General features: G+C 38.0%; 3 protein-coding genes across 3 annotated transcripts; 1 reads left to right on the forward strand and 2 right to left on the reverse strand.

Annotated features, from left to right (window-relative positions):
- Window positions 1-5,390: 5,390 nt before the first annotated feature.
- On the forward strand, window positions 5,391-20,726 carry LOC108677470 (serine, glycine, tyrosine and glutamine-rich protein-like). Its single transcript, XM_018165691.1, has 7 exons — window positions 5,391-5,496; window positions 15,127-15,318; window positions 15,581-15,833; window positions 16,368-16,561; window positions 17,887-18,054; window positions 18,596-18,684; window positions 18,940-20,726. The coding sequence occupies exons 2-7, from the start codon at window positions 15,139-15,141 to the stop codon at window positions 19,079-19,081; spliced, it is 1,026 nt and encodes a 341-aa protein (XP_018021180.1). The 5' UTR covers window positions 5,391-5,496; window positions 15,127-15,138; the 3' UTR covers window positions 19,082-20,726.
- Window positions 20,727-25,330: 4,604 nt separating this feature from the next.
- Window positions 25,331-33,826, reverse strand: LOC108677472. Its single transcript, XM_018165693.2, has 6 exons — window positions 33,791-33,826; window positions 32,114-32,239; window positions 30,485-30,736; window positions 29,580-29,813; window positions 28,178-28,278; window positions 25,331-27,818 (listed from the first exon to the last, which is right to left on the reverse strand). Exons 2-6 carry the CDS (start codon window positions 32,237-32,239, stop codon window positions 27,695-27,697), a joined length of 837 nt encoding a protein of 278 aa, XP_018021182.1. The 5' UTR covers window positions 33,791-33,826; the 3' UTR covers window positions 25,331-27,694.
- Window positions 33,827-62,101: 28,275 nt separating this feature from the next.
- Window positions 62,102-68,916, reverse strand: LOC108677463. The gene is made up of 6 exons (XM_018165680.2): window positions 68,839-68,916; window positions 66,945-67,073; window positions 65,564-65,809; window positions 64,567-64,794; window positions 63,877-63,977; window positions 62,102-63,597 (listed from the first exon to the last, which is right to left on the reverse strand). The coding sequence occupies exons 2-6, from the start codon at window positions 67,071-67,073 to the stop codon at window positions 63,474-63,476; spliced, it is 828 nt and encodes a 275-aa protein (XP_018021169.1). The 5' UTR covers window positions 68,839-68,916; the 3' UTR covers window positions 62,102-63,473.
- Window positions 68,917-72,089: the final 3,173 nt, after the last annotated feature.

Consider the following 72,089-nt stretch of genomic DNA (forward strand, 5'->3'; position numbering starts at 1 on the left):
TAAGACAGCCAAACCGGGAATAAAACGGTTGAATCCTGGCAGAATTTTAATTTTTCTTTTAAACGCTTATACCAATTTAACACTTATAAATGAAAATAAAAGTGAAAAACATTGCAATCACTCAATTTGATGGCTAACGACGATCAAACTAATCTTTATTCTTGGCTTGATCAATTTCAATTCACGCCTGTTTTAATCTTCATTAATGCCTAGAATAATCCACATTCACTTCTATAATAATCCTCATTCACGGTTAGATTATTTTGCAGTCACAGAAAGATAAATATTCATTTGAGCTAGATTAAATATCATTCAAAGCTAGATTTTTCTTCATTCATGGAAAAATAAATCCTTATTCACAGCTGTATTAATCTTAATTCACATCCAGATTTATCTACAATCTCAGCTGAATTAATCATCCTTCACTGCTATATTTATCTTCATTCACGGCAATATTCACGGCTATATCTAACATTATTCACGGCCATATTTATCTGCATTTACTACTATTAGAAATTATATTGGTATTATCTGTAGATTTATAATACGTGCTAGAGACCTTAACTCTGGTCGCAGCTCCTGTATTCTTAAAGCACACTATCCCTAAACCGTATTTCAGTGCTCAGCGATTTCAGTTCTTGTGATATTTAATAATATTAATTTGAGACATTTAATAGGTTATTGCGACATTTCATAAAATAAATTGTGACATTCAATAAATATAAGTTTTTTAACAATCTTCTCGTATGCGGCAATTCAACTAAACCATTGATTAAAAGGTGAAACCATAATACACTTGAAAATCGTGAATATAGTGTGGAACTGTAGAGTAAATAATCGAGGTATCACTTATAATATAACATGAATTGTATATATAAATTATAATAAACAATCAAATAAACAAGGCGTTGGTAAATGTAAAGATTTTCAAGAGGCCTCGAAGATCAGTTATAATGTAATAACAATTAAATTAATAACAATATAATTAACATTTTCCTGAAAGGAATGGCCTTAAAGGAATGGCCACGACGCTGGCCGGTGAGCGCAGCTTTCCCTGAGCCAGGCTGTCCCGCGACGCGGATGCGGCGGCGCTCAGCGGGTGAAAGTCGCGCTGCATTCCACCCGCCCCATCCGGGTGCCGGGTGAGCTGCTTCAGCGTCCGGGACCGTACAGGCCGCTCACGCACCAACACAAGCTTATTTGTGTCCTTACGCAATGTTACTTAGGTATGTGAATGAAAAGGTGATTGATGAAGCAATGTTACTTAGGAATGTGAATGGAGAGATGATTGGTGAAGCAATGTTACTTGGGAATGTGAATGAAAAGGTGATTGATGAAGCAATGTTACTTAGGTATCTGAATGAAAAGGTGATTGACGACGCGAGTATTACTCAGGTATCTTGGCGATACTGATTGACTACGCAATATTACTCAGGTATTTGAATGAAAAGGATGATTGATGAAGCAATGTTACTTAGGTATCTGAATTAAATGGCAATTGCTAACGCATTATTACCCATGTAAGCCAATCAACAGGTTGTTATTATTATCATTTTAATTTTTATACTACCCGGCCCGCCCCTTCTCCTCATTGAAGCGCAGCTGGCAAATGTGTATCCAAGACAAATAATTTGGATTCCTCTTAATTATGGATATTAATACTAAATCCATTAACAGCCCCGGAATTTATGGTATATGGTATATGATATATGATATATGATATATGATATATGATATATGATATATGATATATGATATATGATATATGATATATGATGTATGATATATGATATATGATATATGATGTATGATATATGCATGGTATATGTATATATAATTGGTATTTAAATGTGTTTGTGATTCTTGCTTCCATTGATACGTATTTGTTATCTTATCCTTCCTGTGACTTAACTTTGGCGTTGTACAAATCATAGCGTGAGTTTATATCTCACCTGTTTGGACGCTATAGGCAAACGACGTCGAAAAGACGTTCAATTAACGTTATTTCAACGTCAGACACCTGGTTAGGTTACACCAACCACAACCTGTGCTGTTCAGGGGCCACGTGGACCAGCTTCTTCAGTCCACGTGCGTCGCCGGCAACGGCTGATCGAGCCTAAACAAGTCACTCAACATAAAAATGTTTGATATTTGCCAAAGTCGCGCCTACTGTGCACCAGCTCAGCGTCCACGTGGTCGCCGGAACGCACGGAACTTCACCCAACTTTCCTGCGGCATCAGTAATACTAAACCACACGCAAACTGACATAACTTCTTATAAAACAAGCTTGGCAGAATAAAATATTATGTCACTTGGATTAAATTTATAGATTACATTCATCAAAGCTAGTAGTTGTAGCGATTTGATCAGCTATGAATTATTTGCTTATCAAATCGTCATGAAAGATTTACTCATGTAGAGAAGACTTGTTTGTAATTTTTGATACTTTATTGGGAATCCTAAATTAAATCAGGTTCCAACAGACATACGTATTCTATGAAGTTATATTGCAGATAATCATGATCGTATTACGGTGTTCTTCAATTTCATGTCTCCTTATGAATAAATTAAAATCTAACATAAATTAACAAGCGAAAATGGTATCTTTCTACGTAAATTGATTTTAATCTCGCTTGATTTACACATCCCTCTCAGAATTAGCTGCCAAACTGTATAATATAAACGAAATGAGTAAAATGCATCATGAAAAGTGTGTATATGAACTTCAGGAAAAATAAATCAAATCTATGTTTTAATTCTAATACCTAGAAAAATAGCCCCGGCATTGACTTTCTCTCCTCAAGCAGCTATTTGGTCACGTAAGTAGGTGAGTCGCTGAGGACATCGTGGTCATTGCAGGCTTAAGTCTATTTGTAAGGCTCGTCATGTACAGGTAGATATATCAGCGGAGAAACTTGACATAATATTCGTACGATATTATACGGACGTCGGAGAAACTTGACATGTTTATACGATAAGCCTGCGGGGTCAGGATCTGTGAAGTATCTCTTTGGGAAGATTCGACACCTGTGGAGCCTTGGTTCCGTGCAAGGATGTGTGTAGTATTGGCACGTTCTTAATGGTATATTATAGTAGTTTCGGCGCTGAAGAAATAAGCCCATGGCCTGTTGCCGATTCTTGTAGCTTTCGTGCATTGTTTACAGGAGATTTATACAGCGGCCTTTAGACAGGATCTTTTCAAAACTGGAGTTTCTTCTATATCATCAGGCGGATGAGTTATATGCTCGCCTGGAATTATTTCTGTCCCGTCGATATTCAGGTGATATTAATTGAAGACATGATATTAATTCCTGCCAATCTTTCATCATCAGAACAGTTATGCGCTCGAGCGCAAAAACCAGATTTGGCGCTAACAACCTGATCTTACAAAAAATTGCATACTGAAAATTCGTATTCTACACATACTTGATGCCGTAACATTATGATTGATCGTGGCATCGTATATAGCGGCTAATGTTTATACCACTGCTCGGCTCACATAAAAATCATCAGCATATTTAATAAACATCTTCATGTATTAACAGTAACAAAAAATAAAATCCAAATAATATCAATTACGAATGGGTCCAACAGGCCACGATGGGTGAGCATCCTGCCAAGCCTCCGCATTCTCGACTCCATTTAAATTCCAGGAAATGAAGTCCGTAGCGCAGCTGAAATTTTCTATTCACTGTCACTCGTATACAGTATATCATGCACTATTCTTCCTATGAGACTCATGGCTGCTTTCATGGCGCTCGCTTTTACTCACGGTGCCAGTGTCCTTGATCTTTTATTTTGTACGAACTAAGGGTACGTCAAAATTTTTGTTTGAAATTTATTAAATCATACTATGCTCCCTCTCCTTCCATGTATTATTTATTGAATTACTAAAGGCGAAAACTTTGATCACTGCTTCTGCAGTTACAAGTGTTGAATGTCCTCTTTTTACATTTTCTTAGACAATAAAGTATAAGGATTTTTAGTCCGAAAAACTACAATTTTAAGTGAATTTTCTCAAATCACCAGACTTGGTTTGCTGGGAATTTAGCTGAAATATTAAAAGAACGACAAAATTTAAGAAGGGGGGTGTAAGTATATTAAATTGACCCAAATGAGAAACGTTTGCTAGAATTTAAAATAATAATTTGATACTCTACGAACTAAGGTATTGCATGAAAGTATATATATATGCATACGTCTTCAGTTGGGCCCTCAACTCAAAAATGCTGGATGATCCAGAAATCCTTTTCACTGAAAGTGATAGTGACGAAGTGGAAATCAAACGACCTATTTGTACCTATTGAATAAATTAATATTGAGGGGTTAGCTTAAGATTAATGGTGTACATATTATATAGGCTACGAAATTATGACTGAAATAAAGTCTTCGAATTATGACTTATTTTTAATCACAAAACAATAATTTTAGCACTAAAATTTCCTTGAATAATTAAAATGTTTATATTTCACCCAACTAATTCGAAAGCTGGTATTTTCACTGAAAATGTTCTCAATTATTATTCCTTTTTGAATTGATTTCAAAATATTATTTTGAATATTTCTTCTCTTCTGTTAGTTAATTATTTGGCTTTGATTTTTACGACCCTTCAACCTAGTCCGCCAGAGTTCCGGTTAAGATCTTAACCTAGCATAAATTTAAACGCATAATATTTCCAAACATGCTATGGATTATACAAAATTTTCATTTGCGTGTATTGCAGTAAATTTATTTAAAATTATAATTTTGCTTCATAAGTGCGTAGAGGTCTATAAAACCTATGCATTTCTAGTGAGAAGTGAAAACTATCATAGCAACTATAGTGTTTCGAACGGAATCATCCATTTTCACTCGCTAATTACAAAGTTACAATTTTCGTTTTATTTTGGTTGCCGTCAAGAAGAATCATTCATACAAGTTCTTTCTCACTCGCGCATTCTCAACTGATTAACCACCACTACGTTGCAGTAATTGCTCAATTAATTAAATTAATTCAATTACGCATTCGTGCCAAAGATGCCAGCGTTTCAGCATAGAAACCAAACCGTTCAGCCAAGAGCGAAAGTGCACGAAACATGTGTGGAAAGCATGACATGTGTGAACACGAATTCGATTATTTTGCCTCTCAATAAACGTATGATTCATATAATAAAATATATTTGAGAATAGATTCTCAGAATTACTGTCAAATGTTTTCTTTACGAAATTTTAGAATGCAGTGGTCGCAAAGGTTGACCTCATGTGGCTGCAGCAGAGACAGCATGCAAGACCGGAGGCGACCAAGGAAGGGGGCGGCCCGCACGGCGGTGCAGGCGGATTATGGAAGGGGGTGGCGACCTACGCGGCGTAGAGGGCCGGTAGTGTCAGGCAGGGACAACAGTCTGAACTGAGACAGTGAGTGAAGAGGTTCACTACACACTCCTCCTGTCTACGATACACAGCCTTCCTTTCTGTCTGCAACGATATTCAAGCGACTGACTGCGTTGCAACTGCAGGTCAGTGCTCTCCTTATCCATGATAGTCATTATCTATAACAATGAATTTGTGTGAATGGACAGATGATATTTTAGTGAAGCGTGCTGACGGTTCTAGAGCAGCAATTGGTTGTTCACGACATAATTTCTCCATGCAACGACGAGCCTCCAAAACAAAGCATGGTGCGTGGTTTTGTTTATTGTCATAACGCATGACCACCCATCCATTCGTAGTCTGTACCAATATTTCCAGTGCACTGAAGATTTATTTTTGTTCAATGATCTTCACTGGATTCAGATTTGAATGCACACCATAATTCAGGGCATGGGAACATATGTAGGGCAAGAAGGGGACATGTTTCACTCTAAGTTTTGTTATCGAATCATTTATTTATCCTTCATCGATTTGAAAAAATTTTATTCTGCAAGAGAAATTCAAGGAATATGATAGCATATTAGAGTGTATATATGCTATTTCATAAGCATATTAGAGTGTATACATTAGAGTGTATATATATAGTTTCTGCATATTGTGTTCATGAAATGCAATCATTCATGTTACTAAACCCAATTCTCTTAATTTATGATAATAAAAGCATATTATGTTCATCATCTTAATTCATCATAATGTTCTTAATTGATCATATACCTTGATGTTTATGAACTAATCATACGTCTGGGTAAAATTATTTCATTCCATCACATACATAATGTATTTATTTTGAGATTTTAACTCTATTACCTAGCAATAAATACAGGGCCAACAATTCATGGCAGTGTATATGTGGCAATGAATTTTGAATTCATACCTGAGATGAAAGTACCGTTGGCAGCACTCCTAGCTATTCTGTCACAACTCGAATATAGGCCGTATTTGAACAGGCATCTCGAACGCTGTCAGCGGGAGTTAATTTTCTGGTAGGGCAACTTTTTTGGGGGCATACTTTTTGACAGATCAACTTATGATGGTTTGAAACTTTTCGACGTCTAAACCGTTGACGATACCTAAATATTTTTTCGTCTCGAGTGCGTTCGTCGAACAATAAAAAATAGAAGTGTGAGGGATTTAAGTAGACTTTGTCCAGTGCCTATGAAATCGTGCGGAAATTTTAATTACCGCACTTGGATTGAACACAATGAGAATTAATGACCTTCAATAAAAGCTGATTATTTGAATACGTAACAAATAATTAGTACGACAGATGAATAACTTCTGAAATGATATATTATAGACTGCAGTAATAAATTCCTTACCTCCTCATCGACAGCGCTTAAGATTGTATTGAATTTCGGTACAATTGGAAATTAAAGAACAAAGAGAGCGTTGAAACTTTTATTGTTGTGGTTCCGAAAAGAGAATAGGTTCGCAGTACGAAGCCAGGAGGTAATGAAAAGCACGAAGTGCGATGAGGAACTCGTGCACTGTAGAAGAATAAGTTCTCAAATAAGTACAAGTTCGAACGATAGGAGTTCAGAACACAATATTTAATTTCAGTTGAAATAGTCACTTTTTCAGGGTGAATATGTCTCTCTCTCCAATTCTCACCATATATTGCCGGTGGCAACAGAACGTATTAATGAAGCAAGTAGTTCAGCTCAAATAAAACAGAAACGGCAGAGTCGAAGACCAAGTAGAGGCGGTTAGGTGGATTCTTATCTGAATAAGACAGAAAACCAACAAAATTTAGTATGATGCAATTTTAAAAGATAAAGGTTAAACACAAATGTGTATTTCACAAATAAAACACCTTTTAGTGAACCAATATGTTTTTCAGCTGTTGTAACTGTTTCAGTACTAGAAACCTAGGACGTCTCGGACAAATTTACGGCCCGGACTCGTGGCCGGTCTCACGACCAATCTCCAAATTAAATTATCAAGTAATATCTCCCAAACTAATGAACGCAGCTCAATAAAACTTGGAACATGTATTCATCAGAACTTAACCCTCCTCCTGGCTTCGTTCTGCGAACCAATTCTCTTTTCGGAACCACAACAATAAAAGTTTCAACGCTCTTTGTTCTTTAATTTCCAATTGTACCGAAATTCAATATAATTCTTATCTATTTGTTTCCGTTGAGGAATCCTAGATAAGAGTTCTCATGTAGAGAACTATAAGAAAGAAAATAGTGAAAACAGTATTAGGAGTGTTCGCTCGTACTTAAAGGAGTTAAGCGCATGCAAGCATGCAAGTTAATTCACAGCACTAAGGCATGTGACATAAACGGTTAACACCGAAGCTCCAAGGAGCCAATAACCCTACGGGTTCCAAGCACTGGCGTAAAGCCGGTTAAGCAAGATCTTAATTAAACGAGCGAAACACAGAAGTTCTAACATGCATTTAAATGGAACAAAATAAAATGAAAACACACTCGCACAAACTCAAATTAAGTAACAGATAAGCAAGAGTTAACAAAAGTAATAATACTGTTTGAGCAGGAGGTCTTCACTCCGGTAAGGTTAAAGCAATAGTCTTTAAGATAGAGCTAACGAGAGTCGACTTTGCCTCTTAACACGAGACAAACGATAAGCGTATAAACGTTAACAAATTAATTAGACAATAAATTTTAACAATTGCTTCTGAAATTACAGTTAAAACGAGCAACCAATGCGCCATGTATCATTCAGCAGGTCTGAGAACGAGCCGACCTCTATGGCATGGAAAGCTTCAACGCGGCTCACTTTTGACCCAGTGCTAAAACAAGTCGTCCAAGTGAGCTGGACCGGAATGAACCGGCATTAAAAATGAATGAGTCTTATTGCCTAAAAAGTAAAACACTTCCTTACGCACAGCAAGAGCAGGCAGATGTAGCACTGATACGTCCTTTAACCGAGCCAAACCGGGTTATGATGATCCACATTGCATACAAAGGCTAGATGTGCATTGATATTTGGACAGTCTCATTAATTTCATTGAGGTCGTCGACTTTCGTCAATCATCACAGCTGCCTTTAAAGTTGAACACTCTTTCGTAATCGTAACTTAATATTATATCCGCTGGTCATGGAGTCATAACATTTTTTAATGCAAACATTCCATTCAAAAACGAAAATTTTTACATTGATTTGCAGCATTGAACTTATTAACGTGAAATGCTGGCAGTTTATTGAGTGGCTAATTATATCCAAGGGCTGTCCGACGAAAGCTATCATCTCACACAAAAAATTCCGTTTCGATCATTTCATTTCCTGTAGGAGCACTTTTCAGGATCTTACAATCTTACATATTATACAATCCTTTATATTATGGTATAGGAAAGGATAAATGAGTTCAGTCTATGAACGCAGCGTGGGCTATTTGGCATTCCAGTCTGGCTTATCGCTCGCGACGGCCACTTTCTCCAGCAGCTTGAGCAACATCCTCCATCCGGTTTTGTCCACGTCTCCTGCAGGGCACAGCACATCGTCCGCAAAAACTTGCACAGCTTCGTAGAGCCTCTTCTTCTCCTCGTGAAGATGAGCTAAGCAAAAATGTCGTTTTACCGGAATAGTCTTCTTGTGGAATTCTAAGCTGCAAGGAAGGGAAATCAACTCGAAAAAAAAAAGAAACTAGAAGACGAAATTTTTTCTTTGGTCGGACTTGATCGTACACGATCAAGTCCGATCAAGTCATTGACCTTGTGCGGACAATGAGTATGATTGAACATTGTGAGAAACGTACTTACGAATGTTTTTGACAGCAAAACTGCACAGCAGCATGCATATTTTCTCATAGTATTCACCCTGATATTCACTAATAGTTTGCTGGTAATCTAAACAATTGCTACTGCTAATCTATTCAGTGTAATCAATAGTCATCAATCAAATCCGACTATTCTCAGTTTGTCTAAACTGGCCTACAAACACCCCAGGTTAGCAGTATATTAGGCGAAAAGAAAGCTGCAGTGCTCCCGATGCAGAGATCCGTGTGGGCTGCGCAAACAAGGAAGGCTCGTTGTGTGCCCATCCTCCTGCAGCGACCGCTTTCCTCTCCACCTGAAAAGTTCGAGGAAGCTTTCACCGGCTGTGCTTTTTAGCACAGGCAAATGGGCATGCGAGAAGAGGAAGACTGCATACGAACTGCGGCAACTTTTACTTCGTTAGAAAGTTAATGTAAAGAACATGTGTTGCTGAGTGCTCGGTTGCCTCTTTGGCTGTGGGACAGTTGGTTCATATACACATGCAGCATACATAATAACTTGCGCGTTAAGTTTGATTTGAGGAAAATTGTCCTCCAGACGTTATAAAAATGTTCGATAGCTGTAAATTCGTTGAAACAAAGCGGCTGGTAAATAAAATTATTTTTTTTCTGGTTCGAATGAATGGATTATAATTATAAACATGCTCTACTTCTCATCTTTTAGAAATTTCAATTTTTTAGGACAACTGATAGTTTAAATTAAGGAAAGAATATCGAGTTGAAACATTAAATGCAAGCCAGGCTCATAAACGTTTCGATAAACCCATGATGCATGTTATATAATGCAACGCATTGGCATATTTTTCATTCATTATAGGAGCAGAAGATATCTCTCTATAGCGAGCAAATACCGCATTTTGATTCATTGCTGTTGCGGGTGTGTTTACGTGTGACTTTACCGAGTTTTAATTTACCAAATTTTGTGCATCCCGTGCGACTTAACCGAATTTTGTGCATCCCGTGTGACTTTACCGAATTTTGTGCATCCCGTGTGACTTTACCAAATTTGAGCATCCCGACAACAAGTTCTTCATGCCCTAGGCTGCAATGCATCCTTATAGGACAATGATTAGCTGTGCTCCTACCGCTCGCGATATTCCTCTTGTTCAGGTAGAAGGCCACTCATGACGGGAACATTGAACATTTGCAGCTATATATAGTTATGAAAAAGAATAGTTCGTTTGGTTATCGTATTCGTATTCACGCAGTGCGGTTAGCTGCACTGTTTTTGTTGTTTGAGTTGAAGGATCTTTTTCAGGTCGGAGTAGGAACGAATTCGAAGAGTTCAGCTTATCAGTAGATAACTCAAATCATGGAAAATCCACAAAATTTATTATTTGGCAAGACGTACGAAATGTAAGTATAAGTGGTCCTACCTAAAATGCTTGAATAATTTATATAATTCTAATTATGTAAATATAAAGTAGCATGTTATACAGTTAATATTTGAGCAAAGTCATCAATGGTTCGTGGGTCAAGTTTAAAAATTAAAAATGAAGATGTTGACAAAAATCAATTATCCTCGACAGCTGCTGTCGCAAATTACTTACCAAATAACGAGAAAGTGGAGACTTCAACGCATGTCACGCATGCATCCACGTCATTAATGCACACACGACGCCAATGTCGTGAAAACTTCGAAACGACACGAGCTTCGTCGTAATTAAGTTTGACGTAACAGGAAGACGTTATTTTCTCCGGTCGTCGGCCCTCGCCTCTCGCTTTTCTTTCCGGGAAGAAAATGTTTCCCTCGCGTCGTCTGCTCTTCACTTTCTCCACGTACCCCAAAGAATTATTCCCACGAAACCTGCTCAAAGATGAGGGCTTTCTATCGGATTGAAACATTCCATTGATTTCCGACGCTCTTGGTTCTCACGTTTTGTTTCTGAAGAAAGACAGGCAAACGATCTAGAAACTTTAACATTGTTCCTTGTCAAATTACTTGAGGAAGTGTTGCAGTCAGTGCCGGAAAAGTGCTCTGGAATCCTCATTATCCTGAAGAACTATTACTGTATAAGATACCATTGTTCACGTCAATCCTAGGTCTTGCAGTGTACTATGCAATACTAACCACAGAGGCCACGTTCTGTAGTATTCCATTCGAGAAGATAAATATAAATATTAAGCCTTCTCTGGTATTTAATAAGGCTTGCATTTAAGACAAATTTGTGCTGAACTTTAACAATAAATTACGTGTTCGCACTTTTGAATATTTTGCGTCTATAGTCCAGCGCTAATATTTAACTTTCGATTAGCTACATTCTATGCAGTGATAAGTGCAGAGCAAATATCATGAATATAATGAGTACCCAGGCTACAACGACGAGAAAAAATGTAGTTTTAAAATTCGAATTTTGGCTTCGCAAACATTTTTATCCTGCTTGACCTCGTTCAACGCTCGATGTAAGATAAACTTTTATAAAGCAATTTGAGGAATCAGTAAAATTTAGTAATCATAATTATCTTGGAAATAATTTTCGCTTAAAAGCCGTGTTCAAGAAGAAACCATCCGCTGGAAATTTAATTTTCATCAATTTAAATGCATCTTTTTTGGGTAGGCGGTACTTTAAATACTAAGTATATTCGCGCAATTTCCTTATATAAAGTGAGTACTTGATAAGATAAAAACTCTCAAGAGAATCTGGCCATTAGAATTAAGTGTTACCTGTTCACAAGCCCTGAACTCAGATGACGTGTGTTCATTAAACTTTAATAACGCGTAGCAATTCCTTACGCAAGTGCGCCTACAAGAGGCGTTTGTATCTTGTTTAGAAAGTTCCTTATTGCTGAATCCTGCTGGTCGCTTCGGCTCGGCCTTTCCCGACCACCGCTTTCTACTCCGGCAGCAGCAGCGACCTCCGCCTGCCGCAGCGGCTTACACTCACTGAACTGAGGGGAACATTGTACGAAAAGCGGTGCACTTTTTAGCGCATTTTCTCATTTATGGAAAAATGCAATATTGTGCTCGTCATGTCCGTCTGGCTGTCCGTCTGTCTGTCCGTCCGTCTGTCCGTGACTTGACGTTTTCGTCGACGAGAAAATGCGCTCTCTGTCACTCACTGCAGTGACTACTGAGTTACATTTTTAGCGCATTTTCTCATTTATGGAAAAAATGCACTATTGTGCTCGCCATGTCCGTCTGTCTGTCTGTCTGTCCGTCTGTCAATCCGTGACCTCAAGTTTTCGTCGACGAGAAAATGCGCTCTCTGTCACTCACTGCAGTAGTACTGAGTTACATTTTTTGTTCTTCTTTGGGTCATCCTGAACCAGTATGGGTAGGCAGAGAGGCATTAGGTTTTGCAATGCTGCATGTAGAAAGTGTGTCACTTTTTGGATAAAAATTATCCATTAATTCATCTTTGTGGACATTAATGTTGATCAAACTCGACCCCTCTACACATCAGAGCCGGAAAACATATACTTAAAAATTCCTTATTAAAGTTTTTTAATAATATTTTGGAATCTTTTCGTATTTATTTTGAATGCATCGTTCCTATTCTAAGATCGACTTGGCTGTTTCCTGTATGGATTGTATGTCGTGCATTGACAGTAAAGTAGAGATAGCAGGTCATATACATCGCATGGATATGATGGATAATATCCATGGATCGCAAATCCATCGCATGGAAATTATATCCATCGCAAGGCAGTTTCATGATAATATGGATATGATTTCATGAGCTGCACGAGCTCGCACTGTCTCGTCGTTCAAAAAAAGAGCGCGTGACATCTTTCAAAATAACATAAAATTTTGCCATTGATCATTGATTGAGACCTCCGACATCGCCAGAGTCGGAGGTTTCAATCATAATATAAATTATAAAATGCAATACAATACATTAAAATATAATATAATAAAGTGTATAGTGTAGTGACTCCAATTAACGGAGGCAGCGCTCACGTAAAGTAATCGAGAGGCGTGGGTTGTTATTATGTTGGATATGAAGTAATAATTAAAGTTCTCAAATTTACAGAAGCAAAATAATGGCAATATCATCGAGAAATTAATCAGTAGAAGGCTGCGTAAAGTTGTCCGGAATTATTTCATAATGTTTATTGACTTTAATGACAGTAAATTAATTAGCTCGACTACATATCTACGCGAAAGCTCTGGAATAACGAAACCGCTTCGGCACTCCCAACACATTGTCAGGCGACGTTATGGGGCAAGTGTCTGTACATAAAAATTGTTTGTTAATACTCATGTTTTAAGGAAGAGGAAAATCTTTTTAAATCTTCCAAAAATAGAATAATCTTCTGATGATAATCATGTTATTCCACTGTGAAAGTATAACTCATGGAGTGCGGACGCTTAGGTACTTACGTTGCTAAGTTCCAACTTGTACTACCATGTATACCAAGCCTTACGCTCATATTTAAAAACAATACACTACCTTATACGAACGTGTGAAACACGAACTTACGTTCGTTACACGTAAACAATTCAGACGAATTGTTATTAGAATGGTCAAGTAATGATGCTCTGTTGTCACAACGAAACTACTAAATTTAACATTAAACACGAAATAATGACGTTTGTCATTGATGAAGAGTATCGGAATTTTATCGTCGCAGAATACAAACAAAAGCGTCCCGCTTTCTTGGTCTACAGGAGGAAAGGAGTTCAGTGCTAGCCCCAATGTCCCACTGACACTTGACGTATCCTGCCGACCCAGTTTTGTCCCGGCCCAGCGTGATCCGGCCCCTGTGTGTCCCGGTCACCGTGTGTCTAGGCCCCGATGTGTCACTGTCCCGATGTGTTCCAGGCCTGATGTGTCCCAGTTCTGATATGTCCCGGCTCCAATGTGTCCCTGCTTGTGCCCCGGCCCCTGTGTGTGATGGCTCTGATGTGTCTTGGTCCCAGTTTTTCTCGGCCCTGTTGTGTCCCGGCTCCTATGTGCACTCGGTCCCAATGTATCCCGCCCCCGATTCGTCCCGGCCCCTGTGTGTCCCAGTTACCCGTGCTCACCACAAGAACAACTTGTGCATAAACTTCCGCGGTTTGCGTGCAGCGCCGAACAATTACATGTACCTTGTACAGTCCGCAAATTTGCCAGGTTACCGGACGCAGAAGTGAAAGCCTGAACTTCTTTTCGAGGCAGCTCAAGACAAAGACTCGTAAATTGTAATGAAATTGGAGAGTTTTTCCTGGAAATTGTGATGGAATCGGAAAGACTTAAAAATGGAATTGGAATGGCTTTACTGGAATTCGTGTCGGTGTTATAATGAATTTCTTTGAAATGTGATGTGTTTTCTGGAAATTTGAATGACTTTGAATGTTTTTTTCGGGAAATTGCAATGGAATTAGGATATTTTCCTGAAAATCGTATTTGAATTTGAATTTTTTTTTTAGAAATTGATATAGAATATTATGCGCTTGTAGTTTTTGTTTCCACATTCAACAAGATTGTTAATTAAACTACCGGTATTGTCTACAACTGCATTAAGACAGCCGCCTCCAATTGCTGTTGTTGCTGTTGCTATTGCAACTGTAATTTATATTGATGTTGTTGCTTCTGCTATTTCAGTTGCTGTCGCTATTGCTGTTCCTGCTGTTTACGCTGCTGCAATTGTTACTGCATATGTAACTCCTCATGCTATTGCGCTTCACATGGCTAACTGCTAGTGTTAATGTTAACCATTTATGCACTATTTGTACGTCAAAGCCTACAGAGCGTACATTATTACAGCCTACCGAGCGTATGTACTGCATCTGTACGTCAAAGCAGAAAATTAAGTAGGGGAATGTATGGTCTTATTAATAGGGGTTTAATAATATGGTTTAATGTGGGGGAGTCATCTAATCTAATGAGTCATCTTGTCGGTGTCACGCAAGCGAACATGCGTGCCTCAAACATCGTTCAAGATTGCTCTATTTTCAGCCTGTTTTTTGTTGACGGAGGTTCGCACAATAATTCAGACCAGAATCTTGGTTTAGCGAAGAACGCAGTAAAGAATATCTCGTTGTCCATCAGATCCACCAACACATGATGAGGACCTCGTACGTTCTGCTGACGGTGGTGTCATTGGCGGCGCTCGCTGCCTCCACGCCCGTGGAGAAACAGGAGGTGCCCGCTGAGGCGAGGGCAGTGCCCGATGCCCCCCACATCAACCCATCGCCCCCCGACCCGTTACAGAAGAGGGACGGCGCCCATCATGGAGGAGGCGTGAGTTTTTAACTTAAATTTGTTATTAAAAAAAAATTTTCAAGATTATGTAGCCTGCAGAGTTAATGTGAATCAATTTATTAAAGTTTGCTGCATATTTTTAATTCGTAAAAATGAGACATGAACAAAAAATTTAGGGCTTCCCAGTTAATTTGCTGTGAAACAAAAAGACGGGTATTTTCATTCATCTAGACAACTTGAATAGTTTTACTTCGACATTTTTCTGAGTTGCATTTGTAACTTTCTTCCCACTTGTCCTCAGAGCCACGCGAGCTCGTTCTCGTCCGTCGGAACATCCTCGTATGCTACGGCACCTAACAGCTTCGTCGGTGGTCATGGTGGTCATGGTGGTGGACATGGTGGACATGGTGGACACGGTGGAGGCTTTGGAGCTTCTGGTAGCCACGGCGGCGGACATAGCAAAGGATTCGGAGCCTCAGGAGGTCATGGCGGCGGAGGCTTTGGAGGACAAAGCAAAGGATTCCCGTCTTCAGGTCACGGAGCTGGTGGTGGAGGTTGGTTCACGATTTTTCAAATCTGGCCCTTAAAAGAACATTAGCTTCGAAGTTTGAGAATTGAAAAGTCTGTTCATCAGCTACCAGGAACATCAGATGAGTGTATCTGTTAGGCTACAAGCAATAAACTAAATATATGAGAACAATACAATTGTGTTGGCAAATAGCTAAAGTTTAGTACAATGCTGATGAACCTTAACTATAGATAACTGCGTTGATGGTGGAGAGTCAAAAGACAAAGCTTACTCGCATAAAAGCCGTCTCTTTATTATTTTAATTCAATATACGGACTTCATTATATGTAATTCAAAATTTTGTCAGCTGCTCTTGCTGTAAATCACGGACTGTTTACTGAAAATTAACTTCAAATATCACACAAATCACAAATTGTTTCAGACAACGGTAAAATGAACGCTTCAAACTTTTGCAGCTAATCATTTTTCGGGAAAAACCGGAGAAGCCAAAATTGTCGATTTTGGACCCAGACGCTCCCCTTAATGACACGTTCCCTCATTTGGTTATGCTGTCCACCAGGTTACGGTGGTGGCCTCGGCGGCGGTCATGGCGGTGGTCACGCCATCAGCAACCACATCGGCGGCAGCAGCTACGGCGCGCCGCCCGTGCAGCAAGGCTACGGCGCCCCTGAGAAGCAGACGGGATATTACTACTACTACTACCCCGTACAGGCCGAGGACGACAAGAAGAAGGAGAAGGGATTCATGGATAAGGTGGGGTGGATGGATGGGGTGGTGGCGATGGATATGGTGGGAGAGATGGATAATGTGGAAGAAATAAATACGGTGGGAGAGATAAATACGGTGGGAGAACTAGATATGGCGGGAGAGATGGATACGGTGGGAGAGATGGATACGGTGGGAGAAATAAATACGGTGGGAGAGATGGATACGGTGGGAGAAATAAATACGGTGGGAGAGGTAAATACGGTGGGGAGATGGATGCGGTGAGGGGGATGGATACGGAGGTGGGAGAGATGGATACGGTGGGAGAAATAAATACGGTGGGGGAGATGGATACGGTGTGAGAAATAAATAAGGTGGGAGAGGTAAATACGGTGGGGAGATGGATGCGGTGAGGGGGATGGATACGTTGGGAGAAATAAATACGGTGGGGGAGATGGATACGCTGGGAAGGATGGATATGGTAGAGGAGATGAATAAGGTAAGAAAATATGGATATGATGGGGCAGGTGAATGAGGTGGGGGAGATGGGGAGACGAATATGTACGTGTAACATTAAAATATTATTCGTGAGCTTTTTCTCAAAATGATATGATAACAGCGATTTTTTCTCAAGTGAAGCCCCCTGAATTTCAAGAAAACAGTGTTTGAAGCCTGGATCCTTTCAGTGCACAATAAATTTAAGGCACATGGCGCATACCGAACAGATGCAGAAACCACTGCTGTTGAATTGCATTGCCCAAAACCATTGAATTCGATTTGTATTGCAAGAAAACCATTGCATTTGTTTTGCATTGGCAAATTTTATTGCCTTTTAATTGTATTTCTCACTTTCATCGCCTCTCAACTGAATGCAAAAAATTCAATTTTACTGCATTGGCCGAAACAATTAAGTTTCAACACCATTTCCTAAATTCCAAGAGAAGAATAATGCATCTCTGAAACAGATTAATAAGCTATTCTAGGTTTCAAGTGAATAATATCATCGGATTTAAATTGGATTGTACAAAACCATTGACTTTCAGTTGCACTGCCAAAACAATAATTGCATTTAAACACCATTACCCAAAATCCATCGGTAGAACAACGCAATGTTAAATCCATCATTAAAATAACGCTTTGTTAAATTCATCATTAAAACAACGCATTGTGAAATCAATCATTAAAACAACGCATTGTTAAATCAATCATTAAAACAACGCATTGTTAAATCAATCATTAAAACAACGCATTGTTAAATCAATCATTAAAATAACGCATTGTTAAATCAATCATTAAAATAACGCATTGTTAAATCAATCATTAAAACTACGCATTGTTAAATATATCATTAAAATAGCGCATTGTTGTGACAGATGAAGAAGCTGTTCGAGCCCATGATGTACCCCTGGAACGCCATGATGGATTACTTCGGCTACGGAGAGGACTACGAATACAACGACTATGACGACAGCTACGGCCTCTACGCCCGGTCCCTCGTCTCCAGAGCGTCCCAGTATGTTCCCTGGGACGCTGTCAACGAGGTGAGCTCTGTCCCGATAATGTATTTAGTTCCTTTTACTCATGATGACGTACGTCTCTTGTGTTAATAAGAGTGAACAAAACGAATAACGTATATTCTGATGAATGAAGATGTTGAGGCTATTAGTGACGCACACGTCTCTTGTGTTAATAACAGTGAATAAAACGAATAACGTTTATTCTGACGAATTAAGATATTGAGGCTGTTCGTGACGCACGTATCTTGTGTTTCTACTGACGAATAATAAACTATGGGGCAATTGAGATATGCGTCTCTCGTGTTCATGCGCAGTGTCAACAAAAATTACCTTCTTAATATTCGTTATAAATTGTTAATTTAATGGCTACAAAAAAGTACGATTGTCATTGTCACTAATTAAGTCTGAGCGGCGAGCTCCGAATTTGCATAAATTCTTGAACATGCTAAATAAAAGGCCTGCTAACTTCTCTTTATATGCCGATGCGTCAGTGAACGGTTGTTATCACAGAGTAGAATACAATATGTCCATTGTAATAATTGTATTAATAGAGTACTTGTGCCAGGTCTCTAACGTGGTCACGCAGGACGAGTGCATCGAGTACTTCGCTTGTCAACTCGGCTCGTACGGGCGCGAGTATGACAATATGCACTTGTAAGTAACCAAGCATAAGGTCTCAATGTTGCCAAACGTACGGTTGCGAATTACAATATATTTTTTTAAAATATTTAAACAAATTGAACTTTATGATTAAATGTCAGCAATTTTTAGACGAAGATTTTTCATTTTTGAATTATGTATCAACGTGATTTCATAATGCCTGATTCTAAACAATCGGGTTGTTTAGATTACTCATAAGTTTATTCATATTATGAATGCTGTGTTTATTTACTTGGTGCCATATTGCAGCCTCTTGGAATACATTCTGCCGGAGGAGAACATTGCGGACAACAGCTACTACCGCACCTTCAAACACTCGGTGCTGCAGAAGACGGACTGCGGTCTCTACAACTGCCCCCTCTTCCGCAGACGGCAGGGCTCGACTAACTGAGACTTCAGCTGCAACGCTTCTGTAGCTTTAACAACCCAAGCTTCGCGAACAATCAAACACATACTTGTCTCCATTGATCACCGGGAAAGATTATAAAATTTAAAAACTGTCCACTCTTTGAGCGAAAAAAATTATAGGGAAATATTTGAAAAAAGATGCACTGGTCATCGTGAGTTCGGCATATGAAAGGCAAAATTCCTGTACTGGACAATTTCCAACGAAGCAGAGTTTGGTATCCACAAAGCGATAATTTCACTTTCATTGAATTTTGAAGCATTGAAGTTCAACATACGTTAATGCTGCAAGGCTAAATTATGTTATTGACTAGAGAATATGATTCCCATTCATTTCATTTTTCATCATCTCGAAGTCTATTAAGGAGAAAAAAATTCCCACTCGTTTGAAAATCGACTCCTCTTCATTGCCTCTCAGAGCTCGGTGAAGATAAGGAGTTTGAATCTAAATACCGAATTTTTGTAAGTTAGGGAAGTCTTGGATTGAAATACTTTATGCCTAAGTCCTGATCATTACGATTGTTACCTTAGTTATGAGAAGAAATTGTTACCTATTTTTAAATTTTATTGTTGTCGTTGATATATGTGTAGATGGAATGCTCATCGCTTTAGATTTGGCATGGACACGACATTTTTATAACGTACATGGTGATTTTATGAAGTTATGTCTGATCGTTGTATTTCAATATTAAGCGACCCGATAGATAATTCGTCGCATGTCCGTGACTAAACGTTTTTATTACATTATTACGATTTTGAAGAGATTCCAAATGTTTAGCGTATAGTTACATAATTCTTCATCATGTTCCCAATGGAAATGCTCTTAAAACTCCCCAGCGTAAATCTTACGAGACATTGCTGAGCAACTGTGACGTTCCATCATCCATTGTATATATATAAGATAGAATAAAATATCTCTTTTTGCAATAGGCATTATAGACATGGCCCCCCTTGCCAACAAGGAGGCAGGACTTGAAAGGACAGTACTTGGTTGTTATCATTGAGCTTGATGTTTGTCATGTAAAGGCACGCTCACATTTAGGAGTCATAGTTAGGAATTGATTTAAATTTACTTTATATCAATAATGGTCGACGACATCTTCCATCAATGATACTTATAGTTTCAAATTACAGCCACAACGATTATAAAATTATTACTTCGTTCTGAATTGCTACTTTTGAAAAGTTTCACTTGTTTTATCCCAAAGAAAAGGCTCAATATTTGACGCACATTTGACATATTTGATCCTCGGCCGCTCAATGTTCCCGTGATGTACGCATTCTTCCGTTTGCCGTTGGTTGTGGCTCGTCCACGTGCGTTAGCCTAATATTATGTACACGTGCGTTAAACTAATAATATTTATGCGTTCGTTAATCTAATATTGTGGACGCGTGCGTGAATCTAACATTATGTACGTGTGCGTTAATCAAATATTATACTTCCAACTTGAAGAAAAACTTGAGTCTCTCACAGAGCTTCCGAATCATTTAAAGTGAGAGTTGCCGTGTGGATGCTCATGAGCAGCATTCTAATGTTCTTCGCGTGTTCTTATTTATTATTTTATACTCTATTTATTCCAGCCCAGTTTCTGTAACGGATATTCCGGATTTAAATAAAGCACTTAATGTGACCTCGAGCTTTCATTAAGTGTCCCTTCAGCTTCATTTATTTTCTGACACTCGTCGGCACTTCACATGAATCCTTGATTAATGTCATAGAGTAGTTATTGAATACAAATCCTCATGTGTCGAACAGCAGACCTAGTTAACTATGAGTCCACTGTGTCAGTGAGAGCTTGCTTCAGGCGCTTAGTTGACAGCTTGTACAGCTTATGTGTCACGAAGACAAGAACCCGGTGGACGGAAGTCCGAATTCTACAAATGGGGGGGGGGGCCGCATGCCGGAGGCCAGCTTTGCCAAACTTCACACTTAGTTCATATTCCTTTCCGTTGACAAAGGTGGGCAGTAGCGCGCTAAATGTAGCGGTAGCGGTAGCGGCGCTACATTTAAGCAATTCCAGCGGTAGCGGTAGCGCCCGCTACATTTTTAAGTAGCGATACGAGGTTTTGCCGCAACAGCGCTACCGCTACAATCAGAGATAAAGCCTTTAGATTTTACTCAATAGTATTAAATATTATTTAAAAACCAGCATGATACCTCCATAATATAAATTACAGAATAAAACTGTACGAAAGATTTCGGTGTAATGTTGTCAACCTCAGCCTGTTACTAGTGTCAACATGTTAGTTGTTACTTGTTAAGGGGAGCGTCTGGCCACTTTTTTTCGGCTGTTTACAGATGGATCACTTTGAAACTTGGTACACCATTGTAAAACCAAAAAATAGACAGCTTTTAATCATGTCCATTTTCGAAAAAATGAAAGAAAACGTGAAATTCTTGGAAAACGACCAAAAAAGGGGGTACTGTAGAAATCTATCTCCTCCTAGGATTTCCAAGCTACAACATTGAGACACATATTATTCGATGCGTAAAAACCATATCTATCGATTTATCTTGGCGTTTTTCGAAATTCGAATTTGGTGGATGGGGGAGCATTTTTCGCAAAATTTTCGAAGTTTTTTTCGATTTTCCCCTATTTCTCCCCCCTTATTTCAAAATATTTTCAAAACTATAACGAAATTGAAAAAATGCCAAGATAAATCGATAGATATTTTAATTGCAAATCGAATGGTATATGTCTCATTGTTGTAGCTTCAAAACTGTTGGAGATCCATCGTGGCCTGGGACTGCTATGTCCCAAACAAATACTAAGGATACTAAGGAGATAGGTTTGCCGTGACAATAAGTGCGAATGTTCAGTACAGCCCGACAAAGTCCCGCGCGCATTGCAATAGGCACTCAATGTAGCAAGGATACAAAACTAAACGTTACTGGAGCTCGATTCCACTCAAGGATGGTGGAGCGACTGCATGCACACCTCATCGTGCGAAGCCAGGCGGATTACTGAGCTGTTCCTCAAGCAGGCACTGTATTTAAAGTGCTATGAACCGAATTAACTCCTATCTAATTTTTTAAAGAACTCCCCCACCCTCCCCCTTTCATGATCTGTCCTGAACGCATAAATCAACGTACAATGGTAATGGTACCGTTGAATAGGGCAGAATGTCAGCTTTAAGATGAGACTAAACGGGTAACTAAGCTGCACCTCAAGCAGACACTGTATTTAACACTGTATTCAAGTGCTGGGAACCGAATTACCTCCTATCTAATTTGTTAAAGAACTCCCCCACCCTCCCCCCTTTCATGATCTGTCCTGAACGCATAAATCAACGTACAGAGATGATTTTGGTCCCGTTGGATAGAGCAGAATGTCAGCTTTAAGATGAGACTAAAAACCAGAAAAGCCCAAATTCAAAAATTTTGCCCAGACGCTCCTCTTGTTGTTACGTTACCAATTACAGGTATTTTTTCATGTTTCAGTTTGCTTACAATTTTTTTACTGTTATTTCTATGCTTCACCTTCCCTACATGGATGTCTACTTTAATCTACCAATCTCAAAAATAATCCACATATATATACAAATAAAAGACTGTTTTTTTATATGTATATGTGGATAATTTTTGAGATTGGTAGATTACAGTAGACATCCATGTAGTGAAGGTAAAACATAAAAGTAACTGTAACTTTTATTTACTGTCTCTAACCCGTACTAGTTCGGTTAGGTTAATTGCAATAAATTTGCATTGATACGTTTTGAAAATATTTTATTATCATTAAATGTTTATGAGTAAATCCCAATAGCAGAACAATAAATATTCAGAGATTTCCAATAATTTTGGCCATTGTAGCGGCTAATGTAGCGGCGCTACATTTTACTGTAGCGGTAGCGCTCACTACAATCTATAGTGGGTGTAGCGGTAGCGCCCGCTACATTTAGAGCATGTAGCGGTAGCGGTAGCGCCGCTACATTTCAAAGTAGCGCTGCCCAGCTCTGTCCGTTGGTAAGAACGCTAGAGTGCCTAACGGCCTATGAAGTCAAGTGCTCAAAACCATAGCGCCGAACAGCCACAAAATAAGCTTGCCAAAGGTAAACATGGCCATACTGCATCTGGCCAAACCTCCTTTGGCCTAACCTCTTCAGGCTGAACCTATACGAGCTGCAGCCTTTCTCCACCCAAAACAAATCTGAGCGGACCTAACCTAACCTTATTGGCAGAGCTGGGCAGCGCTACTTTGAAATGTAGCGGCCGCTACCGCTATTGCTACCGCTACAATTGCTTAACTGTAGCGCCGCTACCGCTACTGAAAATGTAGCAGTCGCTAGTAGCGGCCGCTATATGTAGCGCGCTACTGCCCACCTCTGGTAACAACCAACATGTTGACACTAGTAACATGCTGAGGTTGACAACATTACAACGAAATCTTTCGTACAGTTTTATTCTGTAATTTATATTATGTATGTATCATGCTGGTTTTTAAATAATATTTAATACTATTAAGTAAAATCTAAAGGCTTTATCTATAACTGTAGCGGTAGCGCTGTAGCGGCAAAACATCGTATCGCTACTTAATATGTAGCGGGAGCTACAGCTACCGCTACAATTGCTTTCATGTAGCGCAGCAGCTTTTCTGACAATCCCATTCATTCTCAAATCGACGATATTTCCATACAACCAAGGCACACTTGACACGCATTAGCTTAAAAAAGAAGCCAAATCAATTTGCAATGATTAAATGATCATCTGTGGCAACTAGCCATTACAAAGCATTCTCCACAAGATTTCTATTTTTTAGGGCAGAACAGAAACTACTAGATCTAGCTCACGACAATTATCGCCTTGAGATGACGCTGTATTGGTTGATTTACTAAGTTAATTAAAATCAAACACTAATGTATTGAACAAATAATTCAAATATAACGGACATTCTGTGATATGCCGCTGACTTAGATGCGCTCATCTTGACTAAGTGACGTACAACTTCACACAACAGCTTCAGGAATAAAAAGTAATCACTGATATTCTCACAAACAGTTTCTGCTCGTTCATAAAATTTCAATCACCCAGTAAATACACATATTTCACATTTAACACATAGAAACACAGAAATAAATTTGGCACAGCTTCCCTCGTTGCCGTTCCAAACTTCAACTGCGCGCGCATAGGGTGCGTCGCCGCTGCCGGACTTGAATTTTCCGGAATTAGCAGGCAATTCGATAATTTGCATACTACGATACACATTTAACATTATATTTACTCTACAGTTTAAAGTCACCATCTCGAGCTCCTCGGTCAACGATATATTGATACTATTTTTACACGTTGAAATGAACGTGACACCAGGGCTTATTGAAGAGTAAAATTTGTGGCCTATGGCTGCGCCCCCCAAATGTGCTGGGAACCTTAGTAAAGCCCCCCGCCCCCCCAAAAAAGCTGACAAGTGCGCACGCCACAATGTAACTAGCGTTAGAGGTACTCCCACCTAACGATCGACGGTGTAGCTTTACCTGTATCGTATCTCTCATATATTATCACTCCGTAGCAGAATAAGTTGTATAAACGGATGGATTCTTACTTATCCCTCACGAACTTAGTCAACAAATCCTTGTCCTCAGGTTCAGGTATAAATAAGTACCAAGGCTGGAGGCGCATGAACGTGCCTCCGGACACAAATCACGTAATATTTAACCTCGTTTATGGCAGTTAAGTTAACGCTCCTGACCTCTTAGCGAAGGTCGTTATAGCATCTACCAGTGATCCTTAGCTTTCGCAGAAATATGATGAACTAACCACTTTCCCGCCTCCTGACGGCCTAAACTTAAGGATATCTTGATTGTATCATCACGCTCATGTACAGTGGCTCGCGAAAGTATTAGATACATTGCAATTTTCATCATATCTCAAGTTAAAGTGCGAGATTTTTTTATAATATTTGGTCAGTATATTGCTAATGGTGCTAGAAACATTATATAGAAAGGATATTGAAAATTATGCATTGTTTAGATTTTATTCAACAAATAGAAAAATTAACCCACGCAAAAGTATTGGGTACATGTTCAAAAATAAACAAATATAACTTTTTTGAAGTACTCAAAATTCGCTTTTCACTTCAGACGTTCCACTAACCTCATAACGTTATCTAATTGGCCAATCAGAGCAGTTTGCTATTGTTTACGAGATTTTGTGTTCCGGTGAAGATATTATTCAGCTTCGTCTTTAAAATCTAATTTTAAATTGCTAAAACTCGAGAGTTGGCGACAGACTTGCGTCAAAAGATCATAGATTGTCACAAGAAACGGAAGGGGTATCGAATAATATCCAAGGAGCCTGATCTATCATTGAGTACAGTTGGAAAAATCATCAGGAAGCAATCATCCTGATCATCCGACCTGAACAGCACCAATATATTTTCGGTGCAAGGTATCTAACACAGCGATGATAGAACCAATAAACTTTTACAGATAATAACAATATTTCAGATACTAGATAGACTATTTTGTCGAAATGTTTCTGAAATAGGCAAATATGGTAGTGTGGGTTATGAAAGAACAACTTGGAACATATAGCTTTTATAACATAAATTTGAATGATGAAATAATGAATTACATTCATTTATCAGGTTCAGGAATAAACATGTGCGAACGTTCTATTTGATACTGGCCGACATTTAATACGCGGGTAACAACTCTTGCATGGCGATGTGGTGTTATAGATTCTCTTTGATTCTCGATGTAATAACTCTTGCATGTGGTGTTATAGATTCTCTTTGTCTTGAAGTTTTTATATTTTTGCAATTCTATAAACCACTTAATAAGATGCAGTACTGGCTGGTTAATGCCTGCTATTTAAGAATCATATGTTAAACCGTATTCCGTCATTTCTGTTGTCTTGAACGCATTTAGTAATAATAAAACCAATGAATTATTATTATAAATAGCTCTTGAATTCCCATATTTTGCATGAAACACAAAACTTGTATTTGACTATATCATTCAAAATCTTGAAAAAAATAATACTTTTTTGTCTGTAAAATTGAAATATAATCACATCCATTTAAAAATCAATTTTCATTTTTGTTCCATTCCTCACACACTATCTTACTTTGCCAAATAAATGTATGATAAACCTGATCATAAAATAAAAAAGTATAAAATTTCGCCCAACACAATTAGACATTTGCGAAGGAAAAATTGCAATGCCAATTCAACCTTACAAGCCAGGACTGAGTGTCTGCAATCAATCCCAGGTACAGAATCCCATATCCTGGTCCCATATCAATAATCCCACCAACAGAACCATTCCAGTTCAGGCTCATCCTGCGGGATGAGCACGTAGGACACGGAACTATGATCATTTGACAATTCACAATCATTGTAATAGCTTGGGAGTATACGGCTCCTAAAAATGATTCAGCTGGAAGTTACAGAACAAACTGACGTCGCAGATACACCTTAAATACGCTTGAACTAATGTTGTACGGAACTGGTGTTGTAATCATGGGATTTTTTAGCAAGATAAATTTTATGCAGCCTTACAAACTGCCCTCGGGTGAATGTAAATGTTGATATGCAAAGTTTGTACGGAATAATGGTTATGGCATCGTTCTCGAGTAATCGTCATGAAAGGGATGTATATACATTAAAATGAGCTGAATCCCCTTATGAGGCCTTATGCTAATGATAATTCAAATAAATTATTAAATACTCTGTCTAAGCTAATTAAATAGGTACGAGTTCAATTTCAAGTACTGCGTCGGATTTACATCATTCATGAAGCTTTTTCTTGAAATGCCTTCACCAAAATGACGAAGTTGCGTAAATGTTGTCATGACAAACGCGTTCTCATGGCATCAAGCTAGGCAGCTTGCTAGGGTACCTCGTTGGGTGCCCTATCATATCCCTAGTCCCAAGCTAGGGAGTCCTAGCAGATCCAAGAAGGAGAATATTGCTGGAGAGTCAACAATTCATTCGGGCTATTACCTTGTCCAACAATTGAGTATTTTCACAATGAAATAAAAATTCCTGTGTGGACTCAACTGAATATTGTAATGCAAAAAGTCGCATAAAAAATTAATCCAAATATTCTCATGAATTTAAATGAGAAATATGATTGTAAAAATGTTTTTTCCCAGTTCCGTTTTACATTACATTTGTCATCGCATAATAATACAAAACTACTCCATAGAACGTAACTAATTAAGTAATTGAAAATACAAACAGCCTTTCTTACGACGCCGTGTAGCAGAAGGAGGTTGGTGTGATTTGGTCCGAGCTCACTATGATTCTCTGAATCTGGTCCAAGAAATGGCAAAAGCTAGTGAATGAGTGTCCTGGTAGATGTGATTGATGTGCTCGAACCAGACAGAGCTGGATCTGGTGAATGAGTGTCCTGGTAGATGTGGTTGATGTGCTCGGACCAGACAGAGCTGGATCTGGTGAATGAGTGTCCTGGTAGATGTGGTTGATGTGCTCGGTCCAGACAGAGCTGGATCTGGTGAATGAGTGTCCTGGTAGAGGTGGTTGATATGCTCGAACCAGACAGAGCTGGACCTGGTGAATGAGTGTCCTGGTAGATGTGGTTGATGTGCTCGGTCCAGACAGAGCTGGATCTAGTGAATGAGTATCCCGTTAGATGTGGTTAGATGCTGTTGGAGTGCTCAGACCAGGCAGGACAGGGATATTTCTTCACGCAATTTTGTTTTCCTCCAGTTAATATCTTCACGTAGCTGTGGTAACGAGTCGGCACCACGTACTTCAGCATTCTGTTGATAATGACAAAAATTAAATGTTTAAAGTTATTTTGTTTGTGATGTATTATTTTGATCGACAACAATTATAAATTATTGTCACCGGTAGTGTTGATTCGGTACGATAAATAGGGATGCGTAATGATGCTGACCAGATTTCAACCAAACGCTACTCGTGATGTGGGTCGTGGCCAAGTCTCACCTGGACGACAAGTATGTTGAGAGACGTCGATGGCCAAGTCTCACCTCGTACAAGTATGTTGAGAGACGTCGATGGCCAAGTCTCACCTCGTACAAGTATGTTGAGAGACGTCGATGGCCAAGTCTCACCTGGACGACAAGTATGTTGAGAGACGTCGGTGGCCAAGTCTCACCTGGACGACAAGTCGGGTTGAGGAACGGTAGCGGCGGCCTCGCACAGCATCGCCGCAAAGCAGGTCTCATTCGACAGTACGGCCGTGACGCGTACCGTCAACTGTGAGGGTTTAATGCATAATATTCACATTACCTGAACATTAAAGCTTACATTTAACTGCTGAAATCCTAACTTGACACCTGCGGAGGTAATACAACTGAAAAATTCTGATTGCTGCTTACTGCGTGGTTTAACATAGAAATAATTAACAATAATGTAAAAAGCAATCAACAAAATGGAGTCATTAATTGGGTGCCAAAAAATGGATAAAATGATATCAAGGCTTGAAGCAATATGAGTGCTTTTTCTGGGGCGCGTGCCGGATGCCAGCTTCGCCAAACTACACACTTAGGTAATCATATTCCTCGCAGTGGGTAAGAACGCTAGAGGGAATAGAAGCCAATGAAGTCTAATTCTCAAACCATACCGCCGTATGTCTGCAGCCACTGCTGAAGCATGCCCAAGTTAAGCGTGGTCATATTGCATCTGGCCCAGCTTATTCCCGCCAGCCTCTTCTGGCCTAACCTACAAACATTGCAACATTTCTCCACCCAAAACGAACATGAGCGCACCTAACCTAATCTCATTGGTTGCTGGAGGTTAAAAAAGAGAGGCAAGTGAGTAAGTAGAGCCAGTTATTGGCTGCAAGAAGGTTGTGAGTCTGGGCATCGTGAATAGGTTAGGCCAGAAGTGGTTAGGCCACAGTAGGTGAGGCCGGATGCAGAACGGCCTGCGTATGAGCGAGTATGCTGAAGATTTGGTTGAAGACCTACGGCGCGATTATCTTTAAGCAGGGTTTTACTGGTGGGTATTACGGTGTTCCAGCGTAGACTGCGGCTTCTATCTCGGAGGCTGTGTGAAGTTGCTGCATGCTGAGGCTGTGCGTTGGCTCCATGGCTTATTTAAGAGTTAAATTTGTTGTTCTCGGCTGCGCCCCCTTTTTATGCCTTAATACCTTTTTTGTTCAATACAACGAGCAGAGAAGTTGGTGCAGATAATGACGAAGAATGCCCCACACCCACAATATGCTTGTTAGAATTTATTGCTTCTGACAGATAATGCTCAATTTCTACAACATGCTGGGGAAATTTTCTAGATTCTGACCGACAATATTCGACAACAACGACACGTTGGGCACAATTTTTATTTTCAAACTGTTAATGCTGGAGTACTGGATATGCTGAAAACTTTTGCTGAGTTACATGGAAATGTGGCTTTATATTTTAATAATCTAAAACTTCCAATCTGAATTTTGTCTCCGGTGTCATTTCTGTTCCTAACGCCCCATTTCATCCACTGTTCTCATTTTGTTGGTGAGGATAATCTTCTTTCTCGTTCAGCGCATATGCGTCCGCACCAACCTGTAAAAATGAGTCGATTGCGTTCAACGCAGGCTCGATGTTTACATCGTCAGTAGCGGCTCTCTGATTCCACGATGATTGCCTGCCTGCTGCGATGCTTGCTGCGATTGCGTCGATGCCATCCGCGATAGGGTTCACGATTGGATTCACGAGCGACGCGACGAGCCGCGGCGCCCAAAGTTGCAGCAAGATCATCCCAATAAAGATGGTGATGAGGATTAGTGGCGGTAGAACCTGTAGCATGAGAATAGAATGTAGTAGCGTTTTGGCTGGGAATTTATTGAAATGAGTTATCTCGTTATAAATCAAAGTGATGTCTGTCCTATGGCCGGTAAGGTGAGAAGCGATAACATTAATCAAGGAAAAATTTTCTACCGAGGTTCAGATGGCCAAGAATCACGCATCACCAATTGGTGGCTCAGATAAATCTTTTAATTACTCATTCCTCTTTTTGAATGTTACAGTACTCATTCGATCATTCTATTCGTAGCATATATTCACCATGAGCATGAAATCAACGATGAATGAAATACACGGCTGCGCGAAATGCGCCTTTTTGGAAAAGTACATTTGTGAATTATATCCCTCCTCACGGTATGTCCAATTTTGTTCGGATATTCTCAACGTAAAATTGATCGAATTGGTAAATTTATTACATTCAGATTTGCGAAAATGTATACTTCGTTTCCGAAAAACGATTATTCAGAATTGGTTTTCGTACCATAAGTTCTTTCTTTTTGGACTATTAAGTCAAGTGAAATATTGGGTACCCAGATTTGGCCCACGTAGCTGAACCAGTCACGCAGGATGAAACTAAGAATTTATCACTCAAAACAATGAATGGCTCTATGGCCCAAATAGAGTACCATTGACCGAAAAAACATTGCCGGAAATTTGTTACTTACTTTTTTAATGGCGCATTTCTTTTCTTCTTTTGTTTGAGGTTTTTTCTTCTTGTCATCTTCTTCTTTTTTTTCTTCTTCCTTCTTAGGCATTTCAGAAGGCATGAGTGCATACATCACGGCGGGCTGAGCTTTATATGATTGTGTGGGTGGACCATAGTTGGTTGATGGCGCACCATAGCTGGTGGGTTGTGAACCGTGACTTGGTTGTGCTGGTGCTGGAGAACCATAGGTGGGTTGGTGGGAGGCGTAGCTCTGAAGGAGGAAGAGACACGAATGATGAATGTCAGATATGAAAACTCCAACCTTAACTATTCGGACCTGGGAAAATATTTTTAATATACCCTTTAGTGCTCAATTTTCTCGAGAGTACAATACCTCACATTGCATCCAATCAACATTACTGAAATGTATTCACCTACAAAATTGGACTGGAGACATTTATATCCACCCTATTATAGCCCAGCCTCAAATCAAAGGCGATGTATTAGTCCAATTAATGAATGAGATTCGCACATAAACAAAAAATACATCATTTTGAAAGGCAACATAAACGTCCAGCTGGATCATTTGAATTTTAAGTCGATCAATGGTATTTAAGTCCATAATACCGTCGCAATGGATGGCTTAAATCCATTGCTACCGTCATCGTAGAACTTGAGACAGGATGGAAACTTTTTGTTTATAACGCCAATTGTGATTAAAACTATTTGTTGAGATTAATTCGCCTATGATCGCAATAATTCGATCGCACGGATTAACTCTATTTCATAGATGTTTTGCCAAAAGTGAATTATTTTTAGTTAAAAACAAATTTAATTATTTGTTCGAGCCTCAAAACTCGATGCAGACTACGCTAAAATTAATTGTTAATCAGCGTTGAACTTGAGATTTACGGGAATTCAGCGGAAAATCATGGCCCATCATCATTATTCAGTACTTACAGTACTGAATAGTACTTCTGTAATTACTTCGCAATTGTTAAGGAGCAGCACGCTCTTATTGCCTTATTTTATGAGGTTACCATTATAAGCAGCACGCTATTATCACTGCATTTAGCGTTTACTTTGGTGAGATTATCCACGCTTCCCAGGATTAATAGAAATGCTATTGATATTCATGCTTCGCATTTTAACAGAATCTCGAACGGAATATAAACAATATATTGCTAAACTCGAGAATAACTAAGTTTTGAATATTTATTAAAATTGCTATTGATTAACCAAGATAAATCATAAGGCTATGATCTAATAATAATAATAATAATAATAATAATAATAATAATAATAATAATAATAATAATAGCGGTTTCATCGTTTATTAGGCCATAGGCCTTTCGCCGATTCTTAACATGGCAGAACATCCACAGCTTGTTGCGATCTCGAACTCACAACTCACTGATTCAAATTCTGCTTTAACCGCCCGGCCTCCTTGCCGATTATAACCAGAAACTGGGGCGCAGAGCTGGGATCACACCCGCACCTCTCTGCGCCAATCCTGGTAGAACTGTAACCACTGGGCCACCCTGTAATCTAGCACACACCGCAACAGGTGTTGCAGACTAAATAAATCAGCCGAGTAAACTCTGCAGACTATAACTTAACGAAGCAGGCTCAGCAGACTACCACTCACCGACGCAGGCTCCTCCTTGCCCTCCCTCCTGTAGGTGACGTAGGTCGCCTGCTGCGGGCTACCCAAAGCAGCGCCAGCAGCGACCACCACCAGCAGCGTTGGGAGCAACATCTTCACTGAAATCATCTGTCGGGAAAAGGGTTTAGAATAAAAGGGTTACAAAAGAGGAGAGGTGGGCTAGGATGTTATTGGGGGATGAAGTAAAATTATCATTACAGAGAAAAATTTGTTAGTTAAGCAAAGGGGCTCTTCTGGGAATGAGTCATTCCCAGTTACTACCAATCATTATCGCTCGTCGTGTAATCCAGAAAGCATAAGCTGGTGAGTGGTGACACACAGGATGGTGGTGGTGGTGACACACATGCAGGATGGTGATACTGGTGACACGCAGAATATTGGTGATGGTGACACGAAGGATGGTGGTGGTGGTGTTGACACGGAGAATGGTGGTGGTGGTGGTGACACAAAAGATCTTGGTGGTGGTGCCACAAACGCTGTCCTTGATTTGAAATCGCAGTAACAAAACATCCAGGGGCCATACCATACCTTCAAAACTCGCTAAGTGAGCGCAAGTACTTACGCTCTATTTTCTTGTCTATGATTGGTGGATTTTGCTTGAAAGGCCGTCAATGATTTGCTGGTGAACTTATTATCTCTTAAATTTTTTTTGAAATGTAGGCCCTGTGCTTGTTTTTTTCAGAATATATTACGACAATGCACAATTAAAAGTATCCAATATTTTATAGCTTAGCAACATGAGCATCTGGCATTATGAAGCCTTCACTATTCCGTACGCGATTTAAAATAGGATCTCGTTGTTAACATCGAGTCAATCCCTGAGTCCAAACTCAAGGCTCCTATACTTACATTTGCTGTGTGATGTAAGTATTATAAGATATGAGAATGTTATATAAGTTATATATATGATGTAAGTTACTAAATTGTGAAGTTCTATAAGTGGTTCGAGATGTGCAAGCAGTATAAGAAATTTAAGAGTTAAGTTGTATAAGTTTTTATTAAGTTAAGTTTTCATAAGTTAAGTTATGAAAGCGGTATAATTTATGTAAGCGTTAATTATATAGGTTACTGATGTATTGCAAGTTGTGAAGGTGGCATAAGTTATCCATGTATAATAAGTTATATGCGCATTACAAGTTATGTATGCAGTATAAAGTATATAAATATTGAAGATTACGCGAGTGCTATGTGTAATTTGGGTCATAAAGGCGTTCCCTCGCACTTTGCTTGCTTTTCTCAGTTCATTTGATGGAGCGATCGCTCGACTGCGCACTCGATTACACGACTCACAAAAAATCAGCGATTCCGAACATAAAAAGACACACGATATTTCTGTGCGTATTAAAATAAAGAAACCATGTTCATATTTACAGGGAATATTGTTCAAGAAAATGATTGATACTTTATTCTAATCCTAACTGTTCCTACATTTATAGAAGGGATTTTCAAAAATATTCAAGAAACCGTTGCTATTGGTTCTAGCTGAGCATATGCTTTATTTTCAGATTTTTGGATGACATTTTTTTAGAAGGTATCTGGTAATTTATTAGAATCAAATAATTATTTATTCGGTTGGTACAGCAATCGTTAAAGAAATAATTAAGATCAAATGCTCTCGCCTGCAGCAATAACTTCTTGTTCATGCTCCGAATCTCTTACTCTGAGGTACTTGTCACCACATGCTCTGAATGGAGATTCAGCACAATTTGCAACGGAGCACATGCGAAGCTTTTGCAAGTTTATAATGAGATTTTGCTAAAGATTCGTTACAATGATCAGCAAACGACGTCAGTTTCTGATCTCCGATTTTGTCTTTTGATTTTTACTTGAACTTGCGGTCAAGTCGTCAAGTTTTTATAATAGTTTCTGATTACAAGTGATTGCTGCGTCACTAAATGGCCGGTGCTAAATGAATTAAATGTGAATTGATTGGTGATTGACTGACTTTGATATACTTATGATTGTCTGATGATTTTTTGAATAATTATTTTATGGTGATTGATTGAATGATGATTATCTTGTGATTTATTAAATTGTGATTGTCTGGTGATTGGTTATGGACATATGGGACCTAAATGGTGCTTGAATATCTGATCGTCGCATTGTAAATTTTCCTCACAGATTTAATCTTAATTAATCCCTGAAATTAAAATTTTATGGTCGGTATTAATTTGGCCATGGGCCGCATTTTCAAAAAAATTACGACGAAAGAATTAACAATTTGATTTTATCCCCTTTAACAATCAACACCAAATTACAGAGTCAAAGATTCAGTTTCTAGATATTTTGTAAGTAAAGTAGGCATTTAATTTACAAAAAATAAGTGAATTGATACCATATTAAAGATGGCGGAAATTCGAACAGTTATCTTCAAAGTCGACCTTTTTTATGTTGTGAATGTTTTTAATGATGAATATTTTAAAAAATCACCGTAGAAATATAAAGAGAGCGAAGTGGTCCACTTCGTGTGGGTTCTGCACTTGGCTACACAAGGAGCGTTGCTGTGTCTGTACTGAGCAGACTCATCTAAAAACGCAGCTTTTATAGCTCAGTCTTAACCAGCAAACATGTATACCTTCGACCTAGACCAAAAAACTATGAGGTAGAGGCCGGCTCGTAGGCCTGATATACGATCGACTTGCCACGACCAGTCGCAGGTTTAGCATATGATTGTTATGAGTCCGGGCCGGTGGCGGTATTAGTGTACTACCAACTGACTGCAAAGATTTAGGTAGGAATACCATAGCAAAAGTTGATTAATTTCAGCTTGCGGTTCAGGTAAAAATATCATAGAAAAAGTCGTTCAATTTGCCCACACTGGCGATGAGGATTATTTGCATGCCATCGAGTAAGTGAAACGTAGACACGATCTGCCTTCTGACCTCGCTGATTTATCGACATTATTCATGTGAGGGGATAAGTTTGACGTATAATTATTTTAATTGCATAGATAATCAACATATTCGCAAATGATTACATGAAATTTGCAATACGTTCATCACACACAACTTGGAATAATAAAACATTCTAAAAAAATTGCTTCTGAAGTCTGAAGTCTTTCTGAATTCTTCTGAAAATTTTCATATTCAGTTAAAAGAGCCAAAATTTTAATTAATTAAGTCAATAAAATTATGTCTGAGATTTAAAGTTATATATCGCATTTTTAATTAGAATTGAAACTTCGAAAAACGACTCCACGGGTGCTATTTTAAAAGGTATTTACAAATCGTTTTCGCTATTTTTCCAGCGTTAAATGTTCAACCAAATAAAAAAAGAATATGATTGAAATTCATTTTAATTGTGGCACATATGAGCATGAGTACAACATATGAGCATGAGTACAACATATGAGCATGAGTACAACATATGAGCATGAGTACAACATATGAGCATGAGTACAAATCAATTTGTCATTTGTACCTCCTACTGTATGCTAGTATGTGCATCGGGTCACAATAGGTTCCAGGTAGAAATGAACGGCTAGCTCAGTTTCATGTCACGCACAAAGATAGGAATGAAAATCGCCTGAAATATTATTGTAGAGCAGGCCTAATTTTGAACTAGCACTGTGACCCGGCATTGCGTGAAATATACATAATATTATAATCTCTGTAATTTAAAAATACCGTTATCATGCAGATTGTCATATTTAGTTTTGTCGTCTCAAAAACCGTCAGCTTTACTTTCGTATCCAATCGAAAATGTGGAAACATGCAAACAAATTTTTAAAAATGCCCCGTTGCAATCAATACTTATCACAGAACCCCCATTTTTAATTCCCAGTTTGAACCCGGAAACAAAATTTTTTCGTTATTGGATTAAATTGAGCGTAACAAATTAAAGATCACATCTCAATTTCCTTATCCACTCATCCCCTCCCTGTCCTGAATTGTCTTATGATTCAACCGCTAAGAATTGTATTTCAGAAACAGGGAATTTACCGACACCTTGAGTATCATGGATACGCGCGACAAAAGCTCATGTCAACATTGAAGTCTAAGTGGAATGTCACTGTTTTGATCCTTCCCAAAATAAGAGGATAGATTTCCATAATTGAAGACCAGAGCATGCTTTTCATTAATAATGTTAATTTATTTCCATAATTGAAAACAAGTTTGGCGTAGCTGTTGAGGCGGATGTATTAAGGGGACCGTCTCGGTGAAAAATCGAAAATTTAGGCTTTTCCGTTTTTTTATCTCATTTCGTAGCTGCTGAAAGTCGCGTCTAACGCACCAAACTGCATGTATGTTCGTTCTCCAGTTTTTGCGCAAAGCAATTTTAAACATCTATAAAATGAACATTTTTTAAAATATGTATAAAAATTTCTTTGAAATAAATCTGTACATATAAATCATTTCTCTCGTTAATTACAGAGTGTTTGCACTCGTTTGAAAGCAATAAACAAGACGCGTTCAACAAAGCTACTACATGCATGTACATGCAATAATTTTTGCGTAATGCAGTTATGAACTTTTATAAAATGGCCATTTTATTACAATATCTACAAATTTTCATATAAAAATTGTATTTATAGATCATAATTAGCGTTAATTGCTAAGTGTTTGTCCTCGTTTAAAAGCTACAAGCGATGCGCGTTCAAGAAAGCAAATATCACGGACGTATATGCAATAATTTTTGCGCAGTGCAGTTTTGAACTTATATAAATGAATTTTTTATTTATATATACATAAAAGTTCCATTTATAGCTTATTATTCACGTTAAACTGGACAGGAATAAGTCTAAAGAATCGTGCTGGAACTCTAAATGCAAATAATTTGCGATGGGGAAGCTTGGGCTACAATATGAAAAATTTTTTGGCTTATTCTTCTTTTTTAAATAAATTTTACTTTATTTGGCAACCTTGAACAATTTAAATATCCAAAAAACGCCATTTTAAAAACTTAATAACTACTACAGTATTCAAGCTGATTTATTCTTTATAGCTGATTCTTTGCATACCATTCGATTTGTAAAGACCATACCTAGCGACCTAGTGACTCTAGGGCCTCGTTTCTAACTTGTGCATTGTTTGACTTCTATAGGGGGAGGAGTTTGGGTGGGGAGGTGGGAAATGTGGAAAAAGAAAAATAAACGCGCATGAACGAAAAACCATTAGGAAAATCGAAAATTGAGGCTCTGAAGCCGCTAGATAATGTTGTAAAAAATCGAATAAAATGTGCCTCGATATTGTAACAAGTGACTTGCTAAGGTTGTTCTTTTTTTAAGTACCCCCATTTTGCCCTTTTCTGTTAATTTCACGTTTTCTTTCATTTTTCAAAAAATTCATACGAGCAATTGTTTTTTATTTTACCTTTTACGTATGTGTGTGAAATTTCAGAAAGATCGGTTGTTAAATGAAGAAGTTTTTCCGGGACCGAGACGGTCCCCTTAATACATCACTTCAACAAACCCATTCGTCCTCTGCGCGCTCGGTGGGGAGAAGCTAGCAAGACCACGCGCGGTGGGATGAGCAATCTAACCAGTTTTAGCTCTTGGTGGGACAAATTGTGTTTCAATCAATAAAAATGAAAATCCGTTGTTCTGAATTTAATTTTTGAGTACCATTTTTCGCGGTTTGCCATGTACAAATTTGGATTACAGTACGCGAGATATCGTCATGTGGAAAATTTTTTTAAGCAGAGTTCCTTTAGTTGGTTATCATTTAAAACAGTGTATTGTTGAAATTTGAATATTATATTAAATTTAAAAAACTAAAATCTTACAGGGATGGACGACCAATTTGGAGACACTTTTATACGCAGCTGGATAATTGTAACTAAGGGAAAACTTTTCAATGATTTTATTCTTTATAATACCATTCGAGCCTCAACTTTATCTCGCGAAACATGGAGCCACATTAAAGATCAATCAAGAAACCTAACCATTTTTTAAATTTATTCTGCGGGACTATGAAGCCTCTATAACTTACACCAGCGATTTTATCTCAACAAAAACTCTGCGGTGCCTCTCCTGCAGGGCAACGACTGTAACGCAGAGAAATCGCGATCATTGCGAATTCAAAACGAACGAAGAGGGGTGACGGTTTTGGATTTGTATGTGCCCAGCCCTGGGATTTTTGAGTTAGATCGGGCGTGTAGAAGGACTGATGCTCGTGACGGGTCGTATATCTATCAATGTGAAATTAAAAAGGTAAAATTTATTGTAATTGTGATTATGCTGTAATAAATTATAACAATCTATGACGCTTTTAATGGGAACGCCTATTTACTATACCCGTAAATTGTGAATCTTTACAAGCAAACGCCATGGTATAAATGATTCATAAGGATATTATAGCACAAGAACATTCATATTTGTTTCCACAAAAGAGACACGACATTTAGCAGGTCAATCTGAAAGCTTAATGTCCAAATAAATGGAGATTAATGAGAGCCTCCTGCCACATCTTCAGCCCTGCACTGCCCAAAAGGTTGATGCCACGAATCTGAGCGTGCGCAGCCTGCAGATGCACTTCCAGATTAGCACGCTGATCAGACGTCGCATGAAGCAGCCTGCAGGAGCTATGCCAACGAGGGACGAAGATGCAGTTCCGGGCAGACAGGGAAAGCCTCCGAAAGTGTTGCCTACGTGATAGAACCTTGGCTCGTTGTAGAGTCCCTTTAGCTCTCTACGTGTTGGCTGAGTTTAATTTTGGACCACATGCTGGTAGCTTGCGACTCTTTTTAGGAACGCCAGCTTTCTAAAGGACCTTGCGGCGACTTGGTTTGCATCACAAGAGAGCATCAAAGAAAGGCCACAATTATTACTGTCTCGCTTGATTATTGATGGCAGGTAGCTCAACTCTCTGAATATCCAGCGTATATTAAACGAGGGGATGTAACTCGCGCGGTCAAGCTATAATCCCTACCTCGGCAACAACTGTCGTGCAGGTTGTTCCTTTATTAAATGGAAATAACTTGTGAAAAATATCTGAGCCCAACAGAATTTACTGCAGAAAGCGATCAAAATTTAGATGGATGTTATGACCCATAGAAATTAATGTAATTTAAATTTTAATATAGAAAGACCCACGAAATAGTAAATAAGGCACTAAATTCAGATTTGAAAACAGTCTCCAATGTTTGGGAGTCACTATTTTACGTATCTTGCAACACTTATGCTAAATGCAATGAAATAAATAATCATCTCTTTATCATGACTTATTTCCGAAGCATTTGTGGATATATATAATTGCTCAATTTTGCGAATAGGATGCAGGATCTGAATTAAAATTTTTAAACCCGATTGAAAATAAACGCTACAAATTTATCAATGAACTTTAATTTAGGACGAAAATATCCGAGCTTCATGATTGATAACAACATGATAACCGAGATTTGAAAAGGACAGAAATTTAATAGAGAATGTTCAAATACGTGCAACAAGGATAATTCCAGGCTTGAAGGGCAAGTCCTATGAAGAAAGATTGAAGATTAAGGACGTCTAGTAGCTACTTCAAACTATCGCCAGTCATGAAAAGATCCGGTCAAATGACACGAGTTTAGATCTATGAACAAGGCACGAAATGGAAAAGAATCGGCGACAGGCCACATCAGGCCTACATTTCAGCGCCGACATCATTATGTTATGTTATGTTATGTTATGTTATGTTATGATAAAGAATTGAAAAAGAAAGCAAAAAAACGTTTCCGCGCCAAACTCTATCGTCAGTTCGACAATCCTAGAAAGCAAACACAATCATTTAATAATTTAAAATTAGGAGTCAGACATTTAAATCTAAATGATTAATATTCTACCATTGCACATTTCTTAAAGCCTCTATTTTCGAAATGGAGATGACTGCGTACATAAACCTGATGATTGGAATGCGTATTCTATTTGATGATTGTAATCGAGAACTTTAATTTAAATATTATCAAATTTAATGCGGTAAAGCACTGGATTACTTAAAAGAATTGCCGGCCAATTCTAATAATTCTAATGAGAATGTCTTTAATCATCAACAGATTATATAGAATCCACTTAATGCCTTCCATGATCAATATGAAAAATCAATGAAACGTTTTAGAAGATTAGTTTTATTGTAATAGTTACAATGCATCTCAATACAGATATACGATTCTTTCTTTTTCTACAATAGTCGACTGTTAATGGAGCAAATTGAGCGAATTTGGGACATCGATATTAATTGAATGGCCGTTGGCGACCTGCTTGATGGTTTGCCGTGGCGCCAATGCCGATACCCTCGCCAGTAGCACTAAATCTGCTGGCCTTCAATGGAAATTATCTATTTTAAAAGCAAAACCAAACCACATATTACTTTCGAGATCAAAGCAGTTCGTTTTGATCACGCAGTTCTGACCTACAAATCGTAGTTCTGACCTACAAATCGCAGTTCTGACCTACAAATCGCAGTTCTGACCAGCATCATACGGTTTTTGATGACGAGCGGCGAGGAGTGTGCAGGTTGTGCTGAGTGGCTACTTATGTGGCATTGACGATTGGGAAAAAGTTACTGAAGAATTGGAAGTTAGAAAGTAGCAGGTATTTGTATCAAATTACTGATTAAGAAATAACTACAATACTTTAACTGACTTGACAATATCTGAATAACTCAGAGCAAATTTTTCTCCAAAATTTGTTGAAGGGAATTAAAAGTTCGGTAAAAACGATCTCAAAATTACTCAACAAAACAAAGCTTCTTTCTCAGAACTGTGATGACGCTTTTCATTTTAAATTGTCAGAAATTAGCGTTTTACGTCACCCAAAATTTTTCATACTTCCATCGATAATATTTTTATAAACGCAAGAAAACATCTCATTGAAACAGCACAAGACATGAATATACTTTGCACTAACAGTCATTTACTAACGGGTACATGAATAATAAATTTATTAAGATATAAAGTATAAACTAACAACGAAACTTTCATCCGCGCTGAGATGCATTGGATGTCGTATATATTTTAAGAGGCAAAACTGCTTGATGGCTTCAAATATCTTAAAAAAAGGCTCATTACTTGAATAATTTTTGGAGCCAACTTCAAGGGCTATTTGCACTTGAAATAAATCAATACTTAGAAAAGAAAAACAGAAGAATTAAGGGCGGCCCACATGTCCGATTGCTTTGCTTTAAAAATAACATTTTCTCAAGAATAATTAATTTTTCTGTAAATGACGGTGCATTCACTGCTTCAAATTAATATTAATTAAAGGATCTTAAGACACTGCTCTTAAAATTTCTGCAGAGCTCAACGAACAACAACTACCAGTTTTAACAATAAAAATTAGAGCTGCTATTCGGAGACCTCAGTTTTCAAAAGAAATGCTCCGAAGCGTTGAGAGTGGAGTACCAACCTCTAAAATTGGTCCCTCAAGCGGTGTCAAAATATAATATTTTCAGGGTTTTTTGCATTCACTTTTTTTCGACTGAGTGAACTTTTGTTAACAGTCGAAAGAAGAAGCTAGGAGTACCAACAATTTAGCCGTTTTGGAAGTCTGAGAAGAAATCTCACTTCTAAAATGTTTTCTAAAAAAAGCAATGCCGGCAGTTTTTGATGGGATGCACTGTTAATTCTGACTTCGATAGAATATAGTTTTAAGGAAACTTTCAGAAATAAGAATAATAATATGACGAGAAATTTTAAAATATATAAAGCTTTTATTGTTCACTAGAAAATAAAAGATAATTCCGAATGGTGGTGATTCCATTACTTTGTTCTATTCGATGTATTAATAATGTTCGAACATGATCAGGGATGGTTGAAAATACCTGAAAAAAATTTTGGAAAATAAATGTACATTTCATCCAAATAGATGCTAAATTTAGTGGTAGTGTATGTAGAGTGAAAGTGAAATAAATGAAAATGTTTGTAAACCATAAGACAATGCGTATAACGAGTATAATGAAAAGGCGTGAGATATGAACGGAAAAGGCATTTTAAATGACTAAAAAATTCATAAAAGTTAGAATTCGTATATATCTAAGTATATCAGTTTTCCCTGACTTCTTATACAAGCAGACTCTCGTAAGTATCGTAAATAGTTTAGAGCTGAATGACACAAAAGCACACCAGCAACATATATGTTTTCATGCAAATTTTAATGCGAGGTAATAAGAATTTAGGCCAGCCAACTTGGAAAGAACATAGATTGTGGAAGCCACGTAACATCCTGAGTTAATTCCGATATATCTAAAAACTGCAACCCTGTTGTGCTTTTTCCCAGAGAGTAATAATTTAATCTGGTGTAAGTCAGGAGCTCGTAAATTATTCATTCGTTACATGTTTAGTTTAGTTGATTGTCAAGTTTATCCACATTCATGTTGTAATATGTGCGTTCATGTGATATGCGGCTACTTATTTAACATATCGATGATACTGCTCTATGTTTCACATACACAAACTTTCACAATTGTAGCATGATCCTGTCTTTGAGCCGGTAGGCCAGAAATAAAATTGATTTTAAGGGAAAAATTCCACGGCCGTAATCAATATACTGCTAAAACTGTTTTGGTTTCGCGACCACAATTGTCACTAACCGTCACGTAAATTTTCTCACAAAAATTAACTGCCTATACTAAAGTAAAAAATGAAATGCTCATAATAGTTCATATCCTACACGGTCCCTAGATGCCGAGAAAGAAAATGTGTACCCATATAAGATGACGATATAACAACTTTTAAAACGCAATATATGAATGAATTAATAATGTAACTACAAGAGTTTATAAATTTTTAACTTTATTTTAAAACTTCATGTCATAAGTTGCTTAGTCGTGAGTTTCAACAAGGAACGTATAAGTTGCAAATCTTTCCCGTGGGTAAATCTTGAGAGTAATCAGGCTGTGGCACCCGCATGCTAGGGTAATAAAATATGGCGGACGTGCGAGCCACGCTATGTTTAATTACGTGTTTGGAAATCATAACCCCTCATAAGGTGATGTTGCTGGTGATACTTCAAAGCAGGATGAAAGAAGCGCTACATTTTTTTTGCAGCAGTGCACCCAGAGAATATGAGAGTTCGACTAGCATTCATTATATGTAATGGATATGAATATTAATTCCCGGCATTGTTTTTGCTTGGAACGAGAAGTAATAATTGAAGGATTTTAAGGACTACGAAATGAGATGTACGAGTAATAAATTCATAACACTGAACACAAAATTTTATTAACTTCATTATTGCACGTTATTCAACAAAAATGGAAACGATGATTACGGACATAACTTTGTTTTTGTTATAATGTCGATAAATTTCAAATAGACATTTCAAGATAATGAAAATGTATTCACGTTTGACACAGCTTGAATTTAATCAATTCAATAACGGAAAATGGGTTTAATGAAAATCGATTTACAAAAATTACTTTTTGGCCTGAGCAAAACATGCGATGGATCATGCTTGCATTTGGCGTTTGCTGAATTCAGAATTATGGATAAACGCTCTTTCAAATCGTCGCTTTTTAGTAAAACTGTACATATATGTATATATTTTCAGGAGCCACAGTAGCCACTAAAAAAATAAAGCAAGATTGATGAATTCCAGCTATTGAATAAATAAACTTGCGGAACACCATTACGGATTTTATATTATACTGAAACGTAAAAATTGCTGAGTTGTATATTAATAATAAGTAGAATATTTGGTTTATTTTGCCTTTGGAATATCGTAAAAGTGTATGTATCAAAAATTCCATTTTCGAGGAAGGTCGCTCACAATCTCCGTAATGTTTTGTCTTCCTACACATCATTCACCGTTCTTAAGTCAAATGGCAATAAATTTGTGATGGGAATAAAGGAAATGCATCATGAGTGGCATTCGGCCACCCATATACAGGTAGTGATTTGTTATTGCGGAAAATTGATGACAAAAATATTTATTACTTAATTTTCATCACATTGTATATACTAGTAAGACTTTAACAATTTCTCGATACAGGCATGACATCCTCGGAAGAGTGTGTTGCCAAGGTAGTCACAGAAGCCTAATTTGAATGCTTCCTATGATCTCAGTTACTTTAGTTACTCCATCTCTTAGTTAGAGAACAAAAATTACTCATATTCACTTGGAGGCATTTTACTTCCACCAGCATCATTTCTAGTCAACTATTACTGTGATTAAAGAGAAACAAACATGCGTGTCATCTAAAATGAGAAAATCGTAGAGAGGCGAGTGGAAATCATTTTTATCCACGGTAAGCATGATATTCATCATAAAATTTCTACAAAAATCTATGAAAATATTATAATATAATAAAAGCAACGGCACATATTAAATTCGTCTACAGGTTCATCTAGCATTAAAAAGAAAATTAACAACATAAACGCAAGAGAAACTTTTAATGATTTTTATGATTGATTCCCAACTTGACGCTGAAGCTAATTACTAAATGGTGTTAGGTCATAAGAGAAGATTGCCTGCAGGGCTGAAGAATATAATAATAATTTGCTCTTCAAACACCGTTCGATGGTTCTGGAAAATCTTCGCCAGTTCCGGTTGGGGGGAAAGCTTTGAGCGACCAAAAGTATTGCGTACGTGGGTGAACCGTGGCCGGCTGTCAGGGCTCTGGAGCGCCCCTTGTGTTTGGCTGTGATCAATTTTCTCGTCCAAGCCGAGAGAACTTGCGATAATTTTGTCGGAATGCAAACTTTCTAACTGAGCGGCGGCCAGCATCATAAAATGCATCTAAGTATTTGCTTTATTAATTTCTCAACCCTCAGTAGCACAAGCGCTTGGAGACATTTTAAGTGCGAATGCAAGACCAACGGAGGCACCAACCGCTGATACGAAATATTATGCAATATATTGACGTTGACCTTAACATTAAAAGCTTATGTTTAACCTGAAACCTTAACGACAAATTGAACCTTAAAAATTAAGGTTTATCAAACTTAAAAAATCAAATTAAACATTAAATTAAAAAACCTAAAAAACTTTACAAATAGTAGACTGTATAAATACAAGTTTTTGTTTCACGATCTTATTGTATTTATTCATTTTAGCACGACTATAGGGGAAAAATATGTGGAAGCTTACTCCTGATAGTTTTGGTATGTTGTGGCAACCATCGCTATTAATTTTTTGTAATTTTCTTATCTCAATAACGCGGACAACGCGTCTTTCGAATGTAAGAACTAGAAGAATACGCAGTAGTGTTCAGCACGCAAAGCAGCATGTAGCATGCAAATTAAGCTACTCTTGCATGCAAAGCTGCACTAGGATAAGTAGCACTTGCATGAGAAGTAGTACTGTTCATCATTACTCTGCATCTATCAACGTACTATTAAATTTAGCGAAAATTAGTCAAAATGAAAATGGTGCCGGAATTTATTATACACTATCATGCAATCACGATGTTTTTGTTAAAACAATTGTTTCAAAAAGTTTTCCCCATCGAAATTAGATTAAAATTTAATCAAAGCCCAGCTTATTCAGACTCTTATACGGTATATCAATTGAAGTACGACTGCGCAACTAAATATAAACCATCCACATGGCTTATATTAAAGAGGTGGCTTTCATCTTCATCGTTTCTATCAAAGCGAGCTTAACTATTTGATATATACTCACAATTATTTGCAAATTGCTCCAATTCATTACAAGTAAATGCATTGACGTTGTGTAGGATTGTTACCTTTCTAATGACATTTTCTGACTTCTTGTAATTAATGAAGAACGAGAGCAGTTATTTCATGATGGTATATGATGGCATTGCGTTTGTGTGCCATTATCAACTTGATTTAGCTCAATTAGTTCAATATTATTCAATATTACAAATCAATGGCAACGAAATTAATCATGTAAGGATATCACCGTTAAATCATATCAATCTTGCACGACCATTTGTTTGTGAATAATCAGGGAAGGATTCATTCTGTAATATATTGTACTAATGCACGGGTTACGCAAACGAATGATCATGGATATTTTATAACCAGGGTTAGTATTTATGCTTTACTATTTATTAGTGATTAATTAGTTGCACCTTTAAAAGATCTTATTTTAGTGATGTAATAATATAAGTATTCTCCTTCTAATATTTTGTACTAATTCGTTGGTGGCACAATTCAAAGGTCGTTTAAGTAATGTGCACATCTCATGCACATGACAGGTAAAGGATTTAAAAGCGAAAACATTAATGAATTTTTAGAGCTCTGTCCAGTAATGAGAACATGATGACATGAGGAAATTCAGGCTTCCTACACGCAACTTGAATGAATGTCAAACACTATATAAACTGATGCTGTCTGCTGCAGTTCCAGTGCTTAAAAACTTTGCCCGGGAACTGAATTTCAATTTATTTTACCAGGTTGAATGGCATTAATTAGTTTATTTAAATAGTTAGATAGCGCAGCTATATTCAGATAATACAAAGGAGAGTCAATTTTTCCATCTAAGAAAAGTTGAACCCTCCGCTTTGTGATGTCAACTCTATTTAACGAATCTGTTTTAAAGGTTCAGCTTACCGGTCCTTAACTCAATGAGTATCAATTCTTAATTAGATAGTTAACAGACTAATAAATTAGGAACTACTGGCCTTGCTTTTTCGTGCTTAAGTCACAAGAATATTCTGGTGGAGGCTCTTGAAACGATCGAGGGTTAGAAAAGAAGCAGGATGTTCCAGCCTTTCTATCAGGATAATTATACGTAATTATAAAATCTTTGCTCAAAAAATGTGCTTTTAAAAATAACTTTTCAAATACAACACTTTTGAAGAGGCCAGTATTTCCGATGTTACACATGTGCAATGAATTCCTAACTTTATTATTTAAATAAATATATTTTACATTTTTTAACACATAAATATGTCTTCTTAAATTATTTATTCTTTCATTGATTCATGCATTGTCTCCGGCTTTACGCAAGTGTGCAAAATTTCAGGTCAATTGGACAGGTAAGTAGTGTGTTAAATATTGATTATAAGATTTGTAGCAAACAAACAACAAGAAGTGCAGTTAAAGAGAAGTGTTGCAATAAGACAATTAAGGTTGCTTGCGTCACCAAAATGCCTGAGAATGTTCGTGAACAGAGTTGGGAAACTTTGTTCGGAACCAGTAAGTGTTGACTTACACCTACAGGAATCCTGCTTGGGAATGCACACAGTGATGACAAGCGCAATGCTTGTCTGATGCTAGTGGGCCTCAACATATGCTGTCTGTAAAGATGATCCTAGACTGGTTAGCCACTGGTGCAAGAATTGGCATCTTTCGTTCGAGTAGACAGTAGAGCGTTGTAGTTTTTTCATCATCCTCTACTGACTAAACCTTTGGTCATTGAAACAAAATCACCAACCCAAACCAACTGAAATAAACATAAAAAGTTTAGTGTGGCATGAATGGTGGCTTAAAATGTCGTGATCTCGTTGGACCGGTATGGTGATTTGATAATTCGTCATTTCTACTTATTTTCGTTATGAGATTGCTTTTGTTATTTTTTATATAGAATACATTATTATCGTCCCTATACTCAACACGTTCACAGAAAACCGACATTTGGAGCAAGAATGTTGAATTTGCATCAGCTTTTTGCTTTCATTGACAGCCTTGCTGTTCCACTACTTTACTGGTAAATTAAATGCTGATCATTTGAACGGAATATTGTTAAATTTCAAATATTGTCACAATACTTGCAGCATTTCCGATACCTATCGCGCCAGTGGGAAGATAAATTACTGCTGGTCGCCGCAACCTAATCGAAGCACCTACTGGCATCTCATATCCTTCATTTTAATGCATATTTTACATAAATTGAATTGAATGAAATTGAATCTGGAATGCTGATGCACTAAAATAAAAATTCCATATAGAGTGGATGTTGATCGGTCTTCGTCGATTGTGTACTTGGAGTATCAACTAATGAATGTATAGTTATATACGAACTAATGGATGTGATGTCATATACGAACTAATGGACACGATGTCATATACGGACGTTCGTTTAACCTCGACCCTCTGCCGCGAGAATATATTCGAACCAACGCGCGGGAAAGTGCAATTAATTAAGATTATTATTACCAGATTATAAAGCGCGTAGGCATTGATTCTTTCAAGAGACAGGATTAAAGGAGATTGCTGAGCCGCTCTCAGACCTCGTGCTGTTTCGGGTACACACATTCAAAAAAATGAGTGAGACTTTGTCCAAATAACGATCCACTTATTGCTCCTATGTGGGTCATCTTGAACCAGTTATATAAGCCCGGCGAAAGCACGCATCGATCAGTGCTACGTCGGTTCTCTGCTCGCTCTGTGGACAAGGAAATGTGGACAATGCGACCCGTTTATTTATCTTAGTGTGTAGGGAAAGCCTTTTGAAGATCGCAGTGTGGCCTACGTGGACGATTTAAGGACATACGTGGGGCCTCCGAAGCTCACCATTGAATTAATTCGCTGTGATTCAACTTTACGTTTAGGCAAGCTGAGGCTATAGAATTAGCGGAGCTAGCTTTCTAAAAAATTTTCACCGACACTTGTTCAGAATCACAAAAGCTCATTATTAAATTATCGATCATCATTTACTTTCATTTTAGCTCGCTCATCTTCAGTATTCAACTCTTTGAATACAACGCGAATATATAAGAAGAAAATTTGAAATGAAAAATGAAACTGCGAGTAAATTCACATAATTTTAATATGAAATGTTTCGGATACCAGCACCATCATCGGTTCAAGACTTCAGAAATGCAAGCTTAATTTATCAATAAAATCAAATTCTTATAAAATACATTAAAAATCGATTTACTAGAAAAACGGACTAAAACGCAAAAAAACTATTAAAAAAACAGATACAGAAGCGGATACAGAAGCGAAGATAGAGAAGCGAAAAGAAGATACAGATGCGGATAACTTTAAATTCAAACGGAGAGCAAATGCAAAGAAAAGTCGTTTTCAGATTGAAAAATATTTTTGAGACAACCCCTGACAACGGTTAAAAATTTTCGAGTATACATGTGACCAGAATGCCCATAGAACTGTTATGAATTTGTGAAAGTTTGTTCCCTTCTATTTTTAAAGGTTGGCGATCAAAGTACAAAAAGGCTATTCAAGCGCGTATCCACGATACCTATCAAGGTATGATATCATAGTTTAGTAATTTCATCATTGAAGAAATATGCCCATGGCCTGTAGCCGATTTTACCACGTTTTTCTTAGCTCGCTTTCGTGTCCGTCTGTGATGATCAAATCTTGCAATCGATATTTCACCAACTTTCCCGCTAGCTAGCGCTCTGAAACTAACACAACACACGAATTTTGGAAATTTGATGGTGAACGTACAGCCCGACCCACGTTTTTTGGGGCGAGCCATAATTTATTTTCTACTTATTAGTCCACAAGAAAAACGTGGGTTTTTAAAAAGTTTTTTAAGTATTTTATTTGTACTTATCGTGACTTGTTTGCACGAGATTTAAAAACTGTCCATGAGACCAGATCTTCTCAAAACTGGCGTCGGTTTGAAACATCTGCTGGACTTTTTTCAGGTCCGTAAGGTACTAGGCATTTCAAGACTGAATATACTGAACATTGCAACTTCATAAACTTCATAGTTTGTTCATGAACGCGTAATTGATCCTTACGTGGAATCATGGCCTTTATACTGGACGAAGAGGGACAACGCGAGATTAAGATTAAAATGTTATTTTTATTTTACTGTGTATTTTTCAAATTTTGTCCTTCGTCATGTATCAAACAGTAGTTATAACTGAGAGCTCCATGTTAATGTGTGTTGGAGTGGGTCTCATACAAATGAAGCAAATTAGTTAAATTAACTAGACTCCTGATGACGGGACTCAAAATGACGGGATTGTGAATATTTCTGTGACTATAAAAAAATTAAAGAACCATCTTCTTATTGTTAGGGTTTTATAGAGCAGATTTTAATTCATCAAGTATTTTTATATTCGACAAGTATTTTTAGGTTTAGAGAAATCTGTTTATTACGTGCACGGGTTAGGAATAGCAGGCTTGTCATTGTTGTGCGGAACCGTGAAGGAGGTGGGTGTCGTGTGTGATCAGGGTAGCTAAGGATCTTTAAAATCTTAATCTGTAAACTATGGTGGAAATATATTCTTTGTTTGTCTAAAATTAGGATATTCAATTATGTATTTATTTATTTATTTGTATTTATTATGAGTCCATTAGGTTGCACTGGTTGATTTGTTAATGATGTATTTTCAGGGAAGCCTCGAGACTTAAGAATTACACCTTTTAACTAAGAACTCTCGTATGACTTGAGCCCTGGGAGAAAGGGGGTTGAAGGACGACACGAGCCATAAATGAGCAAGAGTGTTTGGGCCTAGCTGGCTTAAGGATTGAGCCCACAACATTGTACAATATTTTCAAACAATTAGATCTATATCATTTATTTAATTAAATTTGAAAGGTTCATAAAACTCCTTAATCAGCCGCAGTGGGAGTAAAGCAAAGATTCTAAACTCGCCATCGAAAACAACATTGTACTGCATACAACGCACACCTGAACGAGGTAACTCGATTAATGTAGAAATTGCGGATATTAAAACATTTATTTCATGAATTGTTTACATTTGTCTCAACTCCTTGTTTATGGACGTGAATGACCGTCATTCGTTTAGTCTGTAATTTCTAAAATATCTTCCAATACCGTTAGTTTGGAGCTCAATTTTCATATTTTCGGATAAATTTGACCGACAAACTGCATGAGGGGCCTTTACCTTAATCCTAATTTTGCTTATATTTTCACATGTTCTCATTGTGTTAATTAGCTTCTCAGTTGCTCCCTTTTTGTGCTAATCGTTCAAAATGAGCAAAGCAAAGACACTATTCTAATTTTCAATCATTCCTATCTCGTTGTAATTTTCTCAATCGATTTCAATGGGAAGCTTGGAGCCAACAGTATTTATAATTTCTCAATTACAGTAAGTTTATATTCTATATTTGCCTATATTCCAAAATACCTCTATTTTATACAAATCGATTTACCGCTTAGAGTATCAGCTAATACAACTTTGTTCACTACAGTTGAAATTGAATGTGGTTCAGACATCCGAAAATCGCATCATTCTAATCGATTCTATGTATATCTTCTTCGCCATGGGTGCGGGAGTAAATTTTTTTCTCTGATGTTTACTAAATGGGTTACCATCACTTCTATTGTTTATTATGAAAAAAAATTGTACCTAAGCGATGTACTGAGGTTTTTTCCATACATTCAACAGCTCATTCAGCTGTTCGCATTCACACCGAACTAAGCAACGATATGGCGTCTAATTTTTTCATTTACCTTCCACCTCGGGTGATTACAATTTGAGAAGTATGGAATCCTTTTATATAGTTGAACTGAAATTTATTACAAATAACACTTTTAGTTCGCTTTCGATTGAAACTTTAGGTGGATACCTTTATCATTCTTCAAGCTTATTTTTCTATGATTTGCCTGTTAATTATTATTTTAGGTTAACATAATTTGTTATCAACCGGTAATTGCGCAATTCTAACGGTTGAATTATGATCTAAGCAATAGAGTAAATAAAGTAAAAGTAAAGGAATCAAACGTTCTTATGTCAACTCATCAAATGCATTACTTCGAAGAGTTTTTTTTTCTCGTATGATTCCAGCGAAAGAGTGCTTGAAAAATAATTAAAACGATTCATTAAAAAAGGCCATTTTATGCAATTACCTTGTATGAAATTGAAGCTCAATTGGGCATCCACGTCTTCTGAATTACTGACGCAGGTAGCTCGCCTATATATAGCGCGTAAAGCGGCTCCATGCCCGTTTTACGCTCTGGTAGTACGAGCGAAATAAGCGCCTGATTAGAATCTAGTCTATTCATTGGCGGCCGTGGGTTGAGTGCGGGACGCGCGCATTTGACACCTGACACCTTCTGGACGGATTCGGCCGAATCTGAAAAGAGCGTTGAAATACCTCCTCAATTCCATCAACACTGAGAGAGAAAGTAAGGGTCCTTTGAATCTCTGTCCACCTTATACACGCAGCCTAGTCCCACTGGCTTAGTTTTAAAATCATACCAAAGCTAATCACAGGCTCAGCTTTTATGCACAAACTCAGGTCGCAACTAGTATTCATTTTTACATGGCGTGCTTCTAAAATGAGAACAAAAATCGCTATCCAAAGAAAGAAATTTCAATCGCTACCCAAATATGGACTATCATAAGTAATTCCATTCAAGAAAATTTCACCTATATCATCCATATATCCTTCTGCGTGTACCACGTTGTTTTAAAGTTGTTGGGGACTAATCAATATATAGGCTTTCAGTGACCCCAGACATTTGGCTCTTGATCGCAAATAAAGGATGAATCAAAATGAGAAATGAAGAACCACCATAATAAATTAACAATAAATACAGGAAAACAAAATACAAATCGTGTGGCTTGCTAGCCCTTACCTATTAATTCGTAATCATGTCCTAGGTTAGAGCCCCGCTGAAATAGTGCGAATAAAGGCAAATTAAAGACTTGTATTAACGCAACACTAACGAAAGAATATAGCACATATGACTAATGAACTAATATAAATAATAATATTCAATATCATTGGAAAGGCTCCGACTACATCAACACGGAAGATTAACACTATAAACAATCAATGTACTAACCTATGTGGTGGATCACATAGCAATGACAAGGTACATGTCGAGTCTACACGAGGTGACGTAATAGTTGGCTCAAAAACCGAAATGACATTACATGTAACCTAACTGTCGATAAAATTATTATATTGAAATGCGTTACTGAAAAAGTCAATTAAATTAGTTGTATCATATCATGGAACATTCATTACCTTAAATTTCTATCGAGCAAACTGTTCTGCAAGGTGCTCAAAATTCAGCGTCAACAATGACAGAAAGAAGTGAACCATAACTTCTGTCAAAATTCACGTCCCAATTAGTGATCATTTTCGACGATGCTGCGTTTGCTGGCAGTATCCGGAATCCATATTGTTGGAAATTTGCAGCTAGCAATAAACTAATTATCAACTACGCTTGACTACTGTACTTTAGTAATTATCTATTATAATTAGCTTTGTTCGAAAGTTGCAGCAAGTAAGACGCGACCACTTACACAAAGTTACAGTTGTAGTAGCCCGAGATTCTACGCATCTCCGATCTCCTTTCTTTTTCGCCAGCGCAATGTTCCTAGTGAAGCTAAAGCCTGCTCGTTGAATATTTCAGTCTCTAACTGTCGGAGCTGAGGAACAAAACCTTGGCCATCATGATGGCGGTAGTGGGCATCAGTTCTTCAGTACTCGTGCTGTGGGGTCTGGTGACTTTGCAAAGTAAGTTGATTCTCCAAAATTGTTTGAATTTTGATCTACTTTTTCTCGGTTTGCAGGAACGAGCCCTCTCAACTTCTTATAATGTTTATCTCAGTGGCTTCGATGGTGAACGCCAGGAACGAGCCTTTGAGCGTCGGCACTAAGCACTCTGCCTCCAAGAAAGTTTAATACCAGTGACTGAGTGGTGATTGCAGGGAACCAGCCCCTGCGCCTCCACTACTGAACGTAGCCTCTTGCAGTAGGTATTTTCGTCGCGACCTGCGTGACAATCGTTGTAAACTATAGCCCCGACGTTTCCAAAACCAATCGCAGTTTAAAGTATCATGGCGTTCTATCAATCTCTCGTGGAATAACTAATCATTAGAGGCTTAGGTTACGTCCGATCATAGATTGATACTTTCGAGATTACGCCCATGCCATGACCATACCTATAGCTTTTCGTAAGGCTGTTTAGCAAAGGATAGTGAGCTGCAGGAACAAAGATTGCTAATCATCCGGGGAAAATGAAGGAGCCGACCGCCTGTGAAATATTATCTGGTTATATTAGGGTTTATTGTAGAATTCGTGGATTTATAATTGTCATCTATTTAATGTATTGCAAGTTTTCCCGCAACAGCCATTCTTGGACGAGATTTGCCACAAATGCTGATAAAGCTAAATTTTTCGTAACAAAATAAGTTAAAGCTAATTGAAACCAATATATGTATGTCTAATCGACCTTCTAAATATATCAATGCCGTTATGATCAAATTTCAGTGCAATTATAAAAAGTTAGACCGGTCATGTGTGCTTAGTGAGTATCTTTTGTTGTCGATATGAATTATATCCACATGAATGCAGTAGTAATGCCGAAAATTATATAATCGAAAATAGATTTGCTTCTCGGTAGACTTAGGAACTTTGGAGAACTTCTTTCAAAGATTTGAAGTTACATCAGATCCACGGAAATCGTACGTTACAGCACAAGTCCCTGGGATTTGATGGATTTTTCTGAAGCTGCATAGAATGCATATAATCTGACAGGTGAACAACAGTCGGAAGACCCAGGAGCATCCCGCGCGGACAAGCAATCCCTTCCGCTGATGTAAAGCCAGATGTATGAGAGAAGTTCCAACCTCGTGCAACCTGAGATCATTCATCTGGGGAAAAATGAGATTGAGTTCATTTAAATTTCGATTGCAATGAATTCCCAGCGGTAGATTTCCGCTGCTCGCAGTTACACTCAAATGTGGGACGGCATGATACTGAAGAGCATCGTCAACCGGCAGAATGGGCTAATGCAGTCGAGTAGCGTCTGTCGAAATGGCATCTTTGAACAAATCCTTTGTCAATAATATCATTCACGTAGGAAAAACATTCAATGCTAAATTATTAACAACTCTTGGTGTAGGTATCGCTGCGAATGAATAACAGAAGGCCCAATCGTTGCCAAAATCAAAATATCAAAATCAAATATCAAATCAAGTTTCACCTTGCAGTATTTCAGTTAAACTTGGCCTTGCAAAGTTTTGGAAATGATATTAAAAGACAAACGCAATCGAGGGTAGTTCGTATTATTTCTAAAGAAAAGTTAAGTACAATCCTCTGGATAATTGAATGTATCATTCCGACTGGATCAGCTCTTGTGCATCAAATTGAGGGTAAGGTTTTGGCCGGCAGGTTCGGTCTTCTGTCGGTTAACGAATGATCAGGGACATGCAACGCTTGCCCGGGGCGCGTTCGGAAGATATACTGATGCGTCCCAAGGTGTTCTGTCGCAAACAGCGGTAAACTTTAAAAATTGCCTACTAAATCTGCAGAGATTGTAATGAATTTCAAGATAAATGTAATCCACAAATAAGTGAACCGTTTAATTAAGAATAATTAGTTACCTCAAATGATTGGTCTACATATGAGGCATGTATCTAATTTTAGTCAAATGACGACGAATAAGACAGTAATTAGGTTAGTACAGTAAGATTGACCCAAATTCAAAGTTTTAAATGAAAGGAAAAGTATTGTCATGCAATTAGTAATATAATTTTGTTTAATTGACCGGGCCAATCATAACAAAAAGAATAGCATGTGGAAATAGATAATTTACTGTAATAGAGGTAAATTGCAGCAGAACAGACGAAGGCCTCACCATCGGCTGTTGTCCTGTCAACTTCTTCATTTAAATGTGAAGACCACGCAAATTATCCATTTCTTCATTTTAGCAAGAAATGCAGAATATAAATGTGAAGTGATACAAAATTTAATTTATAATTTTCAGTAGAAAAGCATCATATATCATAGATGAATATTTAACCAGCAATGGAGACTGTCCAGTCCAGAAAATATGATGAAAGCATTCATTGTCTGAAGCAGGTTATCCTAGCTAGCATAGGGTGACAGCTATATATTCAAACATTGTTTCCTAATGTCTATGCAAAGCTGATAAAATAGTTTGGAGTCTAGTTTAAGAAATCGACTATAATGTAGTAACTCTTAAATGTACACTTCATTTAAAATGAAAAATCGTAAAATTAAATTCGGAGAGGAGAGTCGGTCATTATTCCGAATAGGGCTAATTTTCTCGGATGTGGGCGAAATGTAGTTTTAACAATATTCGTGTTGTTACAATATTCAAAAAGTCGCAATATTCCCGTTATTACATTATTCATTTTGGCACAATGTTCGTGTTACACTATTCGGATCGTAACAATATTTGTGTTATTGCAATATTCGTATTGTAACAATATTCGTATTGTATGACCATTGCCGTACGCATCAAAGTGTAGCGTGTGTGGTAGCGAAACATATTCCATTCCATATACACAGCCGCTTACTTATTAATGAAGAGTGACGTCCGCCTTACTCCCGAATGTGTTTACGTTTGCTCCTTTATATGGGCCTTCTTGCCAGTATATTTAATGGGCTGTAACATCTCACCCTCAATAATCGTAGACCCGAAAATCTTCTGAAGTATTTTAATGCTCATTTTACTTCAATTTCTTAATTTTTGTTTCAGACTTTTTCAATATCGTGTTTTCTACGGATGTTTGTGACAGGAAATGCTTCCATACAAGCAGTACGTTTTTTTCGGAAAAATGTAAATAATAAAAGGCCTGCGTAGAATACAGAATGAAGTCCTTGAATATCAAGGACTGGCTTACTTTACGTAAAGTTTAAGGTTTAAAAACGTTATTCCAGCACAAGGTGAGCACTATTTGGACGGCAGACGCATAATGACACGAAAAAGAAACAATGTTAAAGCCATCAAACTCTGGGTTACGCAACACCATTATCCGTGTTGCTAGACGTGTAATTATTTCCCTGGCAGTTGGAGAAATCTGATTATTCTGGCAGAAGGAATAATTATTAAATTATTCTGAAAATTCTGCAGAAGGAAATCTGATTATTTCTTGAACGGGCATTGGCTCAGCAACAACAGGCGCCGCCTTCGATTGTCTTCCACCGTCCACTAGTCGCAGGCAAGTCGTCCCAGCAGCCAACTCCCCGAGGAGTCAGGACATCTGCCCTCAGTCTGGCTTAGAGATGCACCATATTTATCACGGCTGTCAGGAATGGAAGTATCATTTTAAAGTATTACAAATAATTAAAAAAAGACTCAAACACTAGGCGGACAATGCTTCTTTTGGGGAACTGGATACTCTATTAGGATCAGGTGCACGAAGAGGCCAGTGGCAGCACATTATGTGTTGCAAGGCAAGTTTATAGTGCCCTCACACTGCACTAGTAGTCCGGACCGGTCCAGCGTTGAGTCGGACCGGTCCAGCGTTGTGTCGGACTGGACCAGCGTTGATATATAGTTGCGTCAGGGCCTAGTATAAGAATTGTCAGGAAGAGCCAACAGGCCGCTAGAAGAAACCACACTCGCTCACCAAGCCTTGATTCAAATCCAGTCGAGGACGGGATATTTTCCTCACACGCTACCCCTGAGTGAAAGTCGAAGATGAATTGTCCTTCACACGATACACCTGAGAAAGAGAATACCGATGAGCAGGTGTAGGTGTTAATTGTGCATCATATCATAAAGTCATTGACAAAGGAATTTAGAAAAAACAATCTGCAAAAGAAGCAGCGAGCTCTGAAGAATCGTCTTAATTGAGTTGGAGTCAGGCATTAAGCAACAAATATCAATGATGCAAACACAGAAGTCGTATAGCTGCATACCACCATTAAAGATTACACGACAGGCTATACTAACCGGTTTATCGAGTCAGGTGAGAATTAACAACCTTTCGTCTCTGAAATTTATTCGCACTAAAAAGGCCGCATATATGAACAATATTTTAAGGGAAAAGTTTTAGTCATAGATACGTCTTCGTAAGAGTAAAGAGAATTTATTGGCGATAGGCAACCTACAATGTCAAGCGCTCCTCATTGATGTAAACTGGATAACTTGGTCTAGTTTTTACTGCAGAAAGTATTACCTTAAAAATACCAGCATAACCGCTTAATTGATTATGGTCAATTCATTGAAGCTAGAGGCTTTTTCTCGGATATCTTTGATTTGAATATCAAATTATGTAATGAAAAGTCCACTTTATGATGGAAATTTTATATTAGTAAAGGGTTTCATAAAAATTGTGTTGAAAATCTCATTGACTGTTTATAAATTAAAATAAAAATGAAAAAGTTAGAATAAAAATATTTTCGAGAATCTCGGAAATATGTTTCTCGACTCTAAAAAATATTTGCGTCAAAATAGTGCTTCTTCACCTCGAGTATCTTCGGGCACGTTTGATTAAAGAACTTCGTCGTCAGTAATAGCAACAATTATCTAGTACGATGGAGCCATAATACTCAGTCAAATCCTATCGGTTTCTGAAGAATACTGACACTGTGACAGTAATTATCTGACTAAATAATGCTCCAATAATATGATTATGATATGATTTACTTTTTTTTAGATCAATGTTATGTCGGTGGACGTTTGTTCCTTGAAATTGTTGTCCATGTCAATTACATGCCTGACACTCCCATGCATGTAACTCCAACTGCATGCGTCCAAACCAAAATCACCTTCAGACGGATGGTTTAGGAACTTATAATCATCTGATTGGTCTTAATATCGTTTTAGGTATTGCAATAGGATTCGTGAAATCTGTCATTTTAGTTTTGATTCACCATCGATATGATTTCGCCATAAATGTTCACTTATTTGTCTTGGTAGTGTGATCCACCACAGAGGTACATGGTTGCGTTGGTTATTACAATATTTGTGATTATAATGTAAGAGCAACTTAATCACCTGTCGTCCACCGACAGAGAGCAACCTAAGAATCTGTCGTCCACCGACACCGAGCGACAGATTCTGCGACATAGCGACCACCGACATAGCTGTGGCCGTGAACATAGCTGTGGCCGTGTGGCATCTTGCTGTGTGGCCGTGAAACGAAACGGATGTGCTGTGTCGTGCGCGGTCCTGATTTGACATTTCATTTCTAGTGATTTCAAGAGTATTATTGGAATAAAACAATATTTTTATGCATCTTAATGTCTTAATTATGTACAATTTACCTGTGAACCGCGTCTGATTGTCAACGACAAAGATAGTAATTAAAAGTAAACACAATTGGCATCGTTTGGCATTGGCATTGGCAATGCTCCATAAAATTTGACAGTTTTAATAAATAGAATATCTGATAATTTTGTGATAATTTTAAGTTCCGGTAATGACATTTTTTATGCAATTCACGATAGTTTTGGTATGTAGCGCTAATTTCACCAAGCCCTCTGGCAACACTAACTCACCCACGTCAAGCGGACTCAAGCCATTCGAGTGGCAAAGGGTGCCGAGTACTTTCCCGTGTGCTGTGGTAAAAATAAATTCATATTAATTCACAGGGTGAGTAATGATCAGAGTGTTGAAATTTGATAACTGTTTCATGAACGTTATGTAGAAGTTTTAGTTTTGTGCTTAAAAGTCTTAATTTTTTATATCAATACTTTGTTGTTTAAAGATGTGCCACAGCACAACGATAAAGATAACACAAACGTTCGAACTGGACTGGCAAGACAAAGGTTGCCTCCGGCCGACGGCTCTATTGAAGGAGAATCCTTTACAAAAAGTATCCACAGAGATAAATTTATTTATATCTAGCAGAGCTAAGTGATTTTGATCCAAAATTGTTTTCGTAAAATTCAAGTTCTATTAATCTACAAATAATCTAAACATACCAATAATCCAATGAAACGGTTCGAGATCAAGTTTTTATTTGGTGGACATTTGAACTGAATATGTCAAAAAAACTAAAGTCATGCAGATTACACCACGAGTTAATACCCTTAGTCATGCGGAAATACTTACTTAGTCACGCGGAATCAAAACATGAACAAATAATGATGCCTGGTCGTTTAAAATCTGCAGCAATTGATAGACATTGATCTAGTCGTATTCGAGAATAATGTTATAAAAAAGACAGTGACAGAAACTAATAGTATTTTTCATTTCATCATTCTTCAGCTGCCTAAGTCCCCTATTTAACGAGCTTAAAAGCGGCATAATGTGGATAATCGAATGATGATCGTACGAAATACACTCGACTAAACAAGTTACCCCCCCCCCCAATCACACCGAGCATTTGACCCGCTCGCTCCGCATACCTCGTCTCGCCGCCGCACTCTAGCGACTGACGATGCCGGCCGCAGGGATGCCACACATGCCAGTCTGCCAAATAGTGGCGAGAAAATTACCCAAATTCACTCACAAAAACAAACAAGAACCAACAATTCAAATTTGCCAGTAAATTTGTAAATTGCGGTGCATCCAATCCAATTATTCATCTTTTTAACACTAAAAACAGTTTAATATAAAGCCATCATAAATTTTCGTATGAAACCGCAGTTGAAAAACATCGCTCAATTGGCCGGCACTTCTGCGAACATTGATGCCTGTCGCAAGAGACCCTACGAGCGTGCTTCTGTTGATTGATGCTGCCAGCGAAATTATTTGCGGCCCTAAAGTGCTGCCGAAACGCTGAGCTATAAATTCCTATTAAATCAGAGGAGGCGATCCATCGCAGCCTCGGACTGCTACTTCCGAAAGAAATACCAAGGATACCAAGAGGTGAATATTTCAAAATAAATAGTGGACTGAGGTGGGTACGAAGGGTTTCGTGTATTATACTGGTTGCGCTTAATTCCTACCTTGTAGTCAATACGCAAAAGTCCCAGAGACATAAAATTTGGAGGTGGTGCTTCATTTGTCAATTTTTAACGCCTCTCAGCATTGTACACAGATACTAACTTCAATTTATGGAATCATCAGATGACCTAAACTAATGTTTACGTCAAAGGAGTGGCACGACCAATTTTCGAACAACGAATATCTTTCAGTATTAGCATTGAGGTGATAAAACAGATTTCAAGCTTTGATTTAATAACAATACTATATAAATTACAAGTTAACCAAGACTCTGAAAGCAAAGACCCATCAATCAGCAAATAACTGCTGAATGTACTTTTACTTGCTACTTTTTGAAATGATGATGGAAGTTCTCTCCGAATCATTTTTGGTGAAGATATTGTGAATTTCCGTGGATTTTTTTTCTTCTAATTCTTACAGTTTTAAATCAGATAAATCCGTGCATATTTGTTTCCATTGATGTTAGTAAAAATTTTCGACGTAAAAAAACTTGAGTAACTTTGAACAATCTATGAATTGCGTGTAGGCAACGAATTCAATTATAAATAAAGAGACTTACAAAAATCCTCCTGTAGGCAATATTTTCGTTCAACTCGGCATCGCTCCCGTTAGCCCTCAGACTGCTTGCATCTGTCACTTAATTATGTTTTTCTTCAATATGTCGCTTTACCGTATCTGCAGTCGCGAATAAAACAACTTTTTGAGTTATTCATCGTTATTCCTATAATTATTTCACTATCAGTGTATGTGAATATAAATTACGTAAATTTTGTAAATAAGAAAGGATATATCTCTAAACGTTTGGCTCGTAGTAGTTTGATGGCTGCACGAGCGTTCTTTTTTGTGCTAACGTGCTGCTATATCTCTTCCCGCCTGATCAAAATACATGTACGCTAATTATTAGCCTCCGTGTCGTTGATATTTCACTAAAGTTATAGTTGAAACGGAGACAAACAATCAGGAAGTGTCCCTTTCTACGCGTGGCGACGGCTTGTGGTTTGATATGCAAACGAGGCTTACGGAGCATCTCATGCATTGAAGATGCCCTCTATTAGGACATCTCATCTGGCAGTGCTTTCGCACAAGATCATCCGCTGATTCTTCAGTGACATTTATGCTCGAATCGACTGCTGGCTATTATTCATATTCACATACCGGAAAACTACTCGGTCTATTTTACCGTAATAGCAATTGAGATCATATTATGGGCCGTACTATCTATAAGCTCGCTCACGCGCGCTTAGTGGCGAGTGTATTGCATGTGAAAGGTGGGTGCATGGTTAAATCAAAACTATATAAGTTCAACCATGGGTGGGTGTAGCTTGATAACCCGTCACTATTGGACTGACGTAATTACAAACTCGTAACTATTTTTCACAGTACGGTCTCTGTTTTGAGGAAGTCTGAGATTGCGCGTATGCAATAACTGAAGAGACGTTTAGCTCTGGCTTATCTATATAGGGTGCTCCTTGGTTGAGTTTTCCATGAACGACTGAACTGACACTAGTGAAATTCACATGGCATTTTTGAAAGCTAAAGCTTTCAAGGCTCCTATACTCACTCGGTGTGTTGGATAAAAAGTTCCGTTCTGAACACAAACTTGGTGAAATTTATTGTTTTTCAATATCTTACTTACTTACTTACTCTTTTTCTGTTGTTATGATCGAGCCTTCTATACTGCTAAAAAAATACACGTCCCCTAAAAAAACCTGCAGTTACATCTCTGACAAAATATTCAGGTAAATGACGGATACATTTGGTATGGATGAGAATAATATTATGAGCAAAGTAAAAAAAATTACGGTGATCGGATGAAGATAGTTATTCAATAAATATGTAGCATTTTTAAAAAAATGGCAGTAAAGAAGTAGCTAGATACAGCCCTCGAATGAGCTATCATTGTTTTCAATGCCCAAGTCTGAAGACACAAACATTCATAACCATTCAAGGTATCATCGCCAATAATCATGTAAAATTTAACAGAAAAAAATAGGTGTTTCTAATTTGTAATTATGCTATTATTGATCAGCTGAACATTTTGAGCATTAGAGCTCATTAGCACCACATTTTGATATCTTAAATTAATCAAACAATTGAAATTTAGGTACAAAACTCATTCTGCTGTTTGCTTTTGAGTCAAAGATGGCCTATTATAATATCCGTATAATTAACCATTGATCAACGATCTTAATTTGAAAATGTTTAATTAAGCAGGTAATCTGGTCAAATATTTTTGGGCTTCACAGGAAACAAATGGAGGCTGCGGGATGTAAACCGAATTAAATTTTACAATTAGCGATTTTTAAGTTGACTGCGGAAATTATTAGAGCGTGCATGCACGACATCCCGTCAATATAATATTGATAGCATTCTAATTCAGTGTCAGTTTAGTTAACATCCGCGATATTTTTTGGTTCTGTAGCTTAGATGTTGCAAGTACAGATCCTCAAACTCTGTGAAATTTCCACTCTCAGCAAACCCGGCAAATGTGGTTCAGTTATAAATAAATTATCTTAAATACAAGCCTTATGCTAAATACTACTTTAAAATAAATTATTAAAATATCTTGTTTAGTCCAAATAAAATTAGAAACGGTGGAAGTTCAACATGAACTGTCAAATTCAAAGAAAGATCAAGTCTGCAATCATCCTGATAAGACTATATATATTGTTTCGGGGAATAATTGTCTTTGGTATAATCTGAAAAGCTGATGATCGTTGTTAGTACAGTCGTTTAATCGAACAGGTTTCCCGCTATTAATCTGAAACCACGTATTCTACATTTTTTGTTCTAATCAAAAGTCGAAATTCTGTAAACGGCACAGAAACGGTAACACTGCTTAACGATTTCAATGCATACCAAAAAAAAATTGCCAAAGTAAAGTTGAATTACATGGGTACGGACTTCTTGCTGGAGGGTCAATGGGTCCCGACGAGTATAAGAGTTTGGATTTGGTTGATGCAGTTCACTCTATAGAAGGTTTGTGTGATGTGGCTGGACATTGCAAGGGAATTGTTTCTTGCAGTTCTCTTTTCCTCTTGTAAGGATGTTCACGTAGCTGTGGTAGCGAGTAGGCAGCGCGTACTTCAGCAGTCTGGAATGAATTATGACTTCAGTATGCAAATATAATAAACTACAAAATTAGGTTTCAAAATCATGTAGGTAACTTATTCATATCGAGGTTTTGGCTGCTCTTATCTCATCCTCGAGATAAATTGAACAGGTGGCAACGTGTCACCTGGACGACAAATGAGTATGCGGGACGATGGTGGCCACGTGTCACCTGGACGACAAATGAGTATGCGGGACGATGGTGGCCACGTGTCACCTGGACGACAAATGAGTATGCGGGACGATGGTGGTCACGTCTCACCTGGACGACAAGTCAGGATGCGGGACGGCATCTGTGGCGTCACACAGCAGGGTCGCCAAGCAGCCTTCAGGCGACAGGGCGGCCGTAACCCGTCCCGTCAGCTGCAATAGTTAGATGACTACAGAAGTTATACAACTAACATCTACTGATAGTTGAAACTTAAACTTGACGCCGCTTGAGTACCTTCAACTCTTGAACTTTGCGTTTCCTTGCATGCTATAATTTTTATAATTCTCAGCTAAAATGTTTATCCGGTGACATACGTTGTCACTTGGGTCCAACAATGCCGAATATGGCTGTAAATTCAGATGATAGGCTCTTGTATCACAATGAGATAGGTCGTAAGTGATACCATGTGATTCGGCGGGCTGTACCATCAATTAATGTACTACTAGAAACTGGCAATTCGACGCTTTAACATTTCTTAGATGCATCTTCCTTACTACCCAACCCAACGCAAAAAGAAACGTGTGAAAAATATTTGACTATACGTGCTCTTCAGTATACCTTTGAATGGTAATTTACATATATATCCATCATCTCATGGTATGAAAGAATAACGCTAGTTGTGAACAATTCCCACGTGCATCTCTGAGCTTGCTGTTGAACTTATCACACGCTCAATTTACTTCTCTGCTCCACCAACCACTGGATTAAACATAAATAATGGACCCAATTCCAAGCACCAACTTGTAAAAGCGAATCGAATGCTTGCAGTGCAGGATCGGACACGTCATTGCCCGGCATTGCTCTTGCTCCGCGTATGACAGTGACGGGCGTCTGGGCAGTGATTGCCTGGATCACAGCCACCAGCGGGTTCACCACCGGGGCCAAGACCGCCGCCACGAGATCCGGTACCACAAGTTGTATTAAAATACACCCGATGAAGATCGTAATGATGATCAGCGGCGGCAAAACCTGTCAAAGAGAATGAAGCTACTTCACATTCCTAGGAAAAGATAAAAAATAAGCAATGTGACAGTGAAAATAAAGGCTTCAGGCAAATATAGGAGAAAATAGAAAAGAAATTCTTGTTTATCAGGGTGACCGTAAATTGTGTTATATTTCAGCCAGCGTAAGTCAAGCCTCAAATTTCGGGAGGCACGTATATTGGCATGCTTCACCAGCATATATGGCACAATTTTTGGTCAGGCTGCATAATCTTACAACGTTATAATCGAAACGTTAAAATTGTGTAACTTTAATTCAATGAACTTTTTAAAATATTTTATTAGCACGCACTTAATAAGCGAAGCTTGGATTCTGACCTTAATTCGTTTCAACACATGCAATTCAACTAACATCCATCATAACCTTTTACTGGATACGACTGCTGGCACAATTTATCAATATAAGCATGAATGAAAACGCACCGCTTCTTTTGACATTTATAACATAACCCAAAGAGGTAGAGAACCAAAATGGCGCATTAAAATAGAATAACCACATTTTTCAAGTTAGACAAAGATATCACATTGCTTATGGTTTCAACCTTCAAGAAATGCGGGTGAATATACAAAAAATTTTATTTTGATAATCTAAAGCATTACTATGCCGTCTGACATCTGAAAGTGCATTATTAAATGTGAGTGCGATGGAGAAATTCAGAAGCAGACTCAGAAGTTATCTTAACTTTTATAGTAATTAAATTTCAGAGAACCTTACAACTGAGCTGTAAATCACTCACGAGTCTGACTGCGCATTTCTTTTCTTCTTTAGTTTCCGGCTTTTTCTTCTTCTCTTTTTCTTTCTTCTCCTCTTCCTTTTCTTCTTCCATTGGCATTGGATGAGGAATGTACGCATACATCATCGGGGCGGGCATTTTATAGGACTTTGGTGGAGGCCCATAGGATTTCTCAGGGGAGCCGTAGGAGGGCTGGGAAACAGCAGTTGGCTCCGGAGAGCCGTACATGACCGGAGGAGAAGCGTAGCTCTGTTAAAAAACACCAATAAGAAACAATCTGCGAGGTATTCGAGACACGCCTGGGGCCGTACTAAATGATATTGTAGCGCGTGTGTAACCTCCGCTGCTAATTTCTGGTGGGTTGGCCGATATACTTACATAAAAAGCCAGGTGTAGTTGAGCAATTTTTGATTGTACAGTTCCTGCAAGCAAAATCTAATCCCCCAAACAAATGTATGTTGCGCTAGTTTTCCGGCTGAGCCTGAAAAACGAAAGCTTCTAAATTTCTCTCGATTTTTTTTGCGCGCGACTCTGGAATGAAACTTTTTATTCAAGAGCGATGCTTCATGGCCTCGTGCACGCACAACGCTGCGATAGTTTTCTAAAATATGCCCTCCATATTTATTGCACCATCAGCGATTTTTTATTGCACTAAGAATCGGCGACAGGCCTATCCAGGCCTATTCTTCCATGCCGAAGATACTATACTATACTATCTGCTCGTAGCCGACCGGTATTTTGCTATTCTTATGTGTATCTTACTTACCAATATTACTTAGATGCTTCGAACACACACACAAATTTTGTGCGGTACAGCCACTAATAACAAAGTCAGGCGCTATTTACCGAGCTAAAAAAAATGATGGCGCGTGTTAACAATCATGACGACCAGTCAACGAGGCGCTGCAAGACGATGGAGACTTCAACTGGTCCATCCATGTTGAAATTGAATGCGGTGTTTGGTAGGCCATATAACTTACGGAAGCTGAATCTGCACTCGCTGCAGACTAGCACTCACCGAAGCAGAATGCAGAGTAGCACTAACCGACGCAGGCTCTGCAGACTATCACTCAGCTAAGCAGACTCTGCAGATTTGCACCAACTGATGGGGGTTTTCAGACTAAATAACTCGGCAAAGAAGACTGCAGACTAGCACTTGGCTAAGCTGGCGCTGAAAAGTAGCACCAAGTTACGCAGACTCTGTAGACTATATAAACTCCGCAAAGAAGACTCTGCAGAAAAGCACTAAGCTTATTAGGCGCTGCAGAATAGCACTAAGCTGAGCAGACGCTGCAAACTATCTCTTGGCAAAGCAGGTGCTGCTGACTAGCACTAAGCAAAGCAGGCTGTTCAGGCTCTGCAGGCTCTGCAGACTACCACTCACCGACGCAGGCTCTTCCCTGCCCTCCCTCCTGTAGATGCCGTAGGTCACCTGCTCAGGGCTGCCCAAAGCAGGTCCTGCAGCGGCCACCACCACCAGCAGCGCAGGGAGCAACATCTTCACTGAAATCATCTGTGGGGAAGAGGGTTGAGGAGGTGATGAGTGAGAAGGAAATTTAAGGATTGAAGGAAGTGGTTGGTAGTGGAGTGGTAACGGTTGGGGTAGATACCGTTTGTGAGGATTGATTATTATTGACGCCGAGATTAGGTGAAGTACGATTGCGACGGCGGAGAAACGTATATGGTGAATCAGTAGGTAGGGTGGAGACAGGAGAGGGGCTAGACAAAAAATGGCGAGGGGGATAAGGGTTGAGGGCTAGACAAAAAATGATGAGGGGGTTTAGGGTTGAAGGGGAAAAAGAAAGCCGCTATGAGGTGAGTAAGGAATATAGGTGGTGTGAGTGAAGGGTGAGGGATAATGCAGGAGGATGGAGTGAAGGCTGAGATAGATAGAAGAGGAAATTAAAAAGTCCCGACCGAGTGAGAAAGAGACTGAATTATATATTGATTACACATTTTATATCGCAGCACTTTTATCAATCTGCATAATATCAGATAACACCTGTTACATTCTCTTCTTCTTCCTCTACATTTATCAGAACAAAATTTCAGTTGCAACTCGTGTGTAAGAGAGAAATTTTCTCACTCGTTTCAGTCCATGTTTTCAATTATTGACTTACATATAATATAACGTTGACTAATGTAATTTTTCAATGATGAGCATTTTTCCCGACATAGTTCGTTAGGCTCGTTTTTATGCGGACTCTCAATTATGCCACATGGATTAACTAACAAAAGACAAACTTCGGAATTTTTCGCTTAAGTTTATAAATTTTCATTCACCTAATACTAAATGCCATCTTAATATATCCTTCTGAATATATCTGTTTTGAACAACCCGCTTAATTTGCCAATATTTTGGATGTTTCATATGTTTCAGCAATTTTTGGTTGTACGCTCTACGTCGGTAGAGGTATCAACTTTTATGTTTAAGGAAGGTCAAATTTATACGTAATTTGATCACAATTTAAGTAAATTAATGTTTTTTTAATACAAGTTTTCAGTGCAGATGAATTATGGCTGTCAAACTTTACTACATCTTCTATTGTAATGAAGAAAATGCAAAATAACTGAACTTTTTGCACCTCATATTTCATGTTGACCTAATTTGTGATGACAAGATTTGTTATCACAAATTTGTTCCCGACAATTCTTTTTATGGCAATATTTTCTGAATATTTTCTCCACATGGTCGAAAGGTCAAAATTCTTCCGAAAACTTTTGGTACAGATTTTGGTTCGACAAATAAAGCTCGATTAAATATGTTCATAAAGTATTTTCCATGTAATTTGTGTTGATTAGATTCCAGTTACACGATCTATACATTTTAAAAACTGACATAGAATGAAATAAGATTCAGTTTTAAGAATATGCACTTAACGTGAACATTACGTCCAATTGAAATATTCAGAATATCCATTCACTTAGCTTAATCTCCATTTATCATCTCATCGATCATTATCAGTCATAAATATTACATGTATCGTATCGAACCAAATTTCCATGGTCATAGCTGGCAGCACACTTATGAGTAGTTTAATGAACGGCAATATGAAATACCATGCATGTGATCCTTTAAGCTCTGATTAGCATGCGAAATTCAACTGAAAAACTCCTTCCAAAACTACAATATGAACAATGAAAGAAATGTGTCACAAATCACTGCTTGACTTTAAAATCATATCGTGAGTTGTTTGTGCATCAAAACTTTAGAGCGTCACTTAACTTAAATCGGAAATTGATTTTTTAGTTTGGTACAATAATATTTTAAAATTCACCGGAAAAACGTGCGGGACAGATTTGATCCACCACGGGCGGCCCTACAGTATTTGACTGCACAAGAAGAGTTGCTGATTCTGCACTGAGGAGATGCCCCGCTAAACCAAGCCTTTATACCTCAGTATTATGAAAAACCTGCAAAAATTGAGCTGAAACCAATATGAGAAAACGTGGCGAAAAAAGGGGCGTGTGTGGCTTGGTGTACGTGCGGATTGGCACAGCAGGTGAGGCTGATGCCCGCCGTCCGTCCCGGCAGCCGCGCGAGTTGTGGACTTCACTTTGCAAATGGTTCACAATTCAAAAAGGATATCAACGATGCTGCTTAGGACTACGTATCTCTGCCACTGAACTTGGGTAGAGAGCTTCAATTCATGTACACGCCAAAAGTTCAAATATATTTGGTAGAGCGGGTCTGAATAAAATTACGCTGCGCTCGTCTATAGTTCTCGTCAACTCGTGTCTAATACATGAACGAATTAACACTGTAAAATGCTTAAAACCTTAAGTGTTGAAGAATTTGTACTAAGAATTAAGAATTTACTGTAGCTAAAATTACAATAACCAGTGTAACCGATGATTTTTCTCATTCGGTACAATTTATGAACACCGCTAATCAATTAATAAATGTTTGCTACGGGTCGGCGAGCAGGGAGAGATTAGGATACACATCTCTGGATATACTACGTCTTTACTCGAAGCGAAGCGAAGCGCTTTAAATTTAATTGGAATATAATCGTAGAATATCTTCAGCTCTGGATTCCGGAAAGTGGAATAAAAGGATGCCGCACTGCACAGCGCCATACATAAAACAGTGTAGACCACACGATAGCGTTCGTGTGTGGCTGTATTGAATAGTTAATTTATTCAATAATCTGTGGAGCCGATGACGCCTGCCCGAAAATGCTTTTGTGATCTTCATTTCAGTAAAAGGCGTGATATTGATATAACATGAGGCTGAAATTATCTAAAACATGAAATGATTCCGGTTGAGCAAAAACTAACGACTTCCACTTAACAGTCGTACGGAAGCTCGTATTGCCATATATGGTCTTGATCAGTAACCACTTATGACGATCAACTAGGTAGATTTGCAAATTAATGTATATACTTTAAAGGAAAGAGCATATTTTTAAAAAATCTAAGAGCATTCTTCATCCATATTTACTTCTCAATGGGACACTACCTAGAAGTTTCACGTCCATGGTATAAAATATAGGAGAATTTAGGTAGAGAGTCTTCAAGTAAAACAGTTAACAGTATAACAGCTGGAGCCGCTGACTAAATCTATTTTCATTAGATTTGGCCAGCAGGTGCAGCTGAAATAAGGCAGCTCTCATGTTCCATGTAGTCCGGACCAGCGGAGAAAGCCTTGTACGACCCGACGAATTGCCTACGTGGAAGAAATGAATGTTTTTTGTCTTACACGTAGGCAATGTCTTCCTTTAAAGCTCACCAATGATTTTATTGCGATATATTTGGTCGTGCCTGCGCTCAATCGTCGGAGCGTTTTTTTGGAAAGGTAGCTTTCTAATTAATTATTGGCGCTGAAACGCGCCAAGCATCACGTGAGCTTTTCAAAATATTGCCACAACAGAGTTAATTTGCCTGTAGTGCCTTATACTTTCGTTTCTTTTGCAAAACACAATTCACTCACATCTTCCCTCACACCTTCTCTCACACCTTCTCTCACACCTTCCCTCACATCTTCCCTCACATCTTCCCTCACACCTTCCCTCACACCTTCCCTCACACCTTCCCTCACACCTTCCCTCACACCTTCCCTCACACCTTCCCTCACACCTTCCCTCACACCTTTCCTCACACCTTCCCTCACACCTTCCCTCACACCTTCCCTCACACCTTCCCTTCCCTTCCCACACCTTCCTTAATAACGTTTCACTTCTTCTTGTTGGGTGAGAATTATAACCTTTCAATCCTCGCTCCTGGGTGGTTAGTATAAGCCTATATTCACTGGTTACGCTCGGAAAGAAAAAACTCCGTGAATCATCGTATAAATGGAAAATTTGTACTTCTTCAATCAACGGACAAGAAAAAAATTCAAAGCCACTCTAGATACATTTAAACAAACGCATTAAAGCAAGGGAAAATTACATTTTTTATTAGAACTACTGCTTTTGGTGATGGCTGTCATCGAAAAAAATTTATGGCAATTCTAGTCTCTCAATAACATTGCCCCGGAGTATTTAATAGTTTTCATTCTCTATTGGTACTCTGGAACGCATGTGCTAATGTATTGAACTGTTCTGTTTTTTAGTTTAATTATTTATTGATGTAATAGAGAGTGGAATCCAATAACTGGTAGCATTACCATTACATATTTATCAGATGACTCTTGGTAAAATGAAACATTGTCTTCGATTGAGTTCAATTTTCTGAGATTCACTAACTCAATCATATGCAATTTTGAAGGGGATTCTGGGTTGGGTGAAGCAAATGTATTCATTTTAAATGCATGAATAAACGTAGTGAGTCATGCTTCGCTGACTCAGATCAGATCGTTGCTCCATCAGCATTCGTCACTCAATTGCAGAAAATTTGGTTTACGAAAAACTCTTGCCAGAAACAGTAGTCTATATGGAATACTTGATTTACTCCTGTGAATTCTATAAACGAGATTACTCAATATGCACTCGTGATTCATTAGATGAGGATCTAAAATTAAACGTACCATATATAAGTAATTCCCAATGCTTTTCTGTTTTCTTTTCCAACGAAATAGGTTTAATATTTTCAAGGTCACCAATTTTCCAGCTTTTTTCGATATTACACCGTTCAAAAATTGATGAATATGAGGTCTGACCGGCGTTTTACTGGCTGACCGTTTCGTGAAATTCAATCCTGTCGCATTTTTTCGTAAATATATATATTCCGTGTTTCAAAAATTCCATGCTTAACTTGAAAAAAGGGGGCATGGTTTAACTACACGGGGAGGCGGGCCACTACAATTAAAACCTGTTAGACGGTTTTATGGATTTTGTTCACCTCACTTCATACTTTCATATTAGTTAAGTTGATCTGTGCCTGGTCGTCTTGGCCATAAGAAATTATAGAAATTGTAATTTATTAAACTTTGTGTTGTGAATTCCATTCGGAAAATGAGTTTTACATTTTTCTACACAAGGTGGTATTAAGAATTATTGAGTCTCAAGTAAACAATATACAATGAATTTTAATTAAATTGTTAATTTTTCATACTTTTAATTTTTCTCTTTCACCATACATGGACATT

The sequence above is a fragment of the Hyalella azteca genome, unplaced genomic scaffold (assembly GCF_000764305.2).
Source record: "Hyalella azteca isolate HAZT.00-mixed unplaced genomic scaffold, Hazt_2.0.2 contig10432, whole genome shotgun sequence".
NCBI classification, from domain to species: domain Eukaryota; kingdom Metazoa; phylum Arthropoda; class Malacostraca; order Amphipoda; family Hyalellidae; genus Hyalella; species Hyalella azteca.

Excerpts from the sequence above, each read along its gene's own strand:
- LOC108677470 (XM_018165691.1), top strand. The coding sequence starts at position 15,139 with ATGATGAGGACCTCGTACGTTCTGCTGACGGTGGTGTCATTGGCGGCG. Across the intron at positions 15,319-15,580 it reads GCGCCCATCATGGAGGAGGC|AGCCACGCGAGCTCGTTCTC; the intron begins GTGAGTTTTTAA and ends ACTTGTCCTCAG. Across the intron at positions 16,562-17,886 it reads AGAAGGGATTCATGGATAAG|ATGAAGAAGCTGTTCGAGCC; the intron begins GTGGGGTGGATG and ends TTGTTGTGACAG.
- LOC108677472 (XM_018165693.2), bottom strand. The coding sequence starts at position 32,239 with ATGATTTCAGTGAAGATGTTGCTCCCAACGCTGCTGGTGGTGGTCGCT. Across the intron at positions 29,814-30,484 it reads AGAAATGCGCCATTAAAAAA|GTTCTACCGCCACTAATCCT; the intron begins GTAAGTAACAAA and ends CTCATGCTACAG. Across the intron at positions 28,279-29,579 it reads CAATCGACTCATTTTTACAG|TTGACGGTACGCGTCACGGC; the intron begins GTTGGTGCGGAC and ends AAACCCTCACAG.
- LOC108677463 (XM_018165680.2), bottom strand. The coding sequence starts at position 67,073 with ATGATTTCAGTGAAGATGTTGCTCCCTGCGCTGCTGGTGGTGGTGGCC. Across the intron at positions 65,810-66,944 it reads GCAGGGAAGAGCCTGCGTCG|AGCTACGCTTCTCCTCCGGT; the intron begins GTGAGTGGTAGT and ends GTTTTTTAACAG. Across the intron at positions 63,978-64,566 it reads CATTCGATTCGCTTTTACAA|CTGACGGGACGGGTTACGGC; the intron begins GTTGGTGCTTGG and ends TAACTATTGCAG.